Here is a 72089-nt window from a genome sequence, read left to right as displayed (position 1 = left end):
ACAATTGTTAAAAAGAAAAAAAATATTTCAGGAAGCATGGGCAAACTTATCCTCTCATCATTTTGCAGATCACAAAGTCATATAGATTTTCAAACAAGAAAGTTAATTGCATCTGGGATAAGGCTGTATATAACAGCACAAGAAAACATGACCAAATAAGAGGGGTTTATTAACTGTGTTCTTTAACAAAGCTACAAAGTCATTTTACTCATGTGCTTTCAGATATGATTAAGTAGTAATCATGGGGTTATTTTCTGATTATTTCTGACTGAAAATTCAAACATATTCAGTGTTGAAATGAAAATTCTACTATACTGCTTGTAATGCTACTGAGATCCAAGTATCCCTGTATTAAAGTAAGGAGGAAAAATAATGTTACTCAAGTTACATTTTCCACTTGAACTGGTAATGAGATTGTGCATTCCTAAGCCACAAGAATAAAATCTTTGGAAAAGAAAAGCAACCAACAGTACATACTGGGATGTCAATGATCCATAAAGGCTATATATAGATTTATATAGCAGATAAATACTATGCTGTCATTAGGCGGCAAGTAAGAGTTTAATATTTGGATACTATGTCAGATTTCTGTAGGACATTACTCTCCAACAGAGAGTATAAAAACCTCTTCAGGAGGACAGCAAATCAAGAGGCAGCTTTCTCAACAACCAGGCAGCCAAGTCAACCACACAATTCAATGTTACCCTCACAGGGCACCCAGTCAGAAGTTTGTGATGTAAAGGGACCAAGGAAATTATCTTGATCCATTCTGGCAGTTCCTGGTAAACCTAAAAGACAGCAGTACCACCAGTTCATGCCGTAGCTGACACTGCAAGTTCACACTAGGTGCTCAGGAAAAGTAATCACCTCAATCACTTCAGTGTTTTTGTCCTGTATTAAGCTTCAGTTCATGGTGGCTTCCTATTACAGAATTAGTGACTGTCTTAAACAATGAATTCTTCTTTGGGCTTTATTTTTCCTTTTCTGGTAAGTTGCTGTGGGATATCCCATTGTCCCTTATGGCTAAATTAGGGAGATATGGAGAGATTATTTCTGTTTTCTATAACCTAAGAGGGGTTGAGAAAGCTCATCACTGTAAAGGGCTAACCACTTAATCTCTTTTCCTTCTATGATTCTAAGCCCAAACCAGACTAATTTTTTCTTTAAGTTTTTTTGTCCTTCCTGTAACCTGAATCATTCTTGCTGCCATGTGCAGAAGATCCAAACAAATGTCGCCTTCATCAGGACTTTGTCTCCTTTAAGTATCAAAAGAGCTCTTTACAATATAATGACAAAAATTTTAGTAGTGAACTCTCTTCCAGCTGTCAAAAAATATGCCTGAATAATCTTTGCTGCCAAATTATGTACACATCCTAGTATTCACCTATTTCTATTTAATTTTCACTATCCACATAGTGATCAAGATAGTAATATCATGGCCTTTAAATTTACCTGTGGCTAAATTTTATAAGTGTCTTTGTCTCTGTTGTCAAACCTGTCTGTCTCCTAACTGCCTAAGTTCACATCTCTCAAGAAAGGTTCAATTTTTTACTATTACATAATGCTTTTGCTATGTTTTATTTTGAGCTGCAGTCTCTGGGCTGGTTTCCATAGAAGATGTAAGCCTGGTGGAAGGTCTGCCTCTGTCCTAGGCATGTGTTTTCGTCTTCCAGCAGTGGAGTCATGCTCCTTCTTCCTCACACTTCAGCGACCTCATGAAACTTTACGTAGGTTCAACAGGGAAGCATGCAGAGAGCTTGGACTCAGAGAATTCCTACCAAATGTGAAGACTTTTTGCAAGACTTTTGGAAGGGTATGGGTTGGTGAGGGGAGAGCTGATAATTTTGTTGTTCATAAAGGTCAAACTGGGTGTAAGGACATGCACTCTCACTGAGAAAGTCTGAGTGTAAAAACCTGCAATCTGGCTACAGGGCTGCATTCCAGTAGTGAAGAAGGCCAACCATGCTGGCCTGGAGGCCAAGGACTCTACCCTATTCCAGGACCACTTGAATGCTTGTTTAAAGAATTAAATGGATTCTATCCAATGGATATAGTCTTGGCTGGTCTATCACACAAAAAGTCTATTGAAGATGTACAGTACACAATGCAAAAATTATTCTGGAACTATAACTTGAAGAACCTACACATAAGCCTCTTGCCACCATGTGTTGAAATCTTATCCCTTATCAATTTTACCCACAAATGAAGTTAAGATAATGGCATTACTCATTGTGTTATTTCCTGAACAGTAACAAACCACAGACCAATACCTGGACAAAGGACATTTCACGGTTTGGTAATCAAGAACAGTGGTGTCACCTGGGCCTCACTCATAGTCAAAGCTGAAAACCCCACAGATCTGAAAGTGGTTAAAAAGGTGGGGGTAGATGAAGAGGGAAAAAAAAAAGCTTTCATGTTTTATCATTTGCTGCTTTCAAATGCTTTTTTTTCAGGAACAAGCTTACAAGGTACTGAATTGCTTAACCTTTCACTCTGTTGTAGGAAAGATTCTTCACCTTTAAGTGCTGAGTTTATTACTTTAAAGAGTTAAAAAATGAATAAAATGAAAATGTAAATGATTTCCATTTTGTTTTCAAGTTATTTTGTTTTGCTGTGATACATAAATTTTAGGGAGATCAAATCATCATTTGATTCCCATACATTCACACACCACAGTCTTGATTTGTGTTTTTTAAATCTACTTTTAGTGTCATATCAGAAACTATGTATCTGTTATTTAGATGCAGATTATCTCATTGACTACTCAGCAGTTCTATCAGCTCATGCAGCACTCTCAGTACAGTGATACATGCTTATCAATACCTCAGTAAGAACTTCCTGGAAAATTATTTTCCACCCTTTAGAAAATTTTAGCTTGTCATCACAAAAATCAAACCACAGTAAGTTTTGATCAAGACCTTTAAATAAATGAGTTTTTGTTTTCTTAGTTAAAAAAACTAAAATCTGAAGCTTTCAAAACGTGTCTTTAATTTTAATATCCGCATGTCCTCTGCTGAAAACTAGTTTAAGAAAACTAGGAGCACTCCACACTATGAAATACTAGACACATCAATTTTTCTCTAATAATAGAGACATTCTTTCTCAAATGCATCCCTCATTTCTTAGTGTGCATGGGTTGAGAAGTTCGAGTAAGCAGGAGGGGATTATGGCATTCATTTCTCTCCCCTTAATCTTATTTCTTCCAAAGATCAGGCTTTAGCTCAGGACTACACTCTTCTCTTCAGGATATATAAATAAAGGGCAAATAGCCCCTGAGTGTGTGACTTTTGCATGGTGAGGTCAACATTAGTTAAGAGCTCTCATCAATCTGTTGAGTCAGGCTGGAGAGTATTAAATTCCTCTTAAGTGTGATCCAGCACCCATCCGTGTCCTCTGACATCTTTGTCTTCACTAAGCACTCAAAACAGGGAAAGATAGGCAAATATTTATGTAAATAAAGATTTATTAAGGCTTTTTTTGCTAACATGCACTGAACAAACGTTATTCCCAGTTATCTTGATGTTATCAGAATTTCTTGATTAAGTCATAGTTTTTACTACATTCGATAAAGGCAATTCAGCTCTCACATAGTTAATACAGGACTATTCACTTCCAAAACAGAGGAGTTTGGCTGCCTATATAAACACTTCCTTTCCATCTCACTATGTTACTGCTTGGTGTTATTATACAATTATTATATTATAATTCTAGTAATTTTCAAAGAAGTTTGCCCTTTTATTTAGACATTGGTTCCATTTTAGACCTCTGGACTTTGAAACTATTTTATAAGTTCTGGAATCTTTCAGAGAATTACTCCAGGAGGGAGTACTGGGAACATGGAGTGTGAACTAGTCATACCCAGTTTACTTTCTCCAAATTTCTGAGTCATAAAGAACAAACAAAGCAAGCTGTCATCATCATACCCCCATGTTGTCCCAGTCACTATATCAAACAAAATAAACAGTGTTATCATATATCATTAATATTAACTAAGACATTATTTGGAATTTTGAACAGGTAATGGGTAGTATTGTATCATATTTTGCTGAAATACAAAATAAGATGCTTAAGCATATAGGTGGTTTTTTTTTTTTAAAAAAAACATGCTTCCCTAACAAGAAGCCAGTGGTTTAGCTTCTTAGTGTATATGTTCTAGTCTGAATTATCTACATGTATCAAAATCAGAAGATTTCTGGAGAATGTTTTTTTTCTTTTTTTTTTGTTTTGGATTTTTTATAATGAAGAAATAGATGGGGTTGTGAAGGCTGGAGGCTGCAGTGGCCATGAAATGGTGGACTTCTGGATCCTGAGAGAGGAGAACAAGGAAAAGCAGGATCACAGCCTTGGACTTCAGGAGAGCAAACTTCGGCCTGTTCAGAGACCTACTTTAAAGAATCCTATGAGTTGTGGTCCTACAGAGAAAAGAGGTCAAGGACAGCTGTTTCATTTTCAACGATCACCTCCTCCAAGTTCAGGAATGGTCCATCCCTATATACAGGAGGTGACAGGGAGCTAGATGAACAGAAAGCACCAGAAAAATCCTCATATGTAAAAAGGAAGCATACAAGAGGTGGAAGCAGGAACAGGTGACCCAGGAGGAAGATAGAGACACTGTCTCAGTGTGCAGGGAAAGGACTAGGAAAGCCAAATCCCATCTCCAGTTGAATCTTGAAAGGGATGTGAGGGGGAACAAGGACAGCTTCTACAAGTATATCAGCAGTGAAAGGAAGACCAGGGAAAGTGTGAGTCCACTGCTGAATGGGACAAAAGTCTTTGTGATGAAAGCCACAGAAACCGCTAAGGTATTCAGTGAATTCTTCATCAATAAGACCTGCCTTCAGGAATCCCAGGGCCCTCAGAACAGTGGGAAAATCTGGATCAAGGAAGACCTACCCCCAGTGGAGAAGGATCAGGTTAGGCAATATTTAAACAAACTGGACATACACAAGTCTTGGATTTGATAGTATGCAGCCACAAATACTGAGGGAGCTGGCAGATGTCACTGTGAGGCTTCTCTCTATTATCTTTGAGAGGTCAGGGTGATGAGAAAAGGTGCCTGAGAACTAGAAGAAAACAAATGTCACTCCTGTCTTGGAGAAAGGCAAGCAGGAGAAACTGTGGAACTACTGGCCTGCAGCCTCACCTCAGTCTTACGGTGCAAAAAATAATCTGGAAGCAATTTCCAAACATATTGAGGAGAAGAAAAACACATTAAGGACAAACACGTGATTAGAAGTCAGCATGCATTTACAAAGAGGAAATCATGTCTGATGAACCTGATAGCCTTCTATGATTCAATGACTAGCTCAGTGAATGAGGAAATTGTATATCTTGACTTCCAAGTCTCCCATAATATCCTCATAGACAAACTGATGAAGTATTGGCTAGATAACTAGACAGTAAGGTTGACTGAAAACTGCCTGAAATGCTGAACTTGAAGGGTTGGGATAAGCAGCACAAGCAGCACTAAGTCCAGCTGGAGGCCAGTCACTACTGGTGTACCCAAGGGCTCAATACTGGGGCCAGTACCGTTCATCATTTACTAGTGCAGCATCCTGGGCTGCGTTAGGAAGAGAGTTGCTATCAGGTTGACAGAGGAGACTTGTGGGACATCTGCAGTGCTGGGTCCAGTTCTGGGGTCCCTAGTGCAAGAAGGACATGGACATACTGAGGAGAGTTCATCGAAGGGATGCAAAGTTTATTAAGGGTCTAGAGTGTCCTTCATGTCAAGAAAGGCTGAGAGAGCTAGGACTGTTTAGCCTCAGGAGAAAAGTCTTGGGGGCAATCTTATCAATCTGCATAAATACATGATTTGGGGTGGGCAATAAAGACAGAACAAGACTCTTCTCAGTGGTGCTTAATACAAGAGGCAATGGGAACAAACCAAAATATAAGAAATTCTGTTTAGTCATAAGAAAAAACTTTCTTATAGGATAGTTGAGTATGGAGAATAGTTGAACATGGTAACAGGTTTCTGAGGCAGGTTGGGAAGTCTCCATACTTGGACATATTCAAAACCTGACTGGGCACAGCCCTGGGAATCCCGTTCTGGTTGACCCTGCTCAGAACAGGGGTTGGACTAGATGATCTCCAGAGGTCCTTTCCAACCTCAACTCGTGTGATTCTGTGATACTCCCTAGGAAGTTTTAGCTCTGTAAAGTCTGATAGGAATTTTAAATGAAAGCACTATGAACGTTGCAATATTTTCCACTTCAGGGGGGAAAAGGGAAAGAAAAAAAAAAAGCAAAAAGACTGCACCATCACTACCCTCTTGGGTGCCTCTCAATTAAAAACTGATATTTGTTTGAAGTAATTCTTTCAGAAATCCCAGTGTGACTGAGGCTATTATAAAAGCTTTTGTTTACATGCATTAAATTACAACAGTTTTCCAAGAAATCTGTTTTCGTTCAGTTATTTACTCTCAAAAACAGGTTTCTTGAGACCATGGAGAAGGCTGCTTGAGACCATATGGAATTTTCTGACCATCACAGCTTACCCTTAGAAATTCCCATCTATCTGTCTTTTGCAAATGCAAATCAATCTGACTCTATAATAATTTCCAAGGCAATAAAACTTTATAATGCATTTTGAGGCCACTACACAAGAGAAATGAATACTTTTCCACCACACTCTCCCTCCTCTTTCACACCCCCAAAGAAAATTGAAAAAAAAAACCCCAACACTATACATTTGCACTTGAACTAAAATAGTATTGGTGGTTACATGAGACTGGAAAAGAGAGAGTCCTGGAGCTGGAGCTAACTCCAGGCATTCAGTGGTCATAAGTGTTATACAAGCTTGTAAATTAAAGACTATATAACTCATAAACCCAATGTCCCCCTCATGTCTCTCTCTCTTTCTCTCTCTTTTTTTTTCTCTTTTAATTGAAGCCAAATTCCACTTTCAACCAGCAGAAATTCTCTGCCCTCACCACACCATTGTTGGGAATCTGGAGAGGCCAGATGTTGGTGGCCGTAATTCAGGGGATGGAGGAGTGCCTGAAATATCCACTGCCCTCTGGAGGAGGAGAGCATGGCTGTGCTGCTGGAACCCATCCGCCAGTGCAGGCTGTAATGCATTGTGTGCTTCTGTTGTGGTTTTGCCTAACAGCAAATGGAGATTAAAACTGGAAACTACTTAATGGTGCAAAAAATTAACATAGCCCCTAAAGGCTTGGAAATTTAAATCTGAGTTTGTACTCACCAGTATTCTGTGGTGTGTCATGTTAATTCATGTCCTATTTTCATGTCTTGTTAGGAGAAATGTTGCTTATTATAGACGGGAAAAACCTGTCAGATATGATCAATGCCTTCATGTCTAAGACAGTAGCCTTGTTGTAGCCACACAGGCCTAGGATTTGAGAGAAACAAACTTTTTAGAGACATGTAATTTCTTTCTTTTAGAAAAACTGGCACAGGTGGGAAAAGCACGTGCTTTTCAGGCACAGTTCTTCAGTTTTTAAATTCAGAGGTACTGAAATGTGTACAGATGAAGTAGGACATAATTGATGAATATCTGTACTCATGTACTCAATAAACTGGAGAACCAAATTAAAACCTAATCTTTAACTAAAGATTCCCATGCTATAAAAAAAAAGTGGAAAAATAATGAGTGATGAGCCAAGTCCTAGGCTGCTGGGCAACCATAGAATGTCATAACTCTTAAAATTTACAGAACAGATTCCAAGTAAAAGTAAAGTATGGTATTTCAGTTTTAGAAACATAATTTTAACACCACAAATAAAAAAAAATGTTTCCATATTTTACTTTTGAGTGCAGCTACAAAAAGTTAAATAAGAGACAAGAATGTCTTACCACAATTGGAAGCCAAAGATTCCAGTGTTGGTACCTGAAAACTTAAGAGATAAACAGTAGTAAAAATGATTGCTCCCTTTTTCACAGTAGAAGAAAACATAAATAGCTAGCAAAAATGACTGAAAAAAATTTGATTTTTTTAAAATCCTTTTTTGTAAAATGAAGAATTTTCATCATTGGTATGAGTAAATATAAAAGTATTTCTTAAAAAAATCAAAGCCCTTGAAAAATGACAGTTTAAATAGCCTGACAAACAAGATCTACTAAAAGTCATAAAGTCCTTTATTCCATCCAACTTTTAAGTCATCCATCATGATCCTAATACAAAATATTAATAGGAGGAAATTTGTTCTGGATGGTTCTAATATTTAAAACAGACCACTTGTATTGAAACTTTCCAAGATTCAGTCTCTCAATATTCATTCCTTACCCTTAGAAATACAGAATAGAGAGGTGTGAGAGCAATCAATTACACATCTCCAGGAGGCAGCCTTCCTGAAGCCTCTTTTAAGTGATTGTGCAAATAGACAATCCACAGCCAACTTAGGATCAGACAAGATATACAGCCACCAAGAACAGCAGTACTCCCTCCCTCCCCCCAAATCTGCATGGCTTCTCTCTGATTCCCCCTGCAATGCAGAGCTCTACCGAGACCTTATGGACCACTCTTACACACACACTGCTCTCCAAAACCTGCCCTGGCCTTTCTAGTTCCTCATCCACCTCACCCTTATCGGCCTCCCTCAGTCCTCAACACCTCCCTGCGTGCACTCCTTGAATATTCTGTGTCATTATCACAAAATTCAATTTTGCTCTTGGGGGAAGCCTTGGAAAAGTGGAAGTGAATGTTGCTTCCACAACTGAAAAGCCTTGAGTGGGTCCTGGCACTACATGAGGAATTGTATTATTCAGTGAGGAATGAGATCTGAAGAGGTCTATTCAGTCTATGAATCATTTACTGAAAGGACTACAATAGACACCAGGCAGAAAATAGTATGAATACAGAAAAAAAAAAAATGGCAGCCTCAATCCTGCAAACACTTATGCGTGTACTTAATGTAATGTGGACGAATATTGATTTCAATGGGAGTGCTTATATGCATAAAGCAAGGCATATGCATGCTTATAGGGTCAAGGCCAAGATTGTTAAGTATTGCAAGCTGAGCTTTAACGACTGATAAAGCAACTTTGAAATACACAAAGATATGTCAAAGAAATATTCAGGATGCCTGGCTGGTTTTAGTTCTTATAAAATGGTATCTCTGCTCTCAGTCTGAAATAAGAAAAATAATTTGTTAGTAAATTAATGACAATCACTTAAAATTAGACTGTAATATAATGTATGAGCAAAAGGAACACATATATGTGGCTGAATAATTCTACCTCCTGCTAGAATGCATCCATTTCTGTTAATACGGCAGCTATTGAAAAACACACAAAACCATAACAGTTTATGTCAAGAAGGTGAATGATCCTCCCATTTGCAACTGCCAGGGAAAATTAAAGATGGAATGGAATTGCTCACAACAGAATTCATCCTGCAAGTATACAGATTGGAGTTGTGAAGCCAATGGGGGTTCATTTCGGGTTCCACTGTACAGCTTAAACAAGCTCAGTTTTAATGTAGGTGGACATGCTGGCCACACGAAGTATCCCATGCTCTGTGGTGTAGTACAGTTTGAAACACTGATCTAACATTTTATTAAAGTAATTTTTTTCTTCAGCTTTCTATAAAAAAGAATGGATGCGACATGCTTTGTGAAAACACACACTCTTATTTCTTTTTAAATTCTTTTACGGAGACTGTTTAATTGCATAACCAAAATGACAGTGCAGGACAATGACTGGTAACTTAATGCTGAAGACTTTGAAAACCTTAGTCTTAATTCCCCACTCAGTAACAACACAACTAATTTAGCAGTGATTAACATGGAAAACAGACCCTCAGCTCAGCCTGAATGCCTAACTGATACTGTTTTCAATTATGGTGACTGCTCTGGTCTTTAATGATCCTGAGTGAGAGCGCAGTGTTTGTGAGCAGTGCTGGATTGACAGCAGAGAATATTCCAGCTTTCCAGACCCTACAAGCCACACACCTAAATCTTTTTTTTAGAAGTATACTTTATATATTAGAAAGCCAAGCTGAGAGGAACTTTAGGAGTAACTCACAGGAAGGAGATGACAGCAGTCTCCCAGGGAATGAGGCTCAGCTGAGCACTTATACTAGTGGCACAGAAAAGGCTGTGCCATCTCCAGCCCTGAAGTTAGGTGATGTAGCCCTGTCAGATGCATGGTGCCCACACTGCTGCCATGGAGGAACCTTCTCTGAATGTGAGATGATGGATAAAAGTCCATTCAGACCTGGTCATCTCTACTAAAATTACCAGCTTGTGACTACCAGTATCTGGTGAAAATGAGGTTTTACAGGAAACTTCAGCTTCAGAAATCACTCAAAGAGTTGTATGAGACTAGGGTTCTGGTGCTCTTTCCACTTTGTTCCAGGATGACCAAAATAACAATAACCAAATATAGCAACCAATTGCTAGCTTTCCACCTACAGTGCCTCAGAATTGTCGGCCAAGGAGGCAGAGTGTCCTCCACTGCACAGCCTGCTAATCCCTGCCTATCTAGGGGACTGTTGTAGAGGCATACACTCACATTATTTTTCACTCAAGGTAAGTTCTACTCTAGTCTCTAAAGTCCTTGAGAGGTGGTTGCACTCTGACTTACCTTTTTTCCCTCTCTCCCTGCCACGTGCCTTCTTGAGAACTTTTCCAGTTTTCCTTATTTGATTAACAGCAAGACAACTCTGTTACAGCTATTTACCACTCTGCAATGCACTGAAAAAGAATATGAAGAACACAAAGGCAGAAAAGATCATGCTTTTTTTAGTCTGTGAAGTGGCTATTTTAATAAAACTTTGTACTGTCCAGTGCAGAACTGTGGTGCTTTTCTTCTGAAATTACACTTTAACACAGCATTCTTTGCCCCAGCCCTACAATTTTCATCATGTCTGTATTCTTCAAGAAAAAGAAAAACGATATAGGAACAGCCCAGTGAAATTAAACTCGTATCCCAGAGAAAAAAGAAAAAAAACCCAAACTTGTGAACTTTAAGGATGGGGCTTCAAAATAGTTATGTGCACTTTAAAACCAGATCTTTAGCTGATGAAAATCAGCATGCCTCTGCTGAAGCAAATGAAATGATGCCAAAACACGCCAGGCAAGTATTTGACATTCAGTTGTACACAGCATTTCCCTGGTCTGTGGCCGCTTTATGAACAGTTGAACTGGCAGTTTGCTCAGGCAGGTTTTCGACTCGTCCGTGGAACTGCAAGGATTTTCTCACCTCTCATCAGTGTGGATCTGCAGCCAACATCTTTAAAAATCCATCCCAATCTCATTCAGCTCAAAGCTGTATATTAAAATAAGGCAAGCCCTGAGAGGAATTAGAGGTGAAGGGCCTCATTGCACACTTGAACCCTATGTGAGGCTTTCATTGACATCAGTGTGAGCTGTGTCTGCAAGTCAGTGGCCCCCCTTTGTTATAGAGTAACAAATCTTTAACACACAGCCTGCTTCTGACAGAGCCAAAGTCTTCCTTTGAACAAGCACATTCTTCCCTCAGATTCACGCAAAGACATCAACCAGTGTTACCAGATGACACATTCAGAAAATTGGGATGCTGTCTTGGACCACTAAGGCAGAAACTGACTGACAAGGACTGTGCAAATCTGGAAAAATCAAGACCTTTACTCCTTATATGACATATCAGGAAAAATACCTCCAAAATAAGAGCATCCTAATTTTAATTGTGGTAACTAAATCCTAACACTCACTAACTGATAGCAACACCAGTGACAGCAGAAATGTGTCTGAGGTGTGGGCAAAAAGTAATGCAGGGTCATAATTCAGATTTCTCAACACATACATTTAAGGCCATATTTTGCAGGAACTCTTTTAAGCACTTATAAAAGGATAAGCTTTTTCAAGCATGCTAAGCATCCAAAAACTTCTGTTCTGGCTTTGTCTCTAACCAGATTTTCCGAAGGTCTCTATTTCCTGATGCTGAGAACTTTTGCAGATCTAAGTCTCAATCTGAACCTTTCTGAAATGTTAATCATATAATGTAGCTTACTCAGTCTAGAAAGGTACATAGCTCTGCTTGGGAGTCAAGTAAGTAAATCCCAGTCACCCAGCACACATTGCTTACACATAAAGAAAATGCCTTTAGTGCTCTGAATTTCTAATCACGAAATGGTTAAAAATATTGAACGGCCAGAACTATCAGCACTGAGAGAGAGTGAGAGAGAATGGAAGAAGGAGTGTGGTACTGCACTTTGCAAGCTCAGCAGTTCTTCAGATGTGGTCTGGCATCCAGTTCATAAAGTCAAGCAAATCTGCTCATTTCAGTCGTATATACAGACACATATGCACCAGCAGAGATATATACATAGATTTGAAACTCTCTGAACAGTAGAATAAAGCACTATCATGTACATCTTTAGGAGGTCAGCAGAAACAAACAAATTAAGTTTAAAAAAATCATTGCTTTGTAGTATGAAGTTTTGTGTATGTGACAGCTATGGTAGGTTTTCTCTAAGACGATGCTGCCGATGATATCATTTGAACTTTCTGCTTCACTTTGAGTTTCTCATTATTATACTTTTTACTGGCACTCACAGGAACATGTTAACAGAAAGTACTTTCATCCAAAAAACACTGCTTTGTCAGAGAAAAGTCATTTAATTGAAACAGTGTAATTCAAAAATTTTGGGGCTAGAAACTTTTTGAGGTCTATCATGATAGTTCTGATTAGGGAGAGAAAAAGAGGAAAGCAGATGGAGGGGAAGAAAACCAGAAGAAGAGAGAAGGATGCATGTGCACATTCATGTAGGAAAAAGAATTCTGGCACACTTCTGGGCAAATGGATGAGAGACCAAGAAGCCAATTACAGAATGTTAAAATACAGGCATGAAATTGGATTTTTCTCCCTAGGTCTGCTCCAGTTTTTTTTCTTATTGGAGTGCAGGATTTCTGGTTCTTCTGTGTTCTTTCTTTTAAATTTTCCATGGAATGTGGGATTTCTTGTACTGCACCAGACTCAGCAATACCCACGCAACCAGACATAACACAAATGTTAGATTGACCATAACAGCTATCTAGAACAAGTTACAGCAGGGACAGTATTTTTTAATCACTGTGTGGCAGGAAAAAGGATTGTTTGGGTCTTAGGATTAGGTAATAGGATTTGAGGTGATGACTAGGGATGCTTTTTCTAAGTAACATTAAGATATTCCAACTCAACAGTGGGGGATTTATTGATAGACTGTGAGGTGAACAGGTAAATAGCTGCAGTTTGAGAAAAATGTGTGGCTTATCAGTGTAGACAGTAGATCTCATTCCCTATGTCTTTCATCATATAAATAATAAAAGCGGTGTTTTTTTAATGCAAAAGAAAACAAGATGTTTGGTAGATCCCTCTCCAGACTGGAGCTCTTATGAAAGATTTAGACAGAGTGAAAACGTGTGTGACTTTCTCAGCCTGCATGAAGCAGCATCTGATTTTTCACACTACTTCATGCCAGCTTAGAGTAATAAGAACCTATTGTTTCTACAGAAAACAGAAAATGGTATCTAACAATAAAATAAATATATCTTTGGCTCAGAGTACCCACTGCCATGTGTTGGGTCATTCACATGAGCAAATGTAAAGGGTATTGCACAGCCCTTCTGTAGTCTGTTTTTTCCACTTCCTTGAAGCAGAGCAGTTCATGTTGTGCTACCTAAAGGAAATACGGAAATTCAAAGATGCTGTTCTTTTGGCATAGATGGGCACAGGGAAAGCCTATTCAAAAAGTTTTATCCTGCTTAGAGCAGGTTAGGAACTATGATGAGCCACAGCCATTTTTCCTACCTACTCCTCTTTCTTTCTGATGTTGGTTATTTGTCCTCTTTACAGCTCAGTTTCAATAGGTATCATATGGAGATTGTTCCAGTCTTACAGTAAGTATTCAATTCCTACATCGAAAAAGAATAGGGGAACGTTCAGTAAAAATGATAGGTTGTGAACATAGCATACTCTTTGCCAGAGGAGCTCATTGCCACAAGGTCACTGTGGCCCAGGGGATGGGCAAGATTTTAAAAAGGCTGGACATTTTCTGGGTGAACAAATACACCAAGAGATATTATTCCACATGTGCATGAAGATGTATTTTAAGTACATACATTCGTACATATATATGTATATATACATAAAAGAAATATGTGAAAAGCAAGGCATGATTCAGAATTTAAACCAATCTGTATTGAGACTAAGGCAGGCACTTTACTGGGATTGATTATTCCTCTGATGCCCTTTTGTCTCCTCTAAAGCAGCCTGCACCGGCTGTTGAAAAAGGTCATTTCACATGCCTGACCCTGTATGCCATTTCCTAAAAGCTCTCAGCAAAAGGAAAGTTCTCAGACTTCAGTGCAAGAACCCGAGGTCTGGGATATACCCTTACCATCCTACAGTCCCTCTGCTTTAGCTGCCATTCCTTATAAAAGGGAAGAACCTCAGACCTGTAGCTTATGAAAGCCAAAACCTGTCATAGACAGTTCTTGGCCAGGCCAGATCATGTGTGGTTTGTCAGAGCCCTGAATCCTTCATGGTGTTATAATGCACACTGATGATGACGATGATGATATCATAGACTTAAGAGATCAGTTTAGGAAGCTTCCTAAACCATGCCTTTCTTTATAGCTCATGCTTCACACTTCCACTACATAGGCAATAGAGTAACCATAGCTTTGGGCCGTGCTGCTGTAGCACAGCTGAAGCTCAGGCTGTCTGTAGACCCTCTTCCCTTGTAGCCTGGGACTCTGGGACTGTTGATGCTAAGACATTACAGATTTCTCTGTCTAATATAGAGTGCCCTCATGTTGCCACCTGGGCAGGTGAGGTAGAGAGGTGGACTGACCAGGGGGAGGGAAGGTCATGGCTGGACCAATGCAAGATGATAACAAGAACCACCCAAGGCATTCCCCAGAGATCACCCACCACCCATACTTCACTCTAAGCTTATGTACAAAAAATGTTGAGATCACATTCAAAATACACATGAACTTCATCCTAAAATGTTTACTTATTTTAATTAATGACAATATTAAATTTAGTATCTTGCATGTTATTTTTCTATTTGATGAATTATCCTCTTTATTACCAGATTGAGGTCCCCCATAAACTAGCTGCATATCTATTGATACTTTATTTTTCCTCTATTTTTTTGCCCCCACAATGCAATTCTCTGCTGTACAGCAATTGTATTTGCCTGGGACTATGGAAAGAGTTAGGTAAATCAATTTCAAGCAAACCATATATTGTATGCTTATATAGTTTCATTTCCAATAAATAACCTGGAATAGCTAGTCAACTTTACATGCAATCTTAATTTGAGTTTCATATGCATAACGGAAGCAAGGAAAAATGGGACAGACTTGAGAAGGGAAGAAAGATTATATGGCTACAAGCACAGTGCGATGTAAACTCATTTACAAGGGCATCTGCATCTGTATGTCCAGTCAAGTGGCACAGTGAATTGCGAGGGGATTATTGATTTCAAAATGACTTAACTGCAGTCATGCAGTACTGAGAATACCTCATTGCTTCCCTTAGCTTCATGTACCAATTTGATCATATTTTGTGTATGTCTCAGCAGTCACACATGTAAATCCTGAAAATAAGGTGATTAAAAGGGCAACAACCACAAAAAAAAAAAAAAAAAAAAAGAAAAGAAGGAAAGCAGTCTCTCACCACATAAGAGATCAGTTTTGCTCTTTATTTGCAGAAGTCAAACAGTGTGCTTATCTTTCTGAATACCTGTCTTGAAACAATTACAATGCTGAGCGCCAGCCCTCTGAAAATCAAGTCCCTTTCAAACTGGAGCCACCTAAACAAATTTAGATCTCTTTTAAGATTTGAATTTTTTAACTTCCACAGTCGGCATGAATACAACTTTCTGAATGTGTACTTAATATGTACTTAAGAGAACTCTGAAATGGCCCACTGCAAGCCTTTAAAACATCCATGTGCACAGGCCTGCTAACTTTTTAAAACTGTGTTTCAAGAGAAGGAGCAAGAAATAAGCATCATCTCCACTAACATATGGATTAAAATTTTTACACTGGAAGTAATTAAAATACCATGACAAATTAAGAGCTGATAAAAGGCCACAACTAAAGATTTATGATCTTTTTTTTTTCAGCATCTTTAAGCTTTACCAAATGTACAATGCTCCATGTACTTCATCTCTAACATCTGAATCCAGTTAGCAATGATTTTCAACTAACAGGGTGTTCCTTTGCATCAAAATGTGTAGCAAGATCTCTGTGTTACGCATGTCATTTTATGACAGTCAGTTAGCTCTCTTGCTGAAGTGCATTAGGAAACTGTTTTAAAGAGCTTGCACCTTTTGTCAGAGTGGTTAAAAAAAACCCCAACATTGTTTAACAGCCCTGTATGTCTTACCGTTATACTCTCCACCTTTTGCAAAGGTCAGGGAAGTGTCATTTTGTGACTGTACTAATTTATTCAGAAAGCACAGCTTAACTCTTCCTGTGACTTGTTAAAATCATGACAACACCATATCGGGGGGTGGGGGTGGGGGGGGGTGTAGGATTCAAAAGTGTAGACAACGCACGTTTAGTGAGTAGCTTTTTACTTGTGTCTTACGTCAATCACTCCTGACATTTCCAAGGAGAAATCCTATCTGGACCCTAAAAATCTATTTCCTTTTCTCATGACAGCTGTGATTAAGGCAGGGCAGCTTGTACCACGCAGTTCTCTAATGATGAAGGCAGCCCTTCATGTCAACATTCTTAAAGTTGCAGTTATCAGAAATATTCCAATGTGAAATATTTCCCTTTATTTGTTCGGTGCACATTTCCAATAAAAATCAGCTTTATTTGGGTGGTTTACAGAACTATCCTTAGAGGTCCACTAGTAAGAAATCAAACTTTGTGGTTTCCAAAAGGTAAAGCTGGTTGCCTCTCAGCACAGCACCTGGTATTTCTAAGGAATAGAAAAGGAATCATAGTGCCAACTTGTCATCTGGAGCCACCCTCACTTTGCTTTGTATAATGTGAATGGGACGTGAGAGTAGTTCAGTGCCTCATGTCATATTAGTGTTCTGCTCAGGGCAGTGTAGACTCAAATCTCATTAAATATGCTTGTTTGAAATGACTTAGACATTGAATGGCATTGGGTCTGTATTATCAGCACTTACAGTAGGTCCAGAGGCTTATTGTCTGGGTTGTATCAATGCACAGTTTCACTACCTTTCTTCACTTATCTGAGAAATACCCACACTAGTTAAAATTAGAAATTCTCTGACAGTGGATTATCTGCTGCTCACTCCTATCCATAGGTGATGGCAAAAAGCCCTGCTTTTTATTGAGTTAGTAATTACTGATCTTTTGGGGAAAGAAAATTATTTATCTTTATATTTCTGATATAATGCAACACAGGCCTCCTTGTCACATGATTCAGCACTCAAAAACTAGACTTCAGGAGACAAGAACAAGTACCATGCTACATTAGAAGTCAAAAAACTCCTTCCTTTCAGCCTCAACTCTCACTAGGCTACTAAAGTTTATACCAGAACCATCCACTGGTTACTGAATACTTTCCAGCACTTCAGTTTTAGAAGTTTTTTCTCCTCTTTATGAAGGACACTGCAATTCTCTTGGGCCTCAGATGGGTTTTCAACGTCAACCTGAGGTCAAGTGTGTGACTCTCAAGACAAGATCAGGACACATCTGGATAGCTGTGCATTACTGTCCTACCCTATTAAAAAGCAGCAGCAACAACAACTGCTTAGGAGTTCCTGGGGCTGAGCCTGACAGCGAAAACAGATGGATCACACTTCAGGATTTAATTTTCAGATGTGATTCCCTCATGCAGATGAATGGTTGGCACAATTTATGATCTTAAAAACAGGTTAATTTTTTGAAAAATCAAATTCTGTTCTAAGATGTATGAGACATCCTAAAAAGTTGTGATAGCCTCTTGCATGTGACATACTGTATTGTGGATCATGAACTCTATGTGGTGTAATATTCGCATTGGAAAAAGCTCACAGACCCCCCCTAACCAAGAACTGGCTGTGAAAATTTGGATAGCTGCTGACCTGGCTGCTCACCTTTCACCCATGTAATAGGCTTGCCTCCTTTTACTCATTAGAGCAAGCAGCAAACCAAAGCTCATCAATATTATAGCATGTTCATAGGTAACTAACTATGGCACATTCTTAGACAATGACCGTTGAAAACAGGAAGCAAGAAAATAACCCTTCAGAAATTATGAGGTTTGAACTGACTAGTTTACATACTTGCCTCCTTACATGTGGATCAGAAAAGTTATGTATTGTTTATGGAAGAAAGCCAGTGCCTCAAACATTATTCATGACAAAATTCAACCACATACCACAGTTCAGGTGAATTTAAAGCCTAGGGCTTGCACATGTTTTTTGTTGTGTTTTTTTTTTTTTTCCTTGGGTTTGTTTTTGGTTTTTGGTTTGGTATTTTATTTGTTTGGGTTTTTTTTTGGGGGGGTGGGGTGTGCTAGAACTATGTACATGCTTTCAGTATGAATATGGAATAGAGCGACTGCTTGCTTAAATACAACCACCCCACACACTCACACCTACACCTACACACACACACACTCACGCTGCTGCATACATCATTATCATACCATAGGGGTAAGCAGAAAAAGAGAATGAATCCCTATGTATTTGGCTGAAGAATATGGGTTTTATTCATAAAAGCCAACAATTAATCCTGATGAGTTTTCTGCACTTTATTTTAAATTAGGTGGCATATGTTTTCTGAAGTTTTCTCTTTCCTATTGTTCTCAATTACAATAATTTTTAGATCATGTTTTATTCACTTAAATATACTTTCCTGAAAGTTGTGCAAACAGCAAATATCAGACCAAATTCCAGATTGAATTATACATCTTTGGATTTTACACTAATGCTATAACCCCCTGCTTTTTTGCTTAATCGTCACAAGGTTCTGGAAGCCAATGTGTGTGCCTTGCACTTTAGTAAAATAGGTTTGGCTGTCATGTACACCTATGTAATGACTGTTGGAGAGACGAGAGCACAGATGAGACATAAGCAGAGACTGGATCTATAATCCCTTTCCTTTTCTGCTTCAGTTTTGCAATAATTCATCTCTTCATGACTCCAACTTGTTTTTACAGTGGCTCATGTGGAAACACAAACTACTGAAACACTCAGATCCGTATCTGCAGTTACCTACCTTTCAAGTAAGTCAAGGGAAGCCAAAATGCAAAAATAAACAAAAAGAATCCAAGCAACAAGTTTCTGCAGCAGGCTAAAGACAGGGATTATAATTTCGTTAACAGCGAGGTCTATCAGTTGTCACTTAAAACATTTGTCAAAGAATTGCCATCTGGGATATACACTTTTTAACAGTAATCAGTGCGTGAAGAGTCTGTATGATCTTAACTCCCTTAAGTTTATCTAAGCTCTATCACACTTGTGTTGGATTTAAGGTGAAGCAAGTCTTTTCTAAGTATTACCCATTATTCTTAATTTCCTGTTGTACCTGGTATTCCTTCAATTAGCCACGTGTCAAAGCTAGACTTAATGATAGCTAATCTTCTAGCAGTGTCTGTTAATTTTACCTGTCGATTTCAGGATCAAGACAGAGAGCAGGGAACTCCCCATTAGCTAATATAACTTCCAAGCTCAAAATCTGAAGAACAAAATACAAGGGAGAAATAGGCTCAACTGAGGTTTTCTCATTTCTTCAGCAGACAGTAGTCTCTGCTAATCAAGTAGTATCAGGTAATCATTTGCTCCAGCCTGCATGAATTAGAAAGAAACAAACATAATTTTAAAGTATGAAAAAACTGGATTCCTGTTTGAGCACCTCTCGTACGAGGAAAGGCTGAGAGACCTGGGTTTGTTTAGCCTGGAGAAGAGAAGACTGAGGGGGGGATTTTATCAATGCTTATAAGTATCTGAAGGGTGGGTGTCAGAAGAATAGGGCCGGACTCTTTTCAGTGGTGCCCAATCACAGGGCAATCATAGAATCATAGAATCATTAAGGTTGGAAAAGACCTCTAGGATCATCAAGTCCAACCGTCAACCCAACACTACCATGTCTCCTAAACCATGCCCTGAAGTGCCACATCTACATGTTTTTTAAATACCTCCAGGGATGGTGACTCCACCACCTCTCTGGGCAGCCTGTTCCAATGCCTGACCACTCTCTCAGTAAAGAAATTCTTCCTAATATCCAGTCTAAACCCCCTCTGATGCAGCTTGAAGCTGTTTCCTCTTGTTCTATCGCTAGTGACCTGGGAGAAGAGACCAACATCCACATCACTACAACCTCCTTTCAGGCAGTTGTAGAGAGCGATAAGGTCTCCCCTCAGCCTCCTCTTCTCCAGACTAAAAACCCCAGTTCCCTCAACCTCTCCTCATAAGACCTGCTTTCCAGACCCTTCAGCAGCTTCGTTGCCCTTCTTTGGACACGTTCCAGCACCACAACGTCCTTCCTGTACTGAGAGGCCCAAAACTGAACACAATATTCGAGGTGTGGCCTCACCAGTGCTGAGTACAGGGGCACGATCTCTTCCCTGCTCCTGCTGGCCACGCTACTTCTGATACAAGCCAGGATGCTGTTGGCCTTCTTGGCCGCCTGGGCACACTGCTGGCTCATGCTTAGCTGGCTGTCGACCAGCACCCCCAGGTCCTTCTCCACTGGGCAGCTCTCCAGCCCCTCTTCCCCAAGCCCATAGCATTGCATGGGGTTGTTGAGACCAAAGTCTCAGCGAGACCCAGCACTTGGCCTTGTTAAACCTCATACAGCTGGCCTCAGCCCATCGATCCTACCCTCGAGCAGATTGACACTCCTGCCCAATTTGGTGCCGTCTGCAGACTTACTGAGGGTGCACTTGATCCCCTCATCCAGATCATTGATAAAGATATTAAACAAGGCTGGCCCCAACACTGAGTCTTTAGGCACACCACTTGTGACTGGCCACCAACTGGATTTAGCTCCACTCACCACAACTCTCTGGGCTCAGCCATCCAGCCAGTCTTTTACCCATTGAAGAGTACACCCATCCAAGCCGTGAGCCACCAGCTTCTCCAGGAGGATGCTGTGGGAGAGAGTATCAATGGCTTTACTAAAGTACAAGTAGACAACATCCACAGCCTTTCCCTCATCCACTAGGCAGGACACCCTGTCATAGAAGGAGATCAGGTTGGTCAGGCAGGACCTGCCTTTCATGAAGCCATGCTGACTGGGCCTGATCCTCTGGTTGTCCTGCACACGCCTGGTGAGCTCACTCAGGATGAACCACTCCATAACCTTCCCCCGTATCAAGGTCAGGCTGACAGGCCTGAAGTTCCCTGGACCCTCCTTCCAGGCCTTCTTGTAGATGGGTGTCACATCAGCAATCCTCCAGTCACCTGGGACCAACCCTGTTAACCAGGACTGCTGGTAAATGATGGAGAGTGGCTTGGTGAGCTCCTCTGCCAGCTCCCTCAGTACTCTCAGGTGGATCCCATCCAGCCCCATAGATTTGTGAGTGTCCAGGTGGGGCAGCAGGTCATAAACTCCTGGACAAGGGGCAATGGGCAGAAGGTAGAACCCAGGAAGTTCCACCTAAACATGAGAAAAAACTTCTTTACTATGTCACCTTTACCGCGAGGGTGCCAGAGCAGTGGCGCAGGCTGCCCAGGGAGGTTGTGGTCTCCTGCCCTAGAGACATTCAAAATCTGCCTGGATGCGTTCCTGTGCCCCCTGCTCTGGGTGTGCCTGCTCAAGCAGGGGGGTTGGACAAGATGATCTCCAGAGGTCCCTTCCAACCCCTACCATTCTGTGATTCTGTTTATTCTGATAGAGTCAGAAAGTTAAAGCTTTTAGAGTATTTCTTTCTTTTTCACTTTCGCCCAACTTTCTTATAAGAGGAGGAGGATTCCCAGTTTGGACAAAGAACTAACATTTAAGGGAAATAACCTCAGAGTTTTGGTTATGAAAAGGAAAGGAGGTCTCTCCTTATTTTTAAGACTTCTGGTCTGGAGATGGCGTGAACAAATAATAAAACCAAGGTAGTGACAGAACCCTGCAACCTGCCAAACAAGGATTTTTTCCCAACCCAGTATTACAAGGCACAAGTATAAGTAAAATTTCTTTAACAGAGCACAGTCATTCCCAAACATCACTTGCAAGTCATTGATGTCAACCCAGAACAGCTAAAGTCAAAGGCCCCAAAGCCTTCATAATTAAATGAATACTAAATCTATCATCTCTGCTCATGGTAAAAGTCTGTGCTCTGCTATCTAAAAGTAGTGAAATACAAACATATTTTGTGGCTTAGGCACATATTTCACATAAAGTCCAAAACAACATTTATGAAAACCCCTATGTGTCTGAGTGCTTGCAGTAGTTATTGCAGTTTAAAAAAAAAAAAATGAATTAAGGGTCCACATTAAAATGCAAGTAACATCTTCTAACTTTTGCTTTCCTTCAGATGGCATTATTCTTATCAAGAATAACATGTCACCAAGAATGCACTAGACACATGTAGCAAGACAGGAGACTAATATCCTGCCTCTACCAACAATACAGTTTTACATTCATAAACTACACATAGGCAAGATTTTCTGAAAATAACAAGCAGCTCCAGGTACCCGACTTGTGACACTTAAAAAGAATCTCATTTTAAAAGTGCAGGTACTCTAAGTCTTAAATTTCCTCCTTCCTCCAACACTGGCCATCTAAGAACTGAAGTGCCCGCAGCTTATTATCGCCATTAAAAATTGTGCTCAAAATCACTTTCATCCCAGTTACTATAGAAAACAAGTTATTTGCAAGGCAAGTTATGTATCACAGCTACACCACTTAAGCCTTAATTTTATAATGACAGGCACAAGATATGTCTGACCTTCATAAAGTGGGCTTAGACCCCCCAATACTAGAAATATGCTTGAGAGCTACAAATGCACATAGTTACATTTAATAAAGGGTTAAAAATAAACTTTTGCTGAACAATATACCTGTGCAGCATTTCTAATATGTATAATTCTCTTGAAGAACTGCAGCCACTAAGCATCTTCAGCTAAATTTCTTGGCCAGTAAAAGCTGACTCAAAGTGAGAATTAATAAATACACTCTACATACACTCAACAATTTTTCTTCCAACTGAGTAATTCCCATAAAGAACATTCTGACTTGCGCTAATTAGTTAAATTGTCTCTTCCCCCCCGCTCTTTGTGTTGAAGTAGTTGCTATGTTGTAAAGTAATTGGTTCAGGGGTTAATCCCTGGCTTCCTTTCTGTCTCAGAGGCAAGTGTATACAAATATGTCCACTCTTTAGAATGTTATCACAGTGCCCTCTCTTGTCAAAAGTAAATCAAGAGGGACTAACAACAGATAAAGTGTGTGGGATTTTTTTAATTTTGTGAAAGGCGAGGGGGGAGGGAGATGGTTTGGTTTGGTTGGCTGTTTTCTGAGTGTTTTTTTACACACCAGATTCAAATATAACTTTCTCTCCAAAGACTCAATAAGCAGAGACACCTTAATGAATTGCTCAAATGTGTTGCTAAGCTGCACACGAAGAACAGACATTCAGGAAACCGACACCAATATCGCATATGTTTCATAGCATCACGTTTTATCCTTAACCCTGAAATTCAATTATTTACTTTAAACTGGAACAATAATTACAAGATTAATCCATGCCTATGATACAAATTCACTTAATTTGTCCACAGTTGCTTAGGAAATTATAAACTTTTGAGTGTATAAACACTTGTAAATGCTGGTAATAATTCAAAGACTTGCGAATAGGAAATTTCCACGTCAGTAGGTTATGTTAGGCAAACATAACAGGAAATTAAGATAACTACAAATGACCATTTTCTTTTAGTACATAAAAACAATGGAGTTTTAAATCAAAAAGAAAACTGGTTTTATTTGTTAATTGTGCAAGGTAAACTTGCCATAATGCTGATGTATAAAGTGAGAAGGAAGATAGATAACATGGACTGACACACCTGAAGGAAACAGCTCCCTTTATGGAGAAACTAGGATTTAAGGTATAGTCTTTTCCCTGGGTTTCTGTTGGAATACAGAGAGGTGGACATGATTGAAATTTGCATTTAAATGGAAATGGTTAAAGGTAAAGGCACAATGTTTAGAAAAATGAGAGTATCCATTTTTCTAAGAGGGAGGCATACTGTTATTGTATACCATTAAGGTGTCACAGAGCCTAAAAATGTTTAGAAATATTAGACACTGCTACAGAACAAAGAACAGCAAAATGCCATTTGGAAATGACTATACACTGTGAATGAATCTGACCGAATACTACATCATATACAATTGTCTTGAATGTTTTCTGCTGCCATTACCTAATGTGAGTCTTGTTCACTAAACAGTAGAAGATCTATTAGAAAGCTTTCTGCTACTTTTCAACTGCACTATAATCCAGAATCCATTCATCATTCTATCCTGGTGATTTCTGCAGGTCTTTCTCCATAGGACACCACCAGACCCTAAAATCTTTGCCTGGTACACTGTCTGAGAATGCACCGTGAATTTTAACTGTGTCACATGAAAACCCTGATGTGTTTCCGTGATACCAATAAGGAAATACACATTTTGCTGAAGATAATGAAATATAGGATGCAACGAGTCATGGAATGGTTCAAATCTAATGCTGAATGGAAAATGCCTTAGCAAATATTTGTGTGTGAATCTGAGACAGATGCAGGAAACTATTACCAAGAGGAATGATAGAAGACAGAGAATTCTTCTCGGTGTTCCTCTCCCATACAAGAGGACAGCAAGTAAACCTTGCATACGTGTGGACTATGTATTGATACACACAGGCACAAATATACCGACATTCTATTTTTGTATAAGTAGAAAATATAAATGTGACATTAAGAGATTTACTCGCTAAGTCATCTTATTTTGAAAGATTTGGATCTGTTCTTGCCTAACTTTTTAAAGCAAGTGAATAATTATGAGATTTGAAAAGATTTGGGGTTTCGACTTTTTTTGACTGTTACAATTTTCTGCATTTCTCTAACCTTTTTCTCCCTCCTTCTCTCACCTTCTCTAGCCTCTTTCTCTCGCTAGTTTTACAGTGATGTTAACCCTCTACTTTAAAATAGCATTGGTGCAGCTAAGATCAGAAGGTACTGAAATCTCAGTCAGCAGGATCATTTTCAGAGCATTTCTTATCTGGGAGAAAGCAGAAAAGACCAGAATTGTCTGCAGTAAACCTCCAAATAGATATTAGTCTTAGCTATCACAACCCAGTTCACCTTCATATTTACCCCAAATCCACTAAGGGATTTTAACAGTCTTTCTCAGCTTTCCTGGATCCGTAAAGGTGATCTCCATTTCATTCACCTATCTTTTGTCTCTACTGATATGAAGGACTTCCCTGCTTTTCCAAGGCAGTGGCATTCTGGGCTTTTGAACTCTTCTTCAGCAGAAGGAATTAAACTCCAATCCTTGCACGGAGTTAGCTCATGGGAGACAGTGCTCCTCCCACCACCAGTCCCTCCCATTCTCCCAGGGTTTCCTGATAATAGTAAAGCCACAAAAAGCTGGCCATCTGTGGCATTCGTGATAGACATATAGGCAAAGTAAGGATGTTTTGTCATCCTTCCGGTGGGCCAGGATAATTTTGAAGAACAATATTCACTTGCATATCCTGGCCCGTGAAACCAGGCTTATGGTTGTTACCTGCTAAGCCGCCAGAATATATTGATAAATCAGCTCCAGACTATACCCGTGAGGTTCTCTATTTACAGGAATAAGTCACTTGTCACTGAAAACAAACTTCAACTATTTGCCCACTCGGCAGCAGTGGTAGTGTCAGCTGACCATTTTTGCACTTTTGATACCAATGGACACTGGTATTATACCTGAGATGAGAACTGTCTTGGATGTCTTTGGTAAAGCAGTTAGCAAAAGCACAGTGCCAACTGCAAAGGCACCTGATGAAATGGCCACACCTTCAGCAAGAATTGGACTTACATCATCATTGAACAGCCCAACAGAGGAGGTGTAAGTCTTCTCTGGTCTTCGCCCACAGACTCAGGTGCCCAAGAGCTAAGAGGTGTTTATCTTAAGACTTTGTCATCCATTTCCCAGAAAACTGGATACAAATATGCACCATGGGCACCAATGGAACTCAGCTCAGCTCCTTTAAGATTAGCTGTTCTGGTCCTTGCACAACTGGTTTCATTAGGACTTATCCCTAGAATGAGCCAGGCAGAGCTGCAGACTCTTAAACTAGGTCATTATTGCTAAGGAAAAAGAAAAGGCAAAAAAAGGGAATCTTCAAGTGAACTCAAACAGATGGGCTCTTCCATAAGAGTCCACATTTTCATTTAAATGTCATGTATACCCCACATGAAAAGCAACATAGATCAAATATATACATCTCCACCATTAAAGATTCCTTCTTCATACACCTGTGAGTGTTTCTACTTCCCAAGACTTCAACTGTCTGCACTGCCAGGGACCAAAAATAAAATTGTAATTGAAATACAGATAAGATAGAAACCTTTAATTTACCTTCTCCCTGAGCAACAGGACTTTTCCAGCTGCATCTGATATACTTTTCTTTTTCATGCCTGGGCTGGTGCAAAATTATCTTATCTTTAGATAAAATATTTTAGGGATTTGGGGATTTTGTGTGCCTCAGGACAAAGGACAGTGTTTGTGAGAAGATCACTGCCCTCTTTTTGAGGCAAAATTCCACCCTTATTGAAATTCCAGTGTAACAGAAAAGTATGCCACTTCATTACCATAGTATCTGACATACACTGTACTCACTTTTACTACAGGAGTGCTTGAACATCAACAGCTGTGTCAAGAAGAACTGGTAGTAGAAAATGATGTGTATTTTCCCAATAAATCCAATGGTCATTTTTTTTTAACTTTAATTTTCTAATCCAAGTGGACCTTTTTTTAAACACACTAGAGCACTAAATGTAAAACTCATCCCAGGAAAATAGGATTATGCTATAACTTGTATATGTGATAACAGTGCTTCTTTCAATATATGTTTGTGAATCAATAAAGAATGAAAACATAAAGTACTGAAGGGAGAGGACAATGGTATGACCCTCACTCAGGACTAAAAATGAAAACTTTTCTACTGAATCAATAAATAGGTTGGAAATAAACTCCTGGAAGCAACTTTTAATGAAAATATATGTTTGCAAGCCTTTTTAGCTAACCAAAATACAGACCATAGCACCATTCTGTAAATATGGTAAAACCAGCTTTGAAGGAGTTATGCTGATTTATAGCACCTGAAGATGCTAATAACTGAGCTCTGCATAATTTAATCTATTTCCTGAGCAACATTTTCAGTAATAATTCTTAAGGAATAACTCCATGTTCTCTCTTTATTTCTTGTTTTATAAACATAGACACCTCTGCTGTAGGTAGGTCAGATTTTTTCTTCATGTACTGCATTCTGGTTGATAATATAAAGGACAGTTCAAAGTATCTTGCTATGACAAACACCAGTTCCTGGTTTTGAAGGGCAGGGGCAGAGGGGTTTAGTAGCTCTGTCTCAGTTCACTTCATACATGTGTGCAATGCTGTAGCTGATCAAACCACCCATGCAAAGCAGTGGGAAGAACAATACTGAAACATCTAAGATAGACTTGCTTAATCTTTTCAGGTCTCAAAGACACTATTTCTGAGTTATCTGCATCTTCCGTTAGACATGGTATGAGAGGAGCATCCCTTTTTCTTATCCCCACCCCAATTCCTCTTTATTCTAGATAATAGAAATAAGGCTGTTTTAATTATGAAGTCTTTGAGGAAAGGATAATTATTAATTACTTTGATGTGTACAGCACCTAGCATAGTAAAGGTTCCTTCTTAAATCAGGCAGTGCAGCAAAATCATGAAAATCAATACATGTAACTAGTGCATGATTCCCACTACTCAGGAAAGAAATGGTCAAAGAAATGAAAGTTCATCCAGCATCTCAGCTGGATGGATGATGCTCCAGACTGCCTAACACCACAACTTAGTCATTGAAAGGATGAGAACGCTCAGAATATTGTCATTTCCCTGTTCATATCTATGCTCTTACTCCTGCAAATATGGGCTCATATTATCACTTCCTTGTGATGTTTGGCACTGTTTTAACTGCTTACAGTCCTTCCACAGCAGATCAGATTTCCTCCATTATTCACTATAGCAACTGCAACAAGGGAATAAAGGTAAGAAAAAGTTTTCTGTGATACTTTTCAGTAGATTTCCCAGACTCTAGTCCAGGCACAGTGAGTAAGCACTTCTGCTCAGCCTTCATCCACACATTCCTCTCTTGGCTGAGAAGGTGAGGGATAGAATATAAAGGTATGAGTGGAGGAGCCATGCCAAAGCAGTGGAAGAAGGGAAATACCTTTCCTAGACCCATGTAATATATGATTGCCTTGTTCAAAGACATGTAAACCACACACTTGCGTGTCTAAATGTTTAACATGTGTGTGTTGATTTTACAAATACTGATGCATGAAAAAAACCAAAATATTTTTTTTAAAAAAACCAGTTAAGCACGAATGATATTCTGCACTGGTTCTAGACTTTTTTGAAAATGGGATGTTTTGACTTTAGGCCTCCACACTTTAAAGTATCATTTTATTTTTTCTCTGAACCATCTTAGAACCAGTCTGTTTCCTATTTATGTGCTAATGTGCTCCCTGAACAGTCAAAAAAAGTCATTGCTGATTATGTGCACTCACTGAAAACTTAGCTTTTTAATAGCTGTAAAAAGGTGGAAAAAGAAAAAGGAGAGAAAGAGAGAGACAGGATAATAGATAAATAGATAAAGTTGGGGGGAAAGTTTATGCAGAGAATAGGAAGAAAAAAAAGAAAAAAAAAAAGCAAATGACAAACTATTCTTCCTCCTGCTGTTTCAGTGATAGCTATTAATGCATTTTAAAGTCTTCCAGATTGGTCTTAAGAAATCAGTTATCCTGGTCCTTGTTTCAGTAGAAAGACCCATGGGAGCTATTAGCAGTAATCTAAGTTAATAAACTGTAAACTAACTTTTTTTAAAAGCAGGAAAAAACCCTACAACCTTTGACAAAATAATTGCACCAGTTATAAAACAGCCAAATGCTGGTTAACAGTCACATCAAGCCACTGGGGTGGAAAGAAGATATCCATAACCAGGCCACTTCCAACAAAACTGTTTGTTTTCTCTTATTTAAAATGTTCTTTTTTAAAAAAAAAAAAGAAAGAAAGAAAGAATAATTCCTTTGCAAGCAGTAAAATGTTTGAATAATGTCTGATGGTGCTTATCCACTGGCTAAAGTCTCCAGTTAAAATAAAGAGAGGATTTAGGGCTTGATTCACAAAACACTTATCTGCAACTTATACAGTCCTTTATGTTAGAGAAACAGGACATTTGCATGCAAAAAGTAACTAGCACTCTGAATCCCAATATTTCCTATTCACAGAATAAAACCCATCATGTGCAACTCTTCTGATATCGGATACGGTCTCTTGCCTACATATGTGAGGGAAAGGATAGAGTATACACCCAAACGAGGTTGTTTTGGGCTCTAGAAAGGCAGCTTCCCATGATCAAATATACCATTTTCATCTGTTCCAGACAGCAGTAATATTTACACAAACACAAGGGACTGCTGTAGTAGCAGCTTGAGGTGAGGGTACAACTGGTCCTTCTGATGATGCAAAGAACAAGTAGAGGGAGAGTTGTACCTTGCAAGCAATCTTTGACCTCTGCATCTGAGTGGATCACAGAATTATATTCTTCTCAGCTAGATAATCCCAGTGGAATTAGTATTTTTGGATTCCATCATCTAAAAACAATCCTTTGATAGTAAAATTATATTTCGGTAAGAATTTCCCCTTGAATAAACTATTTTTTGGTTGTCTGAATGCTTTACCTGAATACTCCTAATAACCTTTTGAACTTTATCTGGGAGATAGAGAAGACATCTTCAGAAAAGAGACCAAAGGCTTAGTTCTGCTTCCTCCACCCCGACTTCAAAGGAGGGAGTATTCTCATTTTGTGGTTTTGGAAAACTCTGGATGGAACTTGCTCATTTGGACATCTTCCACAGAGTCATGAGGAGAGGAACTATATAGACATGAATAGAGGTCAGTCCTCCAGCCCAAGTAACTCCCTGTAGTGCTGGTCCAGCAGCATGTACAAAACAAAAACCTTACAAACATCTCATCTGGAAATTTCACTGGCATTAATGCTAGGAGTGACTGCAAGTGGAAACGTGTTACAAGGAAAAAGTGTCTGTCCATCACCAAAGATATATTACTCCTGGTATAATGTAAAAGGTCCATTTAGCCTTAAGCAATTCAAGGGAAGCCAAGGACTAAAACCTTTTTTGCTTTCCCATTTTACTTACCCTTCTTTGTGCCCCTACAAGTAGGCTGTACAGCCAGGCTAATTTTTCCTCCCGTGCTGCATATTTAACTTTTGTTTGTTGGATGGTGGCTGGCCAATGGTCATCCAAGAGCTTTAAGTAGCCTTCCCAGAGAGAGAAAAGATGGGAATAATTTCTAGCTGGTCATACAATGCTGGGCTGCACCCATTCTGGTATTCCTGCCATATACAACAGCAATGAAGTTACAAATTGTTGTACATTGTTCAGTTGTTTAACTCTGAGTTTGTATCACATCCTAAACAATGGGATGTAGTTACAACCTGGACTTCAGAGCACTGCTGCCCTGAACACAAGAGCTATATAAATAACAAATAAAAGTAAGTCGAGCACCCAGTGGTTCTTTGAAATGTATGGAAGACCCCACTAATGTACTTGTTTTCCCTAACAAATAAAATAGCTTTACCACAGTGCATGAAAGTAAATGTATTAGAAGGACGGAGGAAATGTTATTCCTGCTCTGTTCAAACACTATCTATAGTCAGTCATGTTTAACAAATCATATTGCAGCCCAACTTAGCCTTGGTGAAATGCTATTTAAGGGCATGATATTGCAAGGGAAAATGGTCCTTTTTCACTTAAGTTTTGGCCTTTGACCAATATTTGTTATATTAGGCAGCTACAATAACAAATGCTTTGCATCAAGGTTCTGAGCATAGAAAGTATGCATTTATGCCCTAAACCAGGTAGCAGGGCTACAGACACATAATAGTCAAACTCTTCTGCTTACAGGCCCACTGAGACAATCCAAGCAGAAGACCCTCATTAGCTATATTTAATATCCAGAGCAAATAAAAGAAACTGGCCTACTCACACCAGGGGCAAAATTTGAAATCCACCTGTAGACCCTGGTAAAACTTTTACTGACTGCGATGGAGTTGTGATTTCACCCCAGACGCACATGCTGTGAAGGACCTGTGGTGACTTGCATGGGTTTAGGGGAAGCCAGGAGCATCTGCTAAACCAGAGCCCTCCAATTCCCTGCAGCTGCCTTTCATCCAGCTTGCAGACATAAGGCTCAATAGAAAACCCATCAAAATCAATGGGGTCTTTCGACTGGTTGCTGCTGGCTTTGGATAAGGACCACAGAGAGATGGCAGATCATCACTCTTCCTTGCTAAAGTATTTAAAAGTTGTCCTTTAATAATACTAATTTAATACACACTGAGTACTGATAAAATGCTGGTTATACATATTTCCATCTGGCTCATACCCTGTGGAAGCACATCTCAGACTTTGTATCGCTCTTCCTGGGGGCTGAATGTTTTGCACTTCTTGTTGACTCGGGCCATTAATGTTGAATTATCTACAAGGGCCCGTTTGTTTTTAAAACTCCCCAGTCTGCAAGTGAGCATGCGGATTTTAAACTCTGGTTCGAGAAGTCCGAAGTTTTCTATGGGGATTATTGCATTTATACATCACAGCCAATCCGAGGGTTTCTAAAGCCTTCAAACAACTGACACCATATGTCCGGGTACAATGGAATCTACAGAATTATCAGCAACAGCAAAAATGTCTCATTACACACCGAGAGCTACAAACACATAACAAGTATATTGAGTAGCACGTATGCTCGCAGAGAAATTAATCGACTCAGATGCATACAAAGGGATTTCCAAAGTGCTAAAAACATATTTCAGTGAAGAAATTCACTATGCCAGGCTGTGATTTGCAATATAATAAATAATCCTCCTAAAATTCACTTAACTTTCACTCTGTCTGATGTGAGGCTTCACAGATTGTAAAGAATATGCTTTGTGTGACACAACATACAGAAAACAACACATGAAAAAAAATATCCTTTTTCAGGTCAGTAAAAAATGTTCCTAGGATCCTGGAAAAATCTGTAGAATGTATTGTATTTGTATTTACTCTGTTTATGTATTTGTTTGTTTGTCACGCAGGCAGAATTCTACCAAACATTCACCTTAGATACTTAGCAATGTCTACAAAATTGTAGCTGTGTTTTGGAGAGGGGTGGGGAATTCAAAGTGACGATTCACAGCTAGAAATGTGGTTTCATGATAAAAAAAAGAAAACAGGATAGGAAAGCACTAGCATTATTTATTCACTTATCATACAATCTGGACTAAGTCATATGAAGACAAATTTTTATAAGCAAGTTAAAAATAGTGAGACATAAATGGAAATAATAATGGATAATAATAAATGGTAATTAACAGAGTTTTTCACTGCAATATGATCTTTTATCCACAAATAAGCCGTACCTTAAAGAAACAGGTTATGAATTCTGAAACCTTGAATATTTTAGTCACACAAGTGAATTAATAGTTCATCCATAAAAAATGTGGGCATTCCTTTGAGAAAGTGCTCCCTAACATGAAGTATAGAATCCTCATTTGGTATAAAATATGAGCCCTCCAGTATTCTGTGAGGGGTACATATTACTAACCCTTACAGGGGAGGTGAAGAATAAAAAGGATAAATACCTTGTAGATCTGGTTGCCCTTTTTTAAAAATGGGAAGAGTATTAATTTGAACTGCTGTTTAAATGAAATCAAATGCTTCTTGAAAGCATGTAACTTTTTACAAATGGTTCATATTTTGTGGGAGTTCATCATATTTATTTGTAATTCTTTTTTGTTCCATTGTGATTCACCAAACAGGTTAACTTTAACCTTTAACAATCTAAAATTACTTTCCAGAAAGTTCTGGGCTAATCGGTGACCAAGGCAAGAATAATATAATTTACCTACTGAACAACATCGGCTAGTAAATTGTTCATTGTCTTTAAAGTCTCTTGTGGGTTTTAGTCATGAGACAAGAGTAATAATTTCTAGTTCCAGCCAGAGAAGTTCATCCTATAACACCAGGCAAACATCTGCCTTTCTCACTGTCACTTTAAATGAGGACAGTAATAAAGATATGCCTTGCAAGAGTCAACTGTAAATTACAGTTTGCTTTAAAAACTTTGTTATTAAATAATTATTATAATTAATTAATTAATTATAATTATTGTATTTGTGCTACCACTGATTGGAAATATCAGTTGGGGTCCAAACTGATTTAACTCTTCATTTGCAAAGGTGAATTAAGCAGCCAAAAAAAAGTATTTGTTTTTCTTTTTGCTGCTTTTTCTATAAAAATCTTAATTCAAACATTTAAGTACATACTTAAAGTCAAGCAGAATTAAAGTAAAATATAAACATACATAGCTATTGAACCAAGGCCCAGAAGTAAAAGACCTTTTGTCTATGAGAAGAAACGTAATTTTCCAATTTTTCTGACCCTTTGATGGCACAGGATATGAAGAATGCCATACAAAAATGGCTGTTCCCAAAAGACTCTCAGACACAGTTTGCAGCATGATGAATTTCGGGTAGCTGGAATAATTAACAAGGCTACAGGCATTTACTCTTAACTGAACCAACAAATCTTTTAAAGTGAATTTCCTAAAGAAATCAGCATTATTTTCTTACCCGTTACCCATTAGCCCTCTACTGCCGTGTCTGAGCATAAACCTAATTGTTGAAGTGAAAATTTTATTCTACCTAATTGCAGTTTGCAAGCATACTACAAACTAATCTGGAAAAAACCATCAGTTCACTCTGCGTAGAAAACCTCAGCAGAGAAGAAGTACAAGTAGCACCTTATTTGTGCTCTATCAGTGGGACATGACTTGGATTGTGCACAGCAATAACAGTTTTCCTCAGATCTTTTGTGAATGTCTTGGGACCAAAAAGATAAATAGCCATGTAACTCACACGGCAACTATAGGTGACAGCAAAGGGTTTGGCCCTTGACAGGGAAGGAGATTAATACTTTTATATGAAAAGAGATGTGTTCCACTGGCTGGGGCAAATTCCCCATTTAAATTACCTTTAGAATATGGCTGGTTTGGGTGCTAAGGGAGCCCGTGGTGCCAGCAAGAGGGACGACACAGCTCTGAATGGGCTCCAGGTTCAACATGTAACATTTTTTGTCTCAACACAAAAGCTTTTTTGCAATGCTGTTGGAAGATCCTCCTGGAGGATGAGGTGGCTGTGCCAGAGTCTCAGGCTGGATGCTTCGCCTCCAGAGCTGGAATGCTATCTTGTTTATCCTCCGCGCTGCACAGTGAAAAGAGAGGTAGACATGTGCTGAGGCAGCTCCAGCTTTTGATGTGCTGCCACACAGGTCACAGAGGCCTTCATGTTTCCTCACCGTGTCATGAGTGCAGCCTGGCATGCAGAAGCCGGGTGCTTATTTGAACAGACACCCAGACGTTCTCCTCTCCTGTTACTGCCCCTCCACAGATGCCATGTCTTTCCTGCAGCCCACTACTGGAGTGGAAAGCAGGAATTTGAAAGTCTTCTCACTTCAGAATGAAGAAAGAAATCAACTACAGACCCCGTAAAAAAGCACAAATCTAAAATGAAATTATATTGGAGAAGAAAGCTAAACACAACAAGTTGACATTTAACATCAGGAACTTGAAAGAGGATGATGATCCTTTACCCAAAACAAGAACGTACAAGATTTTATACTCTCTTGCTAGACTGTGATGTTATGAAAGAGGGTCAGAGGGAACCCAGGTGAGCCATACACTCACAGAGAGGGGAGCTTCCCTTCCAGTGACCACAATGAATGCGTTTGCTGAACCAAATACAAGCAGAGAGCAAACACCTGCATTCCTGATGTTGAATGAAAAGCAAAACATAACCACAGACATGACCTCCTTTGGTTCTAACATTCTGTAAGCAAAAATTGTTCAGTTATAATTCAGTCTCCTCAAAAAATGACTTTTGTTTCCAAGGCTACTTTTTGGACCAAAAATAGAAATCTGATTTACAGAAACATTTTTAACTATACTGAAAGTGCTGGTGATGCTATATATTGGTTTTACATTTTAAAATGTGTAATCTAAACACTAGTGTCTCAAAAGTAGATTGCCCTTATTGCACAGGCATTTGTGTTTGCCATGGCTGCTAGGATGATCAGTTGTGTTACTGTAATTAGAAAGCCACCCAAAGAAACTGGAGAACCCTCAACTTTGTTTTAACAAACTTACTGTATGGTGTAGGCTGTTCTGAGAAACTGTATATATAATTCAGACCCTTTGCATCCATACAGATACCTTGTTGGTGCAAAGAGTTCATGATATTATGCAATCAAAAACTTTTAATCCATACCTACCAAATTATTATTTGGCTTCCTTTTCATGACTCCTTAAAATGCAGGGAATTTGATATCCCAGGCATTTAATATCCCTGTTTCTTTATTCATGTTGTATAGCATGTTGCTCTTCATTGGGTTCAAGTCACAGGTGGAGAAAAAGTATAAACCAAATCTGCCTCAGTCTTCTTTCCATTAAAAAGGATTGAAACGTAAAATGGCATCATGTTGTAGTTTAACCCCAGTCAGCAACCAAGCACCACGCAGCCGCTCGCTCACTCCCCCCTGGTGGGACAGGGGAGAGAATCAGAAGAGTAAAAGTGAGGCAACTCATGGGTTGAGATAAAGACAATTTAATAGTTAAAGCAAAAGCTGTGCGTGGAAGCAAAGCAAAACAAGGCATTCAAGTCACTACTTCCCATGGGCAGGCAGGTGTTCAGCCATCTCCAGGAAAGCAGGGCTCCATCACGCGTAACGGTTACCTGGGAAATCAAACGCCATCGCTCCAAACATCCCCCCACTCCTCCTTCTTCCCCCAGCTTTACATACTGAGCATGATGTCTTATGGTATGGAATATCCCGTTGGTCAGTTTGGGCCAGCTGTCCTGGCTGTGTCCCCTCCCAGCTTCTTGTGCACCCGGCAGAGCACGGGGAGATGAAAAAGTCCTCGACCAGTGTAAGTGCTACTTAGCAACAACTAAAACATCTCCACATTATCACCACTGTTTTCAGCAAAAATCCAAAACATTGTCTCATACTAGCTACTACAAAGAAATTTAACTCTATCCCAGCTGAAACCAGGACACATCATAATGGCATACAGCTCTCCAACACTGTTTGCTAGTTGACTGATTACAGTAGGACTTGTTGCAGATAGATGTGCTGTAAGGTCCACTGAATAGGGCATGTATTTATGTTTCACAATAGATACCCTATAAAACAGAAAGTGATTACTGCCTTTTAGTTAGGTTGGATTTAAAGAAGTAGTTATTTATGTCACTCCCACTGATTTCATCTGGGGGATCTCAGATTCCTTTCAGACCTTCATTGGCCTTCACTGCTTTAATCATTTTTGAAAACAGAACTTAAGCACATTGAAAAATTCTTCCCAGAGTTTGCCAGAGGATGTCAATGTTAGGTCCAATGTTCAGGCATTTTATATTCACTGAGATTGCACTTAAATTGACTTCTGAATACATACTGGGGCATGATTCAAGGTACTGAGTGTCCACATGAGGGTTGTGAATTTGTAGACAGAAATAACCATCATCTTCATGGGCCATCAACCTATCTGTAGACTTTTTGATTGCTGTGAGGTGTCTCAGGGGAGAGGGGAGGATTGCACCTGTAGAGATGAGCATGCTAATTCTGTGATGCCTGTAGAGTTCCCTAAATTCTAAAAGGACTGTCAATGGTGATGACCTTTTAAATAACAGATTTTGGGATTATAAAATATTCTATTGTTTCAGCTGCAATTTACATCAGAAAAGAATAAACTTCAGCTTTCTTGACTTTAGTCTGGAGCTTTCAGAGACCAAGAGAACTCTTGGGAGGGCACATTCTTCCATGAAGATGACTTGAAAAACACATGAAAAACTTCTCAAGGTTTTGTTTCTCTTCTTTTTCGTGCTGCACAATGGAATTATTTCTGATATTGTGAAATCTTTTCCAACCTTAATGATTCTATGATTGTATGATTGCATGTTGCAGATGAGAAATGGTTTCCTGCCCGCTCTACCCACTAGTAATTGGTTCCAATGGATTTCTAGGTATGTAACTGGGGTAAGGGTTGCAAAATTATCCATTAAATTGCCATTGTGAGAGATTTCTTTGTGTATTGCACTTCATTTGACTTGATTTAATTTTTCCTTATAACTGCTTCCATTTTCAGGTTATCTCAGGGTATTGCAATCTTTACTGGAGTCTTAAAGTTCATTGTTTATTTGATTTTCTATTTGTATATTTGCATTTTTCCTAGAAATATTAAAGAAACACCTATTCTATTTTGAAAACAATATTCAATGTTCACCTGAGTATTACCTTTTAAATCTTGGCCAGCATTCTTCATCTCCTCCCACAAGTGAGACAGAGCAAACAATAGCCTATGGTGGATCTGGACTCTGGGTTTATTTAAGAACCAACAGGATCAGAGCTTCTACCCAATTTGATTATCTCACACACTCACTTATACGCTACTCTCCCCAGCATTATGTTTGCTAAATTTTGACTTCCCTTCCAGCTAGGGATCACTGCTAGCCTGGGAGTGTTGGGCAGAAGGTCGTGCTGGTCAGTGCTTATTCCTGGGCACCCCTTGGCATTTGTTTTCAATCTTCCTGATCCCTCAGATCTTCCCCACTTCCAGGATCTTTCCTCTAGCCTTCTTTCCAGGCCACCTTCTTTCTGGGACCACTTCTTCTCAGAAACTCTTTGCTTTGGTTCTTTCTGGAACCTGAGGCCACCATTTTCACTGTCTAGATAGTCTATGTGCAGAAGCCCAACAGAAGAGCAGTCACCTACTTCTTAGGTGTGTTTAATACCTCTTTATTAACTGGAGGATTCAAGATGCACCACTTTTATTTATTCCAGGTGTTATCAAAATTTACAGCCAGCCCATACAGCAGCAAGTAGTAGGTTTCTGCTTGAGAGGTCAAAAGTTCAGCTTCAGATATTCACCCACATGTGTACCCATGCGCCCAATTTTCTGTTGCCTGTTAGCATTTATAATTTAAGCTTTTTTTTTTCCTTTACCTAAATGCCATTTTTCCATGCTTTTGCTGACTTTCTCTGCCTTGCAATACTTAGGAACAATGGGGTTTAGAGCAACGTGGCTAAGCCTGACCTTGTGTTGCCCACAGCATTCCCCCCACCTGCTTTTGTCAGAGGAAGATGGAACATATTCAAAAGACCTTAGAAAAGCAGCATCCCCCTTTCAGGCAACACACAGCTTGAAGTGGGGCTGCCCCAGCTACCGCAGACCTGCCTGTGACAGTGCAGGTGTAAAACGCAGCCTACAGTCCTCAGCCTTGCCAGCTCCCCCATAACAAGTGAAGGACTTGACCCGCTATATTTCAAAATTTGATGAGTAAAGCAATTGAAATTTATTCTGCCTAAAAACATGCTTGAAGAACTCATGCTAAACGGGGGTTCATACCAGTGTAACTACGTACGTTTACAGCTAGAATGTAATTGCAGAATTGAGGCCTAAGCTACATTTCAGTGATTATCACTCGAGGATATATTTGCAAACACTAATATTGCATTTGCTGACTGAAGGATCATGTGATAGGATAAGAGGAAAAAGGGGAAAAAAACCAAGACACATGTCTACTTTGCTGATCATGGTTAACTAGCGACGCCCAGGGTACAAAACAACAAAACCACACAGAGTTGTCTTTATCTGCACAGATAACTTTACATAGGTCTGTGGTCAAAGCCCATGGGGGCTTTACTGTAAAGTTCAGTAAGAAAACATATTCATGTTTTTGATGTCTAACACTTTTACTACATAACATTTTGGAATCTTTTTCTTTTTTCCTGCGATTATGTTCACTAATATTCCTTTCGGTTAAAGCTGAAAAGAAGGGAGGTAAAAAAGGAAATAAAGCACTGTGGAGAGAAACTTAAATGGAATGGGACATAAAAATTCAGGACATCTATGTCTGATGCCATCATTAAAAAAAAAAAAAAGAGAGGGAGAAGGGAGAGAGGGATGACAAAGTGAAAAGAAAAAATGCAGCAACTCTTTTATGTGAAGACTACATTTAAAAATAACCAACTAACAGTCTGCACTTTTCAAAAGACTGACATCCTGAAACGCATTTAGATTGATGCAGCCTGAGCCTGAAGTTCTCTTGCTGAGTAAACAGTCAAGTGTTCTTAATAGGAATTGCAGTTTCTCGACATCTGTTGGGGAAAAGGGAATGGTGAAACAACAATTTAGATTGAGATTGGTTTTGTTAAATGCATTTAAATTCCAAGATTAGTGGTGTTCTTTCTTTTTCAATTAGCATTTACTTGCAGAAAGGTTACAGATGAAGGGGCTGAGACAGAGTTCTTTGGGGGAGGGGGGTTAGCTCCCAGGGCAGTACAGAACGCACTAAAACGTGTAACACAGACTGGCATAGGACTTTAACATAAAGTTACAACTTACGCAAAAGTAAGTGCCTTTGAAAAGCTCTATGAAGAAGCAAAAAAATTTAAAAAAGGTAACCATGACTTCACTTTGTTGAGCTCCTAAGAACCAAGTTGGAATTCATGTATGAAAAAATATTATTATTGTCTTTCAAAGGAATTTTCCAGCCCATTCATTCTGCAATTCCCCATGCTGATTAGACTGTGAGAGGACTGTCACTTCTTAGGGGTCACAGAAAGGTAAAAAGAAAGGAAGGCTATAAGAAATGTCCTACCTGCTTTGCCTCTTTTCACAAAACAAGCTCTCTTTGAGTTTCATTTAGCCCAATGAAATAGTTGTTGCCATTTTGGGAAAACTGCAGTATTAAAAAAACCTGGAATATTCTGCATTGTCTTGCCCTGTTTTGCTCTGGAACTTATGTCAGGCCTTGAGCCATCATTCCAGACTCAGACTGCTGCATCTACTTCAGTTTCAGTGTGAAGATGAAGTGATGAAGAATAGTCCCAAAACTGTACCATGCATAGGACTTTTTTTCCCCCCAGTATTATACTTTTTTCAATATATGGATTTAAACTAATTCCACCCTTTATATCTATAGAACTTGTGACCTTGCTACGTTGCTTTGGCTTTTTAAATTTGTTGTCATGGTTCGTTGTTTTAAATACCTGGAATCAGGACGTTGTGTTTGGTTTCTTCATTTGGAGCATTTTGAGTTATTCTTTTTCCTTTGAAAATTCTGGAAATATTCATTATTCCTTAGCCACTAACAACGCGCTCAAAGCTGGGCAAAGATTATTCAGTCCCTACCTGAATACCTGGGAATTATAAAAAGAGACACAAAACAAGATAAACCTGAACCCATTTGGAAAACCAAAGAAACGGAAGAACTGATATATGCTTTTTTTTTTCTATCACTCCAAATTTAACAATGTTTTAAGCTGTTATTCCAAAGCACCAACAAGTCAACCAGAAAGAGTGCAAGAAGCATCATGAGGGGCAACACCTGTGTTAGCACCAGTACAATGTGTTTGGTACTGCTGGTAAAGCAATGTCTGTTTAAATCTCTCTGGACACTTAAAACTAGCTGTGATTGATTGCACTATTTATTGATCTCATTTATATTGTCTTGGAGATTTCAACCTAATGCTAATCTGATGAAGTGCCGATGAAGTAGGCTGGGGTGGTTAGCACTGAGTACTTTATTGTACAGAGCTGTTAAAGGACTAGTGTGAACAGAAAGTATGAACAAACAAGTGCACAGTTGATCCTGTGGAATATTTAATTCTCTAACCACAAGTAGATATGATCACAAGAGTATTTACAGGAAATTGGGCTTTGGACTTTTACTCTTTCAAAGGGAGAGTCCCCCACGCCTTCCTTTTCTCCTTCTCAGAAACCTTCACTTTTTTCTAGATCTGTCTCACCTTGTAAAACACAGAGAGTAACAAGCATGTCCTCTGCTTTCTGCTTGACATCCTGGTTTCCAGTAGGCCTCCCCATCGTATGCAAATGTCACTCAGCCTGCTGTCTCATTTCCGTGTTATAGCTATGCCCATGGTGTGATAGCCTTGTCACCTACTGCAAAGCCAGGGATGTTCCATGGGCCACAGGAGCAGTTTTACTGATGTCAGTGGAACCATGACAGGTTACACCATTTGAGGACCAGGCACACAGAGCAGTGTTTTGTTTTGGAAGAAACAAGTAGCTTTAAGTAACTACAGCTTTTTTTTCCGCAGCAATCTTGAGCCACACTTCAGGATGCTTGACTTGTTTCCTTATCTTACACCTCCTATCACACAAAATAAAGGTTTAGTTAGACAAGTTTTACTCCTGTAGCTAGTTCCACTATTGCTAGAAGAATTATTTGTAGAATCACAGTGTCATAGAATCACTAAGGTTGGAAATGACCTCTAGGATCATGAAGTCCAACTGTTAACCCAACACTACCATGTCTCCTAAACCATGTCCATTTCATGTAAATAAAGGCTGCAAGCTCATCCCCTCAATTATTTTGTTCAATGAAAGTAGTCAGGTAACTTGCCAAAAATAATATTTCACAAAAAAATGCAACCTGACAAGTCCTCTGTGTTTGCTTTAAGTAGAACTACTCTGTCTTCTGTAACAAACAAACAAAAAAAACCCAAAAACAAAACAAAAAAAGACCATAAATCCTTAGGTAAGGGCTGGACTGAGTCTTCAATTTCCACCTAAAGAGAAGTGCTAAATAAACTGTACCACATCAGCTGTATCTCCAGGAGGTGCTCTGTTACAGATACAATGCTCTGACACACACTTTTTCCCAACATCTATACTGTCCTGGGTGCAGTAGGTATTTATATCAGTAACAAATTGTAATGTCTGTCCAGCTGTGCACATTGTAGAGAAAAGGCAGTCCCTGGTTTTACCCCTTTGCCTGCCCCATGGCAGACAATGTAGGTATTTGGCCACCACAGAAAGGACATTTACTGTTTCAGGTCAGGTTAGTTCCCCCACCACACTAAAACAGATTTTTAGTAACATCTTTGGGTTGAGTGAACATGTTCGAGACAATCCAGTCTATGGAAACTTTGCATTTTATATCATGCTAAAACACACTGTGAATGATCTAAAGATCTTGACACACATTGACAGAAAAATATTACTGTGCATCTGGGAGGGGGTAGATAGCAGCATTGCATATTGTACTACTTGGAAAAGGACAGCAAACAGCTTTGGATTTATTCCTGCCTGAGGACTAGCTGTGCCCCAGTGATGTTCCTGCAGTTGGAGAAGGACATGCTGTGGAACACAGAGTATTCTTACCAGTAGCTACGGGGATCAGGTCCTGATCAGGTCAGGTTTACTTATTTTGGACATACTGGGACTCCTCCCAGGAGAAGTTACCCATGTGCAAAGATGCTTAACTTTTTTTTTCAAGCTGGTGGCTCAAAAGGATGAAATATAAAGAGCTGAAAAACAATTTTCCACATAAAGGAAGAGTTGTGGCACAATGGATTGTGCTTTTTTAACATAGATTCCACTCAGTTGAATTGAAACACAGACAGAGATGCCTGAAAAGAAGAGGCTGAGGCAGCAGAAAACTAAACCTGAATGAATCTGGGTCTGGAATTTGTACAAGTTGTCCTCTTCAGTTTACTTGGGGCTGAATTTATTGTATATTAAAGGCTTTAATCAAATGCTCAGGGTCATATGAATGTATTTTTAATGCTTTTATGGTGTGGCATGTTCTAAGCAAAAAGTGTCATCCCACATATATCACATTTGTCTAAATTTGCATTCTCCCAGATGGCCACATTTATTGACTTTGTGAAGTTAACTGTCTTTCCCTGCTTCCAGCCAATCAGGGTTTGCTGGAGGATCAAAGAAAGTGAATCCTTCATTGTTTCATCTACTGCTGAGAATGACCCAAAACCAAAATCTCTTGACACTAACACCCCCAAATGTCAGTCCCAGATTAGCACAGAAAGTTCCTGGCCCAAATTTTATTTTCATTTTTCACAATTTCCATGAAATTCAAATGTATTTTACCTGTGAACATGAGCATTTCTCTTGCTATCATGTTATTTCCAGCCTCCAATATTAATCACATTTAGAGGTAAAAAAAGTCCATTTCACACCTGCTGAACAAACTAACTTTCCAGCTATTATTCCAAATACACTCATTTGTACTTACGTGACCCAGAACCCAAGAAAAGTACTCAATTCCTTGCATCCCTAGAAACTGAACTTTAAATAACTTGCAGGGGAATAATTTTTTTTTCTGGTTCTTCTAAGACTTCTCTTTGCAGCTATCAATCTTTATTAATTAAAAATCCACAAAATTAAAAAAAAATTCCTTTAAATCATGCTAAAGGAAAAAGAACAACAAAATGCCTACAGTCCAGGTAGCTGCCAATTCCTTTTCTAGTAAGTGTTTAATCACTGATTTTTTTTAAGTCCAAGTGTAATAGTATGGGAATTTAATCATCGTTTCTATTAGTACAACTGCTTGAGAGGGTCTTGAAGACATTTCCTTTCACTTTAGTTTGCCCTGTGGATAAGTAGAGCACTTTGGTTCTGTATTGATTTGTCCTTTACTGCAGTGATCACCTTTCATTTTCAAGCATTCACCTTCCATTCATGAGCATTAAATCCCTATTTAAAAGAAATAATAGAACTGGAATGGTGGCTCAATAGGGCAATGATCAGTGGAAGAACCCAGATGACTTTATCTGGGTCAGAACTTTATTTCATTAGGCTGAATAGTGATTTCGTGCTTTCCCCTTCTCTGTCTCTCCGGCAGTGACAGGCCTTCCCTCTCCCTAAGGATGTGAAGACCAGCTGCCTTGAGAGAAGGGAAAAGGAAGGGAAAGAAAGTGCATTTATAAAGGACACTGGTCTACACGTGCAGTTTGCAGCATATAAAAGCCCCCTGTGTGTGAATATGGGCTAACACATCAGCACATGTCTGTTTTGAAATGAAGAGCAGCAGGTACATTTTGACACAAATTCAAATCAAACGTGTGCCTTTGATATCATACTGGCAAAACTCGATCATATGCTTTGCTAATCGAGTGTGCCGAGTCTCCTATGCTTATGTTTTTTGGAATTAAATTGCATGACTGTGCTTTGCTCTGTAAAATGTGTAAATGTGTAAATTATGTCAGGACAGATTGCAAATGCCAGTTGAAGAAATAAAAAATATGCTGCACTCATTGTAAAGAGTGCAGGGGTGTGGCCTGGGAGATGGTGAGAAGGGGTTAATGCCTCCTAGCAAAATTCCTGGAAGAAACAGATTGATTTATTAACTGTTATTTGTATTACTAGTATTAACAGCTTGGTGAAGAAACACCAGAAAACCCATAAAACCCCATTCAGGACTTAGAGCCGGCAAGACTGTACTCTATGAATGTAGAGCCATGGTTTCCACCTGGAAGAGTTTGTTGCACTAGAGTCAAGATGGGATAAGTGAGTGGAGTGAGCAAAGGCAGAGTGTCTGAGTGAAAATGGAGTGGAGTTACATGTTGGCCCTATTTCAAGAGAGCACTTAAATAAGAACTTAAGATCAACCCCTATAAGAAAATCACTTAAGCAGAAATTTATGCAAAGTAGTCAACAGGAACGTGCCCTTGAAATAGAGCCAATATATACAGCTTGCTTGATACATTATATTTACATATAAAATATTATTTTATGTTATTCTAATGTATTTAATTATATTTTAAATATCCAATTAAGTCACAATTCTCCCTGCTCCATCATTGTTTATCTCTTTTTCTCATTCTTTCTCCCTGGAAGAAATTACTGAGGATTACTCTCCAGATACTCCTCTATTCTAGTTTCCTATCTTATTTAAAAGTGATCCTGAAAACCAAGGATTGTGTTTGAAATCAAGGTGTATGAAGTTCTCAGCAGATCGCTTCCTCTTTCAAAGTTTGATTTTATTGTTTTAGAAAGACAACAAATTCCTGTTCCCATTGAAATCAGGATCAGCAAGAATTTGTCCCTGAGTTCAGCTGTGCTAACATGCATCCCACAGTGCGATGGAATCATCAGCCAGGAGTGATCTTGCACCTCTTAGATGAGATTCATTTAAACAGGTATCAGATGACTGTGCTGAAGCAGATATGAGCTGATTGTGAAATCAATTTAAACGTATGTCATTCAGAGCACTGGGAATAAATATACTGATTTTACAGACTCTCTTTTCTAGCCCCAGCTATTTGTTTAAGTGGGTCATGTTTAATCTACAGAGTTATATAATAATTTCTGTGCTTTTACTACTGAATGTTTAATATTTTATCACCAAACATATTTTGTAGTGATGTTTGAACTTTTTGCTTTGATGGACTGAACTTCAGAACTGTACCTTTTCAGGAAGGGGAAAAATCCTTTGAAACCAGTGTGAAAAAGGTATTCCAAGGAAAGGCCATTTGCTATAAATAACTACAACTAGATGCAACCTAGTATTACCAGATTTCTAGGAATTATAGATTAATGTTTCTCAGGGCTTATTTTTCAAACAAGGATCTGTAAGTCTCATACATTATGATTTTCCTTCCTGCAGGATCAGAACAGACTTACTGCTTCACAGCAAGCTTCCACATTGGTACAGAACTGCTGAACACCAGTATTCACATGGCCACAGGTCCATTTGAGCATCTAGACATCTGACTTAGTAGTCCTGCATTTGACAACTAGGTACCACACCGTATTTGTACTTACTTGCTGTACCCAGTAACCTAGAATATTTATTTAATTTTAAGTTTTGGAGGCTGTGGGTAGTATATGCATATTACAGTTATGTAGTGTAAAAAACTCTCAAGGACTGTCCCTCCACAGCATTAAAAGTATGGGTGTCATCCATGAATTTCCACAGTCTTGATACCTGGGATATTTTCATAAATTTCATGCTGGAAAATGAGAGCGAAAAAAAATATTGACAGCCACTGTAAGAAAGTCCTGAATGTCTTAGCACAAATTAGAAGGGAGTTCTGTGGCTATTGAGATAGATTGGAACTGAACTACTCTCACTAAATTTGCAGTAACCTATCGCCGGTAACTACCATCCCACAACTTCATGGGCAAAAAAAGTTTTTCTCTTCTTCCTGCATGTAGTTTGCCGTCTATCCAACGGTCTGACTGCTTAAAGACCAGCTGCTCCTTCCCATGCAGTTAATGGAAGAAAAGAAGGGCAGTATTAGATTAAATAAAGGTAACCTGGCCCTATAACAATTTACCAGACTGGTATATATATTTCATCTTTTACCTTCAATTAAGGTAATGTAACAATCAAGTTGACTATCCTTCTGAAATGCATGATTATGTGAAAAATATTTCATCACACATTTCACAATGTCAGGTGTTTTCCTTTAACCTCTAGAATCCGTTTCATGTTATGGCTTTGGTGATTACATACTGCCTATGCCAAAACCTCTCCTATCATTATGAAAGGCTATTTTGTTTGATTTTATGTCTTAAACCTATTCTGTGCTGCTGCACTCTTGTTTCATTGGGGTCTATCACTTAGCTGTGGAGTTAGCTTTTTTTTAAAGAAGAATTAGATGAAGGTGATGGGAATACATGGTAGAATGTTATGTCACAGAGATAATCTGGGAGACTATAGTAATAGCAATGTATTTACAAAGCAAATCAATTTAGAAAATACATGGTAGTCTGGAACTGAACATTAGAATAAGTTTTGAAAAGGCTCTGAATCTTTTTAGGCAACCAAAAATGTTTTAAGGAAAGAACTTCAAATATAAAAAGAAGATAAATTCTTTCTTGGGAAATTTTTTAACTGGATATCCTTCAAATTGCAAAATTCTGCAGGCTTCAAAATTTTCTGAGAATAAGAATTCTAAGAAGGAAGAATTGTGTCATCTTGGTCAAATAATTTTTTTTTACATCTTTATACTATAGTTATGTGATTGAATATGGCAAAAAATCACAAATCTTTTCAGAAATGCCATGTTAAAATTAAAGAACAGAAATGCTTTGCTCTGAGAACACTATTATTTGTTGAGATTCCCACCCTCTTATTTTCATGTGACTCCACATGCTTGTATATTCGCCTTCTTTCACAAAGCTTTTTATTTCAATGAATCACGTGTTCCAAAGGAAAAAAAAAAAAAATTTTCCTACCATGAATCACATTTGCTGGATTTTCTACCAAATTCAGCATAATACTTGCCTTTGAAAATCTGACTTTGATTTTGATGTTTAACTAGTCTCATCAGAATATTTGGCTCTTCAGTCACAGGTCTGGCACCATTCCTCTCCTTGCAAACTGCCATTCTGAATTGCTTGGACTGATAAAATGTTGTATTATTATTAACTAGGAATTTCGACTGTGTTTTGTCCCTTGATCAAAGTCATTCATTTCTGTTGACAGCCTTCAGGTGGCCCTGAAGATGAAAAGAAAAAGATATATATTTTTTTGCCCCGCTTAACTATAATCCTACAGTTGTGCTTTAAAGAGAACTTGGTTCTGTTTGTATGATCTTTACTGAAAGTGACTATATGGAGTTCTGTGGCTTCACACATGCATTCCCATAAACCCCCCTACAGAAGATGAAACATGACACTTCCTTTGTAAAGGATCCAAGAATCCTGCCCCTAATCCATAGATTTCATATGTATGTAATCAACTTTTATTGGTTTTGTGAGGATGAAGCTTCTCCTTCGAATGTGAGCACAATACAAACTTTGTCAGTGTCATTAATAAAGAACTGCATGGCTCAAATGGGAGAAGTTAATATAAAGCCTTTCTCCCTGTGCTTTCCATGATATTTGTGTGGTGCAGTCTTGCTATGGCAGACTTACTGTGTCAGACCCCAAAATGGAAACTGTTTGGCAAGAACAGAGAAAGCTGGTGCTGTAAAAAAAGCATACCACAGCTGAAAAAAGTTGAGGGTTTCCTAAATATCTTTTTCTCCTGCTAGTGGCTGAAAGCTTTAGGGTCATGATAATGAACCTAATGAAGACAATGGGAAAGAGTGACTTGATTACAGAGGCAAAAATCGAGTAATTGTGGGCAGTTTTTAGGGTTTGCTGTTTTGAAGCCTTGATGTTTTTTGTTCAGAAACTCAGGTCATTATCTGAAGCCCAGCAGGGATCCAGTTTGGAAATTCAAGTGGCTTTTGGGGGTCTTTTCGCCATAACACATGAAATCCATCCTTTAAAACTCAGAGACAGTCAGAACAATAATATTACAAAAGCACACCAAGATTTTTTGGAAGCAAACATTCTATTTGGGTATTAATTCATTCAGACCTCCAAATAAAAATACCAGGCACTGGATAGTGTTCTCAGCAAATGATCGTTTGAATCATAAGCCAATAAAAAATGGAGCAAAGAATCACTTTGGCTTTCCGACACAGCACACTATTTTCCTTTCACAATCACTAAGATTTTACAGCTGTTCTTACTAAATACCAACCATATTCAGGTGAAAAAAATATCTTTAATGATCCTTTCATCTCCACTGAAAATTAATGATAATAAGTTTTGCATAAGCAATTATGCAGAAGTCAATTTTAAAAAATAGTATTTTTGCACAGGTCTTTTAAAGTTATACTGTCTTGCTTTTATTTATAACTTTTTATGTTCTAAAAATCACAGATTTCATGGGTAATGGCTTCACCAGTGCACTTAATGCACTTAATATGCATGACTTCACCAGTTCACAAAGCTGGACGTTAACTCGCAGGATTTTTGTGAAAGTTTTTTAAAAATTTGTGCTTCATCTTGAAATATTTTGTGGAAATATTAGTTTATTTAATAAGTGGATAAATATATAGATAGCTGTAAGTAAGTACATCATGAATATATATTTTTTCCTTTTCTTTTCTCTTTTCCTTCCACCTTCAACCCAAACACCTTAAGAAGAAAAATAGCAAACCCAAATGAATCTTGGTTCTAGAAACTGTAATTCCTGAGTTATACATTTTAAGACATTTTTTTCTCTTTTTAATAAAATAAAATAGGTAAGAAAAATACTTCCTTGTGAAGTTATAGAATCATAGATTAATACAGATTGGAAGTGATGCCTGAAAGTTGTTCAACCTCCAGCACTAATCAGGGCTAACTTCCAAGTTAGACCAGCTTACCCAGGACCTTTTCCAGGCAAGTGTGAAAATCCCTGAGGATGTAAAACCTACAGGCTCTCTCAGATGCTCTTCCAATGCTTAACCACTTTCCTTGTGAAAACTTTTTTCTTTATTTTCAATTGAATTTTCCCTTGCTGTACGTTGTGACCTCACATCCATTTGCCTCTCATCCTTTTGCCATAACCCTCTGATAAAAGACTGACTTTGTCTTTCCTGTAACCTCCCTTTAGCTGCACCTGAACTGCACACGTGCTGCAGTTGGATTCCCTCTTTAGCCTTCTCTTTTCCAGGTTATACAAAGCTCAGTCAGCCTTCTTCATTCATTGTCAGCTCCATTCTGTTAATCAGCTGAGTGACCCTCCACAGGTTTCTTCTTTACCTTGTCAGTCTCTCTCTTCTACTGGATCCCCAAAAGACAGACTCTGTCCCAGAAGTGGCCTCACAAGTACTGAGTAGAGGGGAATAAGTATTTCCACAGACCTGCTGTCTATATCTTGCTGACAGTCTGTGGCTAGTCTTTGCTGCAAGGACATAGTGTTGATTAGTGTTCAACTTGTCATCCACCAAGACACACAAGTCCATTTTGGAAGACCTGCTGCCTACTCTGTCAATCTGCTCTTCAGCCCGGAGTTCTCAAGTAGGTGTAGGATTTTACATATATCTTTATTAAATTTCATTATATTTCTACCAGCTCTATCTTGTTTAAGAACCCTCTGAATGGCAGACAGATCATTCATTGCATCAAAGAGCCTCTCAATTTTGTGTCATCATGACCCTGATGAGGATGAGCTTCATCTTACCATCCAAATTGTTCATTGTCCCCAGAACTGACTGCTGAGGAACCAGCTACCCATTCAGATCAAACTGTTAATCACTATCCTTTAAGGCTGCTCACTCATCCAGCTTTTCTCCCACCTACCCTGTTCAGATACAAAGATGCCACGGGAGGCAGCGTTTAAAACTTTTCTGCAGCCAAGGTGAAAAACATACACTGCTTTCCCTTCACCCAGAGAGCCACCGGTCAGCTGATCATGGTCAGGTTCCTTGCCTGCTCTGAGGATGCAGCAAGGGTACTGTGTATGCAGATGCAACAAAACCAAGAAGGTTCCAGTATTTCCTGAAAGGCCACATTGTTCAGGATCCTATTTTTCATGGCTAATAAAAAACCAGTCATATCTGAACAAGATTAAAAGTCTGCCTATTAACATAATCCAAAAAGGAAAAACTAAAAACCCAACAATCATGCCAGAAACAGAAGCTGGTTTTGGATTACTTGTTTTCTAAGCTTCAGAGCCAAGTAAGGGTAGAACTTTATAAAATGGTTTTTTTGACGTCCAATAAGACTTTCTTTAGCCACATGTAATATAAGGGGAAAGGACAAAAGAGTGCTGTCCTAAAACATGTACCTCCTAACTTGAAGATTTAATATGTTTCCCTTCTGCAACTCTATCCTGACTGAATATACAAGCACAAGTCACTACTGTAACTACCATACATCATGAACTGCCTGTTTCAAAATTATTAATATACATTGGTTGTTTTGGCTATCCTTTAATGGTTTTTTTTTGGTGGGGTTTTTTGTTTGTTTGTTGGTTGGTTTTTTTTTTTTGTCGCATTTTGATATTCCAGAATTTTTTCTCTCATTAAAATACTCGAGGGACTTCTTGCTGAACCCTTTTCACATTACTCGCTATTCAAAAGTTGTTACAGATATACCTCGTAACGTTAATTTTGATCAGTTTCTAAGTTCTCATCCTCGGAGCAACAGACATAGCAAAACAGTGAAGCTCGCTTCTCTTAGATATAATCTCTATAACCAGAGGACAACAAGGGACTCACTCAACATCGTAATAACTGACTAATGACACTGAGTGCCCCATTTCAGATGTTTAAAGGTTTTGGTGGTATTTTATAGCACGTGCAGAAATGTGGAGGAACTTTCCATAACTAGTTACTGTTGAGACTATGAAGCTGATAGGATTTAAATTATTTCAGTTGATTTTCACTGCTTCCTGCCCCTAACCTGGCTCTCCAGCTCAAAACAATACTGAACTTTGGTTATAAGTGGTTGAGACAATGCAAATGGCAGCTAGAAATTGCAAGATTTTGAAGCATTTAGAAAGAAATTATGATGGTGATGATGAACAAAATAAAGGGAAATTTAATATGGCTGTACCTCTGGATAAGTGCTTTTGCAAGTGTGTTCCTTCAGTTGTACTTTCACACAGCCAAACAAATTGAAAATTTTTCTACTGTATGATAGTATAAGGAGCAACAGACAAATTATGAAATAGGTTATATAATTATATATGTATACTATATATATAAATTATATATAATAGACTATAGATTACATTTACTGCAGTCTGCTACTAGGGTGAGTTTTCTAATTATGACAAGAAAAACAGCCTACATAAAAGGCAAATAATTTTAAAATTTTAAACTTGGTTTCCCCCACTTCTTTTATTATTTTTTTTTTTTCAGTTCATTCAGCTCTGACATTAAGATTACACTGGCCACCTTCTTGTTAGTCATGTTTCTGAGATCTTCACCACCAACATAATGCTATGTTTGAATGTAAAAATTGAACTGTAGGATTATTTTTAAAAAGCAAAAACTTGGTTTTGCTGTTATTTTGAAATAAATTAGAAGTTCTTTCTCTGTGTACATCTAATCCATGTTGGTTTATACTTCAAACAACCTTTCAATTCCTGCTTTAAGAGGAGGAACTACACCTGGATCAATACCAAAAAGGCTATGAACAACTGCAGGAGCCATTTCACTAATACTCATTAATGGGCAACTGCAGAAGGGCACATGGAAAGATCCTTGTCCTTAGTTGAGATGCAGAAACAACAACTGGCACCAGTATCTAATTCATTTTGGACTGAAAGCTTCCATCTGATAGTCTTATAATCTCTTTCCAAGGAGTAAAATCCTTTTTATATAGTCTTAACACCATAGTTCATGAATTGCCTCAGAAGTCTTATTAAACTGGATGGCTTTTTCCTTGTCCAGACCTAAACTGCAAGTTTCACATTATCTGACAATATCCATAACTCAGTATTATTAACTGTTTATTTTTCAAATTAGTGAAAAAACAAACAACATACCTTGCTTGAACAATTTTTCATTGCCATCAGATACCAAACGGCCTCAGCACTGCCAGCTTGATCAGCATAGATTATTAATTATGATACTACTGGTACAGTTCAATTTAATCAGAAAAGAACATCAAGGAGTCCAAGAAGTAGGGTATATAATGCAATTTATCTTTGCCTTGTACTGATAGGGATAACAATGATTTGCAAATTGCTTCAGCTACAAATACACAATTAAAAAGAGATAAATATCAAAAGATATGCCACATTTTCAACTCAGAGCCAAAAGTGCAGGTCTTAATCTTAGTAGTCAGTTTTAAAATCATGAGTTAATTCTTCCCTTGATGTGCACGCTTAACTCCTATTAAAATTAATGGGGGTTACACATGCTCATCGAGGAAGAAATAGACCCCATAGTGTGTATATTCTTCAAATAATAAGGATTTGGTAATTACTATATTATTTGTTCATTAATTTTCAATTTATCTTGTAAATGTGCACTCTTTGTGATCTTAGGTCCAATTATATAGAGTAATTTGTGGCAAAAGGTCTAGCGGAGCATTATCCTTTTAAAGGACATGCGGTTTTATAGCACATATTGACAGTGCTCTAATTCTCAAACTTTATCACTTGTAGGATACATCAAAACAAGGAAATTTGACTCCTAGCAGCCAAATTCTCCTCCTCCATGTGGTCCAAGGTCCTTCAAAATCCCTGTGTATGTTCCATTGACTTCAACCTGTTTCCCTTTAATTAGTCAGTGCCTAAGAGCAAGATTTTTGGAGTGGCTGATGATAATCAGGTGCTTCAGTCCTCAGTGTCCAAGCTGAAGGTTGTTTATGAAGAGTATTTTTCAGAGGGCCAGTATTGAACAGTTTCTGAAAAATATAATTTTCCTTTTTTCAGAATATTTCAGAGAATTAAGGTGATAAGGATTAATTGAGAACCTTAAAAAAAATAAACACGCTGCTCCCCAAAAGGCGACTCTGTTAATTTATAGCATAAGGACATTGGACCTTCTAGCATTTCCTGAATGATAAAACACACATTGTTCTGTGACAGAGAGACATGCAGCTGTTCTTTCCTCCAATCCATGGGAATTTAAAATTTTAAGGTATTATCCATAAATGATTAGTATACATTATGACCCTATTAAAAAAATCTTAATTCCAAATAATGGAATTTGTAGTTTGAATGGATTTACCACAGTTTATCCCAAACTACCAACTCAATAGGTCAGAATATTCCCACCTTTACTAACACTCAGTCATACTTTACTGACAAGAACATTACCCATGAGTCTAGGTAATGGGAATCTGTCCCAAAACCACAATGGATTTTTGACTCACAAGGCAGTGCAAAAACAATGAATTCAAAGAAATACTGCCCCATTCCTGTCAGAATTCCCTGATCCCTTGAAAAACTAGAAGTTACCACAGCATAATCTATGGATGACAGACAACAATATATTAGATATGTAGGGGAGAACTGAACTCTACGTTCAAAAACCCCCGCCTTTTCAACAGATAAGACTCTAGTTGGAGCATTTTACCTGATATTAATCCATTTTGAACTTTTTTTAAAGCAATCTCTAATTTCCTACAGCTTGATTTCTCATTGCCATGTTTTTGAATATTTAGGGACCGTCATACAAGCTAAAAAATGTATTCTCCTTAGGAGCCTTTAGATCTTTTCCAAGATGTAATCTTCCCTTCATGTCTTGGCTCTGTTTTTGAAAAATCTTTTCCTAGTTCTCCTACCCAGTTTTGCTATCTTAGCTACTTCCCAAACAAAGCTGCTAGTACTAATATTCTCCTCCCACTTCCCTATTTTCTGGAATTGTGTCCTTCCCACACTCTTTTTAATGTATAATAGATCTTCAGTGCCTGATTTTGGGCTGATTCAGTGCAAATGAAGTACATGGACTTATTGGATGATGGAGTGTTCCTTTTATGCACACCAAAGCAAATTCACAGTCCTTGGTTCACCTGGATGTGTCTGTGCCATTCCTGCATGCTGCATTAGCAACATGGATGACCAACTTGTGATTTACCTTTGGGTGAGGTAGTACAGATCCTATAAACTAGTCTTCATATTGGGTAACTAGCAACAATTGACTGTGTAAAGGTCATAAAAATGTAAAGTAGTCATGGTCTGTAGCCAATGTGATCCAAGGAGAATCCCATGAAAGGTATCATGTGCTCTGGCAGAGGTTTCCTACTTGTGAGAGTAACTTCAAGAAAGAGACTGATGATTAGGTTCAATGAAAGATGAATTAATGAGATTAAAATCTGTCTCATGAGTAGCCATCAGGAAATCAGGAGAAATTTAAGCTGTCTTGAGCACATACTTAAGGGCAAGGAGGAGGAATTTGTAGTATCCAGTGTAGAAGGAGAACTATCAATGACATTTATTTTACTTAAAGTTTTTAATGCACAAGCAGCACAAAATAATTCCTACTCCTTAAAAATTAAAGAGATTATGATTCTGGGGAAGGGTTAAGGGCTAACAAAAGACCTTAGAGATTGTTTAAGCCTATAAGAATGGCAGGACAGGAACACAACCCTGAAGCAACAGAATTTGTTCTAAGAGTAAATTCCAGAACACTTTCATATCAGTTCAGATTTGCATCCCAGGGCCTTATGGGTTTAGAGACTTGGTAACAATTACAGCTCATTGGAAATGGTAATGTTTTGTGATACAAAGTCATTTCTCAATTATACTTTTATGGGACACAAACTTCCTCTAAGTATTTCATGTTTTGAACAATTTTCTATAAAGGCTAAAATATTTACTTTTGGAGGAGGAAGACATGTTGTAACTTCTCTTTTCACCTACCATGCTAATTTTTTTGAACATTAAAAAAAAATCCTTGAAAACAGAAAGAATATATTCCATCTCAGTGAAAACTTTTTATTAATAGAAATTGTATGTACATGTCTTGCTTTTTAGTATTTTTAGGATGTCATAATTGGAAACACTACCACCCCTCAAATTAATGAAGTTGTCTAGCAGTAAAAGACAATCTTACAGAGATTATCTGTTTATAAACAGTGTTTGCACTTGAAAAAGCTACAGTCTACAGCTACCTGATTTCACAACAGGGAGACAGACACCAAGTGGGTCTGTAGATACCTTGTATTTTATGTGCTTCCTATGGTCTAATGGGTAATTTAGGCCCCTCCCCTCTCTGTATGCTTCCTTTGTTAACGTCATTTCTTTAATACTCAGGCACTGCTTAAGAGAGCTGGAGCGTGCCCCTGGGTGACCCTCACCAGGCAGAACGGTGCCTGAAAGCTCAGCACTACAGCGGCCAGTGTTACACCTCGCAACCCCCTTCTCTCACGCTACTGCTCTCTGTACACTCACACACGTCTGTGAATCCAGACCCACTGCAGTGGTCTTGTGAGAAATGAGTTGACAGGTCTCATTCAAAGTCAGAGTAGACAGATATGCATGCAATAAAATCCAGCACCCCTGACAGATGATGTTTAACAACCCCATGGGCTTTTTTAAAAAGGGGAACAAATGTTCTGCAAAACAATTAGGGTATATGTTGAACAGGATGAATCTGGCTGGTTGTGGATTGTAGTTCTTTTTATGCAGATGCTAACTTTATTTTTCTACTGTTATATACTGCAGTGTGTCTTAGATGGCTCTTTAAAAAATAGGTATTTTCATTCTGGGGCAATGGAGAGCTTCATTTGTCTGCTCTATAGATACAGACATTCATTATACCCACGAACAGCCTACCTGGCTTTTAAAGACAGCAGTCCAAGGTACAGTTTACAGGTTGATTAAAGTTACAAAGTCAGTGCAAATGCATGGCAATGATCTAGGTTTTCAGCCCAAAAAGGGACATTTAGACAATTCTGACACCAGCATTTCCCTTTGATCTGTATCTACAATGTATCTCTGCAGAAAAGTTCTGCAGGTACAGTGTATGCTGGGGAAGCTGAATGTAGGTCAATGAGATGCACTCTGCTTTTTTAAATAAAATCTTTCTGCAGAAATTGCATGATTTCCTGTTATGACTGTAGACTTCACATAGAGTATCATACATTTGTTTTTAAAAATGCTTTTCTACTTGTGCAAAAATTATTCATTTTGCACAAGTAGCACAAACACACATATATACACACAAGTTTCTATATATAATATAGCCATTTATGAATAATTTCTTTTCATGTATTTTCCATTTCTAATTTGTGGCTGTCACAGCAGACCACACTATTTCAAGATGCCTATTCTTGAGCAGTAAATGATGTTAACCAAAAAGGTTAGACAGAGGGCTCAATCCAGAGAAGTCTTGCATATCTAAATCCTTTCTAACTCTCAACTTTTGATCTTCAAATCCCTAGCTCACTGTCACCTAAGCTTAGCAAGACTAAAGCCTGTAAGTGCCTAGTTTAAGCCACAAGAGATATCTGGGTGCCCAATTTCTGTGACCTAATGTTAATCTGTTAGCTGAGAACCCTGATGTAAGAGCAGGGCTACTGGGGCTTCCCGACAGCACGGCGGGCACTGGCAGAGAACATAACAGGTGTCCAACACACTGACCTGGGTCTGGAGTGCCTGGCCTTCCCATTGACTGCCCAGGGGCCCCACCATAAGGAGAAAGCCTAGGAGACCACTGTGCTGGCAGTGTAGAAGAACTGCCTACCCAGCTCCATCAGCATAGCATTGCCCCAGAATAGCTTTCCTCTGTACATCAGCAGCCATTTGGATTTCTCTAAATGCACTTACTGCATTAATCCTCAGAAAACATCTGAAGGAAAGTGAGGTGGGTCAGAGAGAGCAAATGAGCCAGGAAGAGTCAGTGTCCCTGCAGTTTCCACAACCAAGTGGATGTTTTGGCATTTGCCTGATTCAGAACCTGGAGAAATGTGAGACTTACAGGACAGCACTAAAAATTAAAAATTTTTCTGACTCAGACTTCATGTTATTAGTTGTGATTGGACAAAGGATTTAGGATTTTAGATGAAGAGGTTTTCAGAATGAAAACAAGCCGTGGGAAAATGCATGTGGGAAAATGCATGCAGGAAAATGCAGTCAATGGCAGCTCTTCTCCCAGATTTCACAATGTGAGAAAGGCAGTCAGTTTGGGACAGAACAAAACAGATTAAAAAATAATATTGACTGAATACCTTAATACCTTAGTGAAATTTAGATATAGTCCTGTGTCATCAACATCCTGATTTCTGTTTCAGCCACAGAGGAGAGGGGTGTCCTTGTGCAGCTGGAGACATTTCTTTGAGCTGGGGAAAGTGGGTGCTGGGTGACGGTACTAGTTGGAATTATTTCTGTTATGTTCCCCTGCACTTTGAAGAATTGTGCTTCAGAGGTCGTGAGCTGGGTGTGTGTTGGTACTGTGTTAGGCCACAGTGCTCCTGGAAATGTACCTGGCAAGCACAGACTCAAACTGAAGGTAATGGAGTTTTGCCATTGCTGAAGTTGAAGCCAGGTTTCCAATTCTGGTGTCAAAGAGGCTCTCCCCCCTCTCCTCCAGTTATGCTGCACGCACCGGCTGCGTGCTTAGTTTATCCCATGCCTATCACAAATATAGCAACGCAGACCTTGTTACCAGAAAGCTCAATTATTGTAATACCCTCTTAGCGGAGCTTAGAGCCAGGCTGCTCAGCGCTGCTCTCTCCGAGCGCGGCAGCACGTGTGCTCAGCCCTGTGAGCCAGCAGGAACACATTACACCACGCTGCATTTTCACACTGCCTGCCTCCGAAGTGGCAGATTGATTTTAAGTTGGCCCTTTCGGATTTTAAAGCCTTAAATAATGCAGGCTCTGGCTATGACTGATCCCCTTCTCTCTGAGCCCTGTCCTAATGGGGAGATGCGTTCCCACACCACCTGCTTCTCCTGGAACCCTACTGTCACATCACAGATCTGCACCAGATTTTGACTTTTCTGTGCTGAACTGCACGACGTATCTCACCCCCCATATCATTCCTTTCCCGTCAACCCTTTCCATTTATATATCGCACTCATCCCAATCTTATCAGAGCCTCCCAAAATGATCACTGCCATCTCACAAATACAGACTAACCAGGTTTTAAACGGAGGTGGCGTTAGAACAAGTTAGCAAGCATGGCTTTATGGTGTCGGGTACCCACTTTTTTCCTCCTGCAGCCAGAAAGGAGGCTTAGCCCTCTCATTAGACCTGAGGTAGGTTGGGTTTCATTTACCGCAGGTTAAGAGCAGGGAAATAGGAAGTTAGAGCAGAGCAGCTGACTGTTAATCTATACCCTAATTTAACTTGTGGTAACTTGTTTGTGTAGCCATACCCTTGGGTGACTCTGGCCACTGTACTTCACTACTCTATGCCTCTTCCTCCTTCCTATGCCTAATGGGGCTAATGATGCTTCCTTTGCAAGGCACTTGCAGATACAGAGATAAGAAATGGAAGTTTCAGAAGAGGTATTATTAATTATCACTTATTAGCCTGTCTGTGCTCTCATCACCCCACCCATTTTGCAATGTAGTATGCACTCCTTGTCATTTATCACAGCTGTATTCTCTTCTAACAGTTAATATAGTTATTGGCCCAATGGTAATTACTTTTTCTACCTCATCCTTTTTTCACTTTAAAACATGTATTTGTTTGCTTTGAATTCTAACACGGTATGTGCTGTTTATATAACTTTGTTGTTAGTATATTTAATTTACTTTAATTGCAGTTTACATTGGCATATATGTATGGATTTTAATTAATAGAGCTATTAATAATATTATTAATAATAATATACTGGTATTCTCTTAATGTTAAAACGTGATTCAAACATTACAAAACATGGATCCCTAAGGTTAGATAATTAACCCAAAATCAAGTTCTGGAGCAGTGAAATCCAAGCTGCTTTTTATGAATTCCACCTAGGGATTTAAGGTTTAAACTCTAGGAATCCATGTTTGAAAATCTTGTCTTTGATGTATGAACATGTTTTTTTCAACATCAGTATGAATGAGAGAGATGTGATGGTTGCCCTTTTTCCATCTCTCCTCCCACCTTTAACATGAAGGGCTAATAGGGACCCCAGTGGGGAGTGAGCAGCCTATTCCCTGAGCAGGATCCGTCAAATCACCCCATACCAGAGGAGAGGAATGGGGGTTTAATATTTTCAGGCCTGATGTAACCTATCTCCTTTCAGGTACTTAAATTAATGGCTTTTTATACGCCCCCAGTTAAGAGTCAGTGGGGAGCAACAGGCACCTCCAGCAACGATTCAGCCCATGTAAAATCTGAGTCACCCTGTGGAGGCACCCCTCTCCCTCTCCCCTTCAATTAGAGTGGGTGCCGCTGCTCGGCAGTCAGGTGTCTCCCTTCAATGCCCACGCTGAAGTGTGGGGGAACTTGGCCCAGATGCCTTTAGTTTCTTATGTCACATCTTGAATCCTTAGAAAGATGAGACCAACATTTACACAAAGAAAAAAAAACAGTAATGCCAGAGGTGGTTAATCTTTGTGCTATTTATCCAGCTACCTATGTATTTGCAATACTTATGGATACTGTCTTGCTTTGATGTGCAGGGATTTACAGATGCAGTTCCATTAACACTAGTGGGAACTGGGTGCATAGATCCAGTACATCGAGATGAGAATATTTGGTAATAAATCTTTTAATATGCATGTAGCATTGACTGGATAATTTGAAACATTTTTAAAATCCAAATAAAAATTGAGTTTTCTACTACAAGAGAAGCTACCCCTAGAGACAGATAAGTGGAATCTATCTCCACATAGTCAGACCCTGTGTGATTTCGTATTGTACGTAGAATGATCCTTTTTTATCTTTATTGATTACTAGAAGAGTAATACAATTAAAGGTAGCAAAATGCTTTAAGGTTTTTGTTCTCTGGCAGAGAATCAAGAGTTCAAAGTGGGGCTCCTTTCTCATTATTAGAGAACACCCTAAGAGACAATCATTTCCAGCAATTCTTTCTTTCTCCTCCTCCCTTTTTCATTTCCCATTTTATGATTTTGGGGATACAGAAAAAAACCTCTGTGTGTGCATTAGCACTAGTTAGTGATGTGCAGATACAAGAATAAAACCTATCCATTCTTTTTACAACCACAGGTATAAAAGAAGTACCTATCATTATTTCATTAATGGTCTGCAACAGTATTTTCTTGTCTCTGTGGTCACATGTATTCATGTACGTGTGAGCACACACAAGCACACACAAACACACACACACACACAGACAGTCTCATGCTTGAGTTTTCTGATGTAGAACACCCCTTGATAAGCACTGCTTATGCCAGGATTATGAATACAGGGAAAAAGAAAAGACATTTAGAAACCATAGGAAAACAATCCTTTTGGTGTTTGAACTGCAGTGTTATTCAGATGTATATAACTACTGCTGGGTGGGGGAACTGCAGGAAATATGCCAAGGAAGAGAGACAAGGGGAGGCCATCAACAAGACAGAGAGAAAAAGACAGAAAATGCTTTTGTTTGCAGACTTGGCTGGTTGACTTGACTTGAAAATAATAATAGGTCTCCGTTCTTTCTCATCAGCCCCCTCCCCTGATTCATCGGATATAACATAATTGATTCTCACTGGAGGTGGATTTGGAATATGTTTCTTGCTTGTTGCTATTGTTTATGTTTACACAGTACATTTACTGCTCGAGGAGTTTTGTTCCTCGTTTACTCACTGCCCTGTTGCAAACCCCTATTGCTTTTCCAGCTGCCACCAGTTCTTTTCTTTTTACCTTATTCTTCACAGACGGAGGTGAAGAAAGGGGGAAATGCATTGTCTTGGGGACCATGACAGGCTGGGGGTCTTGCAGGCTATGACATTCTGCTTGATGCAGGCAACTGTCTACTTACATTTGCCTGCAGACTCCTTTCAGAGAGTGGGGCTTGCGTTCCTTCCATGTTGTGTTTCTGACTCCACAGTGAGCTAAAACTCACAGGCAGTAAGAGGAAATTCCCACACCTGGCACAGGGCTCCCAAGAGAAGGTCATAAATTTTGGACAAAGAGATGATAACTGCCCAGGGATAACCATTTTTTCAAGTCTGAGCACTATGAGGGAGGACCCTACGCAGCAGATCACCTGGCAGGGCTGATCAGGGATTAGCAGACTCTGGGTTGCCAAGGAAGACTCATAGGCACATCTGACAGGCATCAGGAAACAGCTTTGAGAAGAGCAACAGCCTAGCTGTTTCCTTCACAATCACACACAGTCATGAGGGTAGGAAGAGATAGCTATGGGAAAAGGAGGAATGGGAAAGAGAGGAACAAAGCGTAAAGAAAGAATAGAGAAAGGAGGAGTCCAGGTAGGGGCTAGGGAAGAAAGATCATCAATGCCTAATGGCAAGTGGGTGGCTGATATGATATGTTTTATCAGAGTTGGCATTATTTTTAAAGTACTCCTGAAGTTTTTATGGCTCTGGTCCCCTATTTCAACTTAATTCATCCTTGGGGATAAAGACTCAGCTGGATGGATCTCAATCACTCCCTTCCCTTTCTCACCCCTTGTCATCATGTTCTCTTCCTTCAGTACATTTTCACCATGGTTAGAAATTCCGACTCTCACTCCCCTTCCCAAGCGACTACCGTGGCGCCCTTTGGAAGGTGCGCGGTGCCCCGACTCCCACGGAGTCGAGTTCCATTGGAACTGCTGGTAGTGCATTCATCAGCCATCTGTCATTGCAGCTGCTTGTTGAAGAAATCAACTTCTTTTTTTTTTTCCTTTTTTTTTTTTTTAATACTTTGGCTAGGAGGGAAAAAAAAACCCTCAACCACCAAAAATTAAACAACAACAATAATGGCCCGACTGTTTCCCTGACAATCCAAACACAATCTGCTGCCCACAGTCTCAGAAAAGTGTCATTGAGGGGAAGTTAAATTCTCATGGCCTGGTGGATTTGAGTGTGTCTACAGGCTTTGTTTTGTTCTCCTTTTCTGTGATAGGTGTAAAACCCTTTTCTGATGGGAGGATAACTCCTGTGGAGTTTCTGTGACTCAAAAAGACTCAACTATGGCACATCAAATTTTATCAGTCAGTTGTCAATATAACTTTTAGCTGATAGTCTCAAAAAAACAGGAATGTTTTTTAAAATGCCACCATGTGTTTTTTATTTCATTGTATTTTCCATGATTGAATGGAAACATTGAGGAGAGGTGATAAAAACTGTGCAAACATAGGGTAGTATTTAATAGTGTCAGAAATCCAGGCTACAGGCCTTCCAGCTTTCCACTCTTCTTGAAATCTAATTTGATCTTTTTTCTGTAACTGCCTTTTGAAAGATAGTGAAGATGAATATTTTTTCACTTTATTTTCATCCTGAGATCTTTATACATTCAGACACCTTTCTGTGTCCCAGGTCATGCTGTCAGCCTTGTTCACGGCCATTTCAGTGGTGACACCCAAGGAACCAGAGATCACTGCACCTCCCCAAACAGGAGGCAGGCAGCCTGAGCCCAACACTATTGTACAATGTTTGAAACAGAGCTGACAGGTCCTGACAAAGCAGAGTATGCTTTGTTGTCCACAGCTGCACCGTGGCTTGTAAATTTTCCTATGGTTTTCTTTTAATTTGCCTTTGGAAAGAGAGAAAGGGAAAGGTTATCTCTCCATGTCTCCCCTGTAGGCAACTGAGAGAGAAGCAGAATATAATGAGAAGGCTAAGTGACTGGTTAGATTAAAATACACAAACCATTAAAACATTTAAAGGGTAGAAAATAAGAGCACTCATGACATCTGTTTTAGGTCAGCACTTAAGGAGTTTCTTACAGCCGATATGGGAACTCTTAAGAAACACGAACGTTGTTATACACAATAGCATCTTTATCAAAAGCAAAACACTCACAGAGGGAGGCCATGGCATTTAGTGTGGGAACATGAGTCTATCAAGTGTAAAGACTGTGAAAGCAGCGGAGGAAAGCCCTGACCTGGCCTCTTGGGCTGGTGGCACAAGCTGGTGCGTTTGAGCTCCTGGACAGTACATCTAGCACTCCTAGCAATAAAACCTGAATTGACAGGTTTATGTCTCCTTCTATACAATACCACTGTACCACTGCAAACCAATATGCGACATCACACATCTTTTATTCTTCTATGTACACGTGTATGTAATTGTCCCTGGAGCTGCAGAGATACAGAGAGCTTTTCTTTCCTTCTCCATTCGTTTTTTTTTTTTTTTTTTTTAATCAAAAGAACAGTTGTCTTCCGGTCTTTCCAATCAACTCCTGGCAAAGACAGGGAGATAGACTTCAAACCCAAGTCAATAACTAGCTTTTTACTTTTTTATCAATTTCTTTTTCAGTTTACCATACTGAAATTCTCAACCTTTTGACTTCACTCATGTAGTAGAAGGGGCTCATAATAAAATGGAAAGTAAACAGGCCTCATTAATCACAACAGGCTTCAGATTTTTATGTAAAGCTCTCTTATTAAGATAGGTAGGTATTTCCAGGTGGGAATTTTTTAACGTTTTCTTTCTTTATTGTATGTACTGTTCATCAAAATCATCTGCAAATAAACTAGAGTCAAGCTTAAACACCTGTCTGAATCTCATGTATGTGAAAGACCATATAGCTTTCTCCAGGAAAGAAATTGAGTTTTCACATAGTGAAAATTTCACATAGTGACTTTTCTGACTATTGTTTTGGAATAACCAAATGTGCATGCTTTGGAGAGCTCTGTCATGCAAAACTCCAAAAGCTCCATTCAGGTCCACTAATCATCCTTTCTCCTGACTGTGGAAAAGGTTTTATACAGCGCTGTCTTTACAAAGCAAAGCCAATCTCCCCACTTGTGCTTGTGGAGATCCTGCTGAGAATCAGAAGGGAAGCATTTGCCTAATGCATGCAAAGTACTTAAGCAGAAGTTTTAACTTTTGCACAGGTAAGATTGTCTTGACTCAAAACCTTTGCTGACTTATATGTGTGCCCCTTTTCCTTGTAAATCATCTCTAATTGCCCATGGAAGCCAAACACTTTGTTTTCAAACTTTGAAATGATGAGTTTTCACTTTGAATTTATTTTTTAATTTTATATTTGAGTTTTATTGTTGTCAAATTCTATTTTAAAGTTTGTCTAAATTAGTAGTAAAACTTATCCTTCAGCCTCCAACCCTTTTGCTCAAGGACAGTCCATGTGTTAGACCTAGTTTCAACCAACGTTTATCTTTCTGAATTTATGTGTAGACACATCTTAGATCACGGTTCATTTAATCCTATCCTATTCTTTGGCACCTGTTATTATGAGCCCTAAAGGTTTACACTATTTGCAATTTCTTCTGTGCAGAACTTATCACCATCTTTGTGTCTCACGGTATGTATTCTTGTATTGATACATGGAATAAAAGGTGGTGTGCAGTTCACATGCAGTTGTTGCTGGAAACAGTTGCTTTGCATGGGACTTGATGTCAGATGTGGATGTGATATTCTGCTTGCATAAGCTTTTGCAAGTGTTTACTATGGAAGACAAGCTCAGAACTGAACTACCCCAGGGAGCATTCCCCCAAAATCAAAACAACCAAAAAACCCAGTCCAAGATGGAAATGGCCCTCTCCTTGCTCATGAAGTGGGTAAGTAGCCAAGTGGTTATAATTCCAGGTACTGGATGTGAATGCTTTTCAAAGGAAAATAAAGATTTTGTCATATTTTTCATACCTTCCTCTTTAGGGATAAGAATCTGTTTTCACTCAGGGAGAACTTTACACCTGAGAAGACATAATCCAAAGAGCTACCTGTCTAGAGAGGACTTCTAACTGCAAGGATCGCAGTCTAGGACCTGAAAATTTTTGTTAGCAGAAAAGGGAATGTAATATAAAAGCAGTCCAACCTCAGAAAGAAATGAACTCTAATGGAAGTAAAGATACGCAGGGTTTCACCCAGCAGGATTGTCCGTCTCCTCCCGTGATCAGCCTTCGTTTCCATATTGCTAATATTCCTCGGTGTGTCAGTCAAAGTCAGTTGGGAACTAAACATATGAGTCAGCCAAAGCCATTAGTGCAGATTGTCAGCCTTTTGTCAAAGAAATGAGCAAAGTCACTACATGCTGTTGAAGAGCTTTATAACTGCAGCCTAAAAGCTGCATGGAGGAAAAGATGTTTAATTCCTGAAACAGGTCCAGCTTTCAGAAGAGTTAAAGTAAAGAATCTCAGCCCAAGCTGTGAATATTACTCACATTATTATTTGAATAATCTAAACAAATAAGACCAATGATTCTGTGTCCGCAGCTTCCCAGCTACATTGCTATTAAATTAAAGGACCAATTCCACACTTTTTCACAGGAGTAGTCTGTTTTAGTACTTACACCATAATTCTTTGTCTTACAATATGAAGTATTTAAGTCTGCACTTAATGCACAGGTATAACATCAATGAATGCTGGGGAAGCAAAGCCTCTGGTTTTTTATTTTTACATTAAAGAATCATATGCAAAAATAATGTCTTGGCCTTTTGGTCTCCCACAATAATTTAAGCAAGTCTATTTTGTTGATTTAACATAGCTTCGATTTCTGGAGCACTATTCATCATATATCTATAATCAGGAATATCTTATAAAGGTAGTGCTTAACAATGTTAAACAAGGCACACTGAGGCAGCCTCAGAGCCACCCTTACCTCTAGGAATCTGCCAGTGAGAGTGGAAGCTGTTACATAAAGGCTTCTCATCAAGTCAATCCACTTAGCAGGGAGGATCAAGATGGATCGGTGTTATGAGGGATATAGTCTTACAACACTCAGAATGATGGCACTGGTGGTACCCCATGTGTTGCTAACTGCCTTATTTGTCTAGGATAACCTTTTCTTTAACCCCTTCTCTATTACAAACTTGGTGCTAAAGGAGGTTAGCGCTCGTCTAAAATCACCTAAATGACTATGTTTTGTTTGACTTAATATGAATGAACGATATTGTTTTGGCCTAAGAGGCTATTGTGCTATTTATTGGCACTAGGGTTTCATGCCATCATAAAGTTCCACTCAGAGTGCACTCAAAATGCAAATTTTCAATTAAATTCCTTACATTCATACCAATATAAGCTGGTAAAATTTTCAATTTTTTTTCTACTGCACCGATATAAAAACTTTATAGCACCGAAATTAGGAGCTAAAGACCTTTTCCAAAAGTGCTCACAATTATTTTATCCATATTTTTAATATTCATAAAAGTGGTGAGAACAAAGTGAGGCAAATTTGCATTTCATATCGCACTAAAGCTACTCCACATATACATGATAACACATCCCGAGAACAATGAGATATCCTGTCACATGCATGCATTTTCTAAAACTGCACAAAAGGAGGATTTCAGGGATGCATAAATTAACTTCCTACCTTTAAATTATTAACCCAGGCTGTTCCCTGAATATGAACCAAATTCAAAGGACAGCTTTCCCCCACTCTTTCTCTCCCCACAAAAAAGAGCACATATATTGTCAGTCTTTCCTCACTTAGAGTTGATGACTTAAGAAATTAAGTTACTTGGTTACTTAAAAATGTTTTTAAGAAAGCTTTTTTACAATTCTTCTATTCATGCTGGTTTTGGAGTAGGAGGGTACATACTGTGGCTATTGGTAAGAAGCCACTTCAGCTACCCTAACATATTTGTTTTTGGAAGCAAATGAATGACCTCTCCATACTGTGATATGTAGGGAGAAACAAAGTTTAAATCAAGTTTCAATGAATTCTTGAAGTAGAAGAGATGAATAAAGCCTTTATCCAAGATCCTGTCAGTGATCAGGACATCCTAAAAGCGCTTTCTTGCAGACTCTACAGAAACAGATGGACCTGTACATACATTTCCCTCAACTGGCATTGTTAAACCTGGCCTTCCCTGGAGCTGAAGTAGCCAGTTGTGTTGGACGGTTACATCTATTACATGTATTGAAATCTGCTTTGCAAACATCAGAAATAGGCAAGATAATCTGCTAAAGTATTTTTGTTGACACTGCAAATTTTTGTAAAACCTGTAGTTTGATTGCAGACTTTTCAGAAGGACAAAAGAGGTCAAATTTGTAGATAAATGGTTATGAAGTATTAACTCCCTTCTAGTAACAGGTGATATTAAAAATACAATCTTAATTAATTCCCTTAGGACCACATTTAAAAATTAGAATCATATATGCAAAACTTTCTGTGGGAAAGTAAATTAGATTGATTAAACTAGGAACTAAAGAAGAAATGTTTACAATAGCAGCCACGCTGGACAGTCAGTGTGGATAAATACATCCTAGCGGGCCACCTAGTAACTTTAGAGCTACTTTCCCGCTTACTTTTTAAGCCTTGATTACAGAGTGCCCTGAAGGGATCTACAATTGCTTTTTCAGTTGAAAATTTAGTGCTATGAACATGTTAGTAGTACTGTTGCCACACAGTCTTGTAAAAAAATCTAGCAAACCAATCATAAAGTACAAATGTCGGTGTTTTCCAAAATTACACAGAAATCCTGATTTAATAGCCCTAATTTCCTACTTTAGCAACTTGAAAACATTGCTTTTAACATGATCTAGTAAGAGATTGTATAACAATGCAAAAATTGCTATTTTTCCCCACCTAATTCAGACAAAAGTCAGCACTAAACACATTCCAGGCATTATTCAAGGTTTCATACTTATCATCACACACAAAAGTAATTGCCTTTTATTGACCTGAACTGACATGCATTTAAATCAAGGGAATTCTGCCAGTGATATGGGACCAGGTCTTAAATCCCTTATGTTAAATTTGCACTCCAATCACCAGTTCTTTAGTCTATATTTGAACTGATTTCTAAGCAAATATTTTTTGCTGTGTTCAACACTGCTTAGCTAACTCACTGTTTCATTAGTTTTTGCACACTGTGTAGGTTACCACTCAAAATCAGAAGTGCTGAAATACCAGAACAAAAATTCTTTCTTCTGGGTTTTGCAGCCTGCTCATATAGAATTATTACAAAAAATCTTGTGATGGCACCCTCTCTCATTCCCATTTTGTAGATCCAATGATCTGGATAATGCATATAGGGACCCAAACTTCTGGATGATTATGTAAAATAAAATGAATCCTCATAAATTCAATTACAATTATCCACGAGACTGAGTTAATTTGTATCAGCATAACTAAATGAAAAAAAATATTTCCTTTTGTAGCATAACTGTAAGGTATCAACATGTGAACTGTGCAGTTTGGGTGTGCTGATTACCCATAGATATTTCCATGGTAGCCTGAGACTCCACACACACCAAAATGCAAAACCACATCTGTTTTCTCAGTTTAAATTGCTACATGATGCTCACTCAGCCTCTGTACTCTGGCATGTGCCAAACCCATGGCTGAATGAAGAGAATGCCTGCCAAATATATCCACTTTCTAAAACTATGCAAATGGAGGTCTTTGGGGATGCATAACTCAACCTCCTTTCTCAAAGTTTCATTAACAATATCCCTCTTTGTCACTAGACCAATGTAAACAATTGCAGTTAAAAAAAGAGGCAAATCCCTACCTACGTCATAACACTTTCTCACAGAATTTGGGTAAATTAGTTGTAGTCATAAAAAAGGGGCCTGTTTAAATTGCTTTGCATGTCTAGATTACAATGGAATGTGATATGGTGAGCGTGGCTCAGCCAAAACAGACCTGGTCGACCCTGAGCTGGGCTAAGGAAAGGCTGTGTTGTGGTTAAGAAACTGAACTAGGACTAAAGATCTTAGTTCAAGCATTTAACCCTTCCACAGAATTTGTGTGTGATCTTGGGCTGTTCAGTATCAACAGCCTTATGATTCTAAGCTATAAAAAGTTAGTCATTATACTTCTTTTCTCCCATCCTTCAGCTGTCTGATGTGTGTAGACTGCCTTTTGCTTTGTACAGAGCCAAGGATAACATCATCCTGAGCTCACCTGATACTTCTAGCATTTTGCTATCAATAAATAGAGCTATTTATTGTAATTGGACATTATGTTTTACCAGAAGACTCCTCATACAAAGCCAGTGTAGGATTTCTCAAAATGCTGTGTAGCCCCTGAGGTCAGAACAAATCACACATGCACAAGGTTCTAGGGAATTCACAGATGTCAATACAGTAACTAAACATAGACAATGTAGAAAGGACATTGGCTGAAAGTTTTCAGTGTCTTTCTTTTCATGTCAGAACATCAACCTACAAAAGCTGCTTCCCCCTTCTCAGCTCACGTATACCCTCTACTTACCATGAGATCTTTTGAGCAAAGGCTGAACTCTCCCTCCATGCTCCTGGTCAAGATCTCCAGCACCATTACATTTAATTATTGCTTTTTTTTTTGCCACAATAATTAGAGCAGCATTCAGAAGATGACTAAAATGTCCTTAATTTTGAATCAACTGATTTGCATGAGGATTCTCATACAATGCAATAAGGAATAGATGGCTGGATAACCAGGTTATCATATCCAGCCTCATGTAGTTATCAGCAAACAGATAACTATGCCACATACATTTAGCACACCGCAGTCCATAATCCTCCTACAACACCAGGCACATCAGGCTGCCTGATGTTTTATGACAGGCTTGGGATCTTTAGTAGAAAAGCTGCAGTCTATCAAGGAAAGCATTCAGGAGAGCTTAGGAAGATCACCCAAATAGTAGGTGGTAAAAATATTTCCTAATCCCATACTGGGCAATGGTTTAACCTAAGCATTTGTGTAGTGCCTAAGTTTGGTGTTTTCAGGACTCCACCCAAGCAGCTACCCTTTATCATTTACACCTAAATTTGAAAATTAATCCATTCCAGGCTTGACCATGCCACTGATTGTATGGGAGAGACATGGCAGAGAGATACTGCAGGTATTTCTTAAGCACTTTGAAAAGAAGAATGTGAAACTTTCCCTTTATATCTGGATATGATAGAGCAAAAAAGGAAACAATCACCAGTGGGACAGAAGATGAAGATTAAAATTCTATGGACATATGACTGTGGAGACATGGTACCCAGTGGCATTTAAATTTTTTCACTTTTTACACACAACATCAGTAATTCCTCTTTTATTGCTATCTGAATCAAAAATATCTGAGGTTTTATAAGCATTTATCGGTCTTAATATAACGGACAACTGTTTAGAAAAACTCTGAAGAACGACGAGAAAGTGGACTGCCTAGCACTCAGGCTGTCCATGAGCTTTCCAGAAAAGAAGTCACTTTCCTTCCAGCATTAAAGTGCTGAGTAATTCCCTTGAGCTGCTAAGCACTCCCATCCTACTGAAAGCAGAGACAGCTCAGCAGCATTCATAACTTTTCAAGAGATGCCTAACACGTAGGATGGCTCCAGCAAGAAGTGATCTCGAAGAGCAGCTTCACAGAAACAGACCTACTCTATTGCCCCAAGGCAAGCATTTCTCCAGTAGTTAATTTGTACAGAATTCAAAATTCAGTTAGGATAGTGATCAAACACAATCCTTTCTGGAGAAGAACAAGGTAATTACAGACAAGGAACTGTGTTCATGCAACACTGCAATTGCAATGAATGCGCCAAATGGTCAGAGCTGCAAATGTGAAGGATCCAAGAATAACATAACATGGCCGTGATGTGCACAAATAGTATTTCTCACTCCTACTTTCCTCATCCAAAAAAATCTAACCTAAGTGAAATAATGATCATGTAGAGACAATTTTGTCCCAGAACAAATGAGACAGTCACAGCAGAGTCAGCATCACTGCAGGGGCCCCTGAGCTGCATTGCAGGTCATGTTTCTATATGAGACCTGACATAGAGGAGGTAGCAGGGAGCTGGTTATTTTTTAACATTCATTTTGAATGAGGCTGCTCTAAGTTTACACCCAGTCTCCTGTTCTCAAATTCAGCACATGCTCATATCAGGCAAATCTTTACTAACTGAGGAGTAATTAGGCAGCAGAATGAATGTTTCTGCATGTATGCTCAAGCACACAAAGCCCCGGTGTACGTGGTGCATATGTGCAGGCACTCCTCTGCATATATATTTTGAATTTTTTTTCCCTTAGAGGGCTATAGTGGGTACATAATAACACCTTCCTCCCCCAACCCCCCCATGCTCACTGACACATGCACACCCAATCAGATCCGAGGGACCTTGCAGGAGTCAAGGCCAGGGCTTTAATGCTTTGCTACCATTTTTGACAAGACAGCCTCCTTCTCTGAAAAGGACGAGCTGGAGCCATCTTTCAGGAGTTTTCTTTCCCTGACAGAAATCAGCAGGGTTAGAATAAACTGCATAAGTTATCAGCTCCTCAGGAAAGAACATGAAAAAAGCCCTTCTATCACTTAATGAAAAATAGCTTCTTTTTTGGACAGAACTTCATAGGCTTGCAATCAAGCCGTGGCTCCCCCCCTCCCTTCCTTCCTTGACGTGCCATAGAGGCAAATCAAGTCGGCATCTATTAATAATATTTTCCCCTGCTCCTTTCATTTCTCTGCATGTCCTACCACTGTCAGGCCCCGTGATGGAGCAGCGCCTTTATCTCGTCCGAGTCTGGTCTGTCAGGGTGATAAACAATTCTAACAAGAATCAGAATAAAGATCTTCCCAGTAGACTCGGCAGAGAGATAGAGGCTTTTCTCATTTTCTCGACGGAAAAAAAAAAAAATTTAATCTAGCAGCTCCGGCTTTTTTCAAGCGTCACATTCAAAGAGATGCAAATTTGTCAGAGCTGAGACCCCGGCTGACTCTCAGCACTGCGTGAATGTCAAAGGGGGGACTCGAAGCCTTTGACATCCCTGCCTTTTTTGGGGGCTATCTGCTGAAATAAAAAAAAAAAAAGGAGAGGAAAAAAAAGCAAATGCTTTGTAGTGTGTGTTTCAACAATTTTCATAAGTTTTCTTCTGAAATAAAATAGTGCCTTTGGGAAGGTAAAGTGAGAGAGAGGGGGAGAGGCAGAGA

The sequence above is a fragment of the Phalacrocorax carbo genome, chromosome 9 (genome assembly GCF_963921805.1).
Source record: "Phalacrocorax carbo chromosome 9, bPhaCar2.1, whole genome shotgun sequence".
Lineage (NCBI taxonomy): Eukaryota > Metazoa > Chordata > Aves > Suliformes > Phalacrocoracidae > Phalacrocorax > Phalacrocorax carbo.
This window is presented reverse-complemented; position numbering follows the sequence as displayed.